Here is a 72,089-nt window from a genome sequence, read left to right as displayed (position 1 = left end):
CTCCTACCCAGTCACCAGCCTGTTTCCTCCTCTTAGGACTTCCTGGCATATTCCAGTTGTAAGAGGACTTAAGCGATCAGCCAATAACCATGGGGTCCTCTGCCAGTTTTCTGAAGTCATCAGATTGATTTTTTATTTAATCTCAGTACCTTGGAATGGATTTAAGAGACAAAAGACTTCCCTACCATTCCTTCTTATACCGATGAGGGAGGCTTCAGAAAGATTAGTTTCAAGGAGTATTCTGTGGCTGGAGTGGGGAAAACACTCACCTTGGAATCCAGGTCTATAGGTTTCTTCAGCTCTCAGTTTCCTTTTGGGTTCAGTGTGGATGAGAATGGTGCAAACACCACTGGTAGAAAAGTTAAATCAGTGCAGGCAAAGGATGTACTTTCATGTTAAAGCTGAGGAGATACTCACCAGCTGAGAGCAATGACTGGGAGAGTCCAGGAAGACAGAACTATAGAATGAAAAGGGGGTGTTACCAGGAGGGTCATCTAGACCAGGCAAAGTGTTCATTACAAATGTCAGAGAACATGAGGATCGGTGGAATGACCAGATTTTTCAGCTCCACTCCAAGATGACAGGATGAAACAGATCTCCAGTACAGGCATAGATCCTTGTCTTTAAGAAGCTCTCTCGGTGATATTCTTAGTACGAACCACATCGCCTCCCTTCCTGATATTGCAATCGTTTGTAGCCCTTTCGTTCTGTGAGATCGTTGGCAAGCACTAGTGGGCAACGCCTAAGATGAGGAAGGAAGGGAGCAAATCCTGGCTAGTGACCCAGAGTGAGTAGAATGTGAGCTTTCAATGTGTTACTTCATCCTCACAATAACTTGTGAGGTCGCTGACGGTCATTTCTGGTGTGTGTATCTGTTGTTTGGTTGGCTTCTGATGGTGAAACTGAACCTATAGGCCACATAGATACCACCTCACAGCAATGTTAAAGTGATCAGATTTATCCTGAGGTGAGGTCCAAGATCTGAGGCCAGAGATTTTGTATCAGTGATGCAAATGGGCACCCCTACTCCACACCACTTTTCATTGTTGACTGGGAAAAGTTAAAATAGGTACTTATATTTATGCTGACGTATAGTCTGTAACCACAAACTCACTGGCATTAGTGATGTCTTCTAAAATTTGATTAGAGTAATGATTTACTTGCTTCTAAAACCACATAATGGTTAGGCAAGTTCAAATCCACACTGTGGGTGTAGTTGAAGGACTTTGATCAAGTTTCTGACTTCCCTGTGCTTCTATTTTTTTGGTCTGTAATGAGGACTAGCATTATACTTTCCTCAGAGCCTTGCAGACAGGAGGAAACGCGCCAGGACATGTACAGAATGACACTGCAACTTTAGCTTTGACTCCATGAGCTCTGTAAAGTCCTTTGTAACTACAGGTCTTAACATCCAGACCAGACCCCACAATAATATCAGACAGCACAAGTAACTGTGTCTTCGTTTTCTCAGAAGTGTCTTTTCTGAAGTCTTGGCTGATGATGAGAGGGGACAGGTGAACAAAATATCAGTGGCACCCATGTAAAGCATTAAAGCAAAATGCCTCAGAATGTCTCTGTTTCTTTGCCAAGGTGATTGTACTTCACTGATTTTCAGAGGTATTCAAGGTGAGGGATCTGCCCATGCATATCCCAACCAGTATGCTCCTAAAACTCCAGAAGAGCCAAAAGATGGGAAGATATGAATTATCATATCATGAAAGAGCAGGTAACTTTTTATTCTCTGTCAAAAATAACCTTCACAGACTGGGGCAGAGTTCAGTAGTAGAGTGCCTACATAGTAAGTCATCCCCACTACATGCTTAGTCTCACCACTGGGGAAAAAAAATAGAATTAAAGAATGAATCCATTGAATAGGACTGGGGAACCCAAAATTAATTATACTTCCTGCTTCAGCTGCCCTGACATGAGAGAAAGCTGAGTTTCTCCTCTACCCCCTCTCTCTTCACTCTTGGCAGAGTGACATTTCCTCCCTCCTTACCAAGAATGAAGTCTGTTTCCTGAGCCTTGGATATGGGGTTCCCTGTGTGACTTACTTTTGCCAACTGGAATTTTTGCAATGGAACTGAAGCAAGGGCAGTATTGGGTGTGAGCCTTCGCCATGTCATCGTAAATAAGCCCAGGTCTGGTGCTGCTAGGAGGGATACACACTTTAAGACAATCCATGGAGGCCATCCAAGGGCAGCAAGTCTTTGTACAGTTTCCCAGACGATTATAGACTCAAGGTCTGTCTTCAAACAACAAAACCAGGTAGTTAATCTATAGTCTCAAATTAATTGCTTTCTCTCTCGGAGGCTAGGGGATGCTTGTTTCATAGTCAGAACTAAGTGATATACCTACAGTCGATAAGACTAAAACAGCAGTAACATTTAAAAATTCATTAAAAGCCAAGCATGTGGCAACACTTGTGGTCCCATCACTAAGAAGGTCATGGTAAAAGGGTTGCAAATTCAAGACCAGTTTAGATAGCATAGAAAGACACTGTGCCAGCAAATCTTAAACACTGAAATCAGTAGTATTTATGTTTATTACTGTTATCATTATTATTATTATTAATTATAAGTTGGAGTGTCATGTTGGCTAACAGTTTTGTTAAGCATTTCTCAAAAATAGGCACTACAGTTTAAAGTTTTACAGCTCTATTTTATAATATATGCTATGCTACCTCTATATAATATATACTATACTATTACATATAATATTAATAATTTCTCCATTATACAACTAAACAATATATCATGAATAAATAGTTGTTGAAGGAATGGAAAAAATCAGTAGCTGAGAGCAAAAGCATATAAGCTTAGATTACACTGGCTTCATCATACTGGAAAGGACAAGTGAGAGCGGCCATCCAGTGATAGCCCTCCCATGGCCAGTCCCTGTACTCACTATGACAGGAATATGGTAGTAATGACAATTACCAACATTAGCCGAGCACCCATTGGACCATTGGACATCACACTGTTCAATACTTTAATCTCGATGGATGAACGAACTGATACAGGAAAACCAGAGTAACACAGAAATCCAATTACTAGGTTACAGGTTGACTCAGAGTCAACTACACAAGTGCCTTAAAGAAAGGAAAAAGGAACAAAACAATAGGAACTGAAAATAGAGTTTTTCTAAGCATAACTCCAGTGACATTTTTGCATTTTTAACATCTTTATCATTTTTTAGATGCATTTGTTCCTACATGTTTGATGCTTCCCCTGTATATCTGTAAATACCCCATGTGCATGTCTACACAGCTCAGGGCTATGAGATCTCAAGAGACTATGGGATCCATTAGAAGTAGAGTTAAGGATAGTTGTGAACCATCATGTGGCTGTTGCAATCTCAACCTGGGTCCCCAGCAAGACTATCACATGTTCCTAACCACCGAGCCGTCTCTCCAGCCTAACCTCTTGATAGATTTCTCTAGGTTGTTAGACTAAAGGCTCCTGGTTTTCTAAGGTCTCTTTATTCCCAAAAAGAGACCTAAAGGCTTTCCTTACCTATTCCACATTCTCATGTTACCTTTTGAGAAGCTAAGTTAACTTCCTCATGGAGACTTGGCAGATGACCTTCTGTGGGGTCTCTGGAGAGTCTCTATAATTCTCTATAGAAGCTGTCACTGAGCCTTGGGCTTTCCATTGTCAGCATCACACATCTGCATTAAGGCACAGTCTTTACAAAGCTTAACATTATTGAATTTACATGAACTTAGAGACAACAGATACCCTGAGAAAACAATGGGTGTGACTTAATAAAGTACAGATAGGGTGGAATAAATTGACACACTGCATACTTGTCCTCTTTAAATTTGGGCACTGGAGCAAATTACTATACAACTGGTGCCATCGCTGTGGCAGGTGGTTTTATTTTACGAAAGAACACAAACATCTAGATACTTGTAAAGAAGGAAAGAAGATGTTGGACAGGCTAGGACTGGCTCATAGGAGGCAGTGTTAGCATTCTGTCTGAGCTCCACCTCCACAGTTACCTGGTAACAGCCAGGTATGCTCCACCCTCGGTTCCCTGGCAACAGTCAGGTATCCCTGACACTATAAAAGGGGCTGCTTTCCCCCTCCTCACTCTCTTACTCTTGCTCTTGTTCTCCCTTGTTCTTATTCTCTTGCCCTTTGTTCCTTCTCTCCCCATTCCCCCTCTTCTCTCCCCATTCCCCCTCTTCTCTCCATGTGCTCATGGCTGGCATCTACTCCTCTCCTTCTCTTCTCTCTCTCTCTCTCTCTCTCTCTCTCTCTCTCTCTCTCTCTCTCTCTCTCTCTCTCTCTCTCTCTTTCTGCTCTACTACCCTCTTAACTCCCTTCCCCATGCCCTGAATAATTCTATACTATACCATCATGTGGCTGGTCCCTCAGAGGGAAGGGATGCTTCATCATGGACCCAATGAGGCACCCCCTTTCCCCAGACCCCCATAGAGCATAATTCCCCCTCTTTTTATCCTTTAAAATACAACAGGCAGGATTGGAGTCCTGAGTCCTGTGTCATTTTCTTAGTGTAGGATTACTCCAAGGGAGGCCCCTGCCTTAGGGACATCCTCCTCACCAAGGATCTGGTCAGGTTGCAGGATCTGAGTCACTGGGAATGTGACCCAGGTATCTAGGTTATCAATCCCTTCAGGAGATTCTTGTCCATATGGAGATCAGACTGTGCCGGAAGCAAAAAGGAGCAGATGTGCAAAAGTCCAGACCATGGGGATCTGGTATATGGCTGTGACTAATGGACAGAATGTCTCTAGTCCTCAGGGTCAGGAGGAGGAAAAGTACAGGTACTGACACAATACAGGAAGGCTTTGGGACTATTGCAAATAGGACTTGTCCCTTAGATGTTCTGAGGGTCCTACTCTTTATCTTTGTTCCTTTTCCAGAGTCAACACACCAGATTTACCAGCCACTTGCCTCCTCCCATCCCAGCCCTCTAGAGAATGATACTTTATCCCTGTATTTGTAGAGCATCATCAGCACTAAATGTGTTCAGAAGTGTAGCTCCAAGTTGTCACCATTTATAACTAATTAGTCAAAGATATCCATCTGCCTGGAGGCTCATCACACTTTTCATATTAATTTTTATGCAAATTTAGTGATTCTGGGAAGGAATGATGTCAAGTAGGTCAGTAGCTACCTTACTCAAGTCAGCATAGGATGCATCCTTAACAGACAACCTGTAAAATCTCCAGGAAGATCATGTTGTATTAAGTCTTGATATGGGGGCTCGCACAAACTTAAAATAACTTCAATTAAAATCATGAACTATATCATACATACATTGTTTATGTGTGTGTTTGCTCATGCACACATATGAATATATGTGCACATGTATGTGTCTACTCTATATAGTCTGAGTCGTGTAGCACACTGCCCAGAAAGCCAATCCTTCAAAGTGCAGTTCAGTTAATTTAATCACTCTTCTTTTATTATTTCTCAGCTCTTGCTTATTTAAATCTAATTTCCTTTTTTTCTATTTTATGATATTTGTTATCTTCTTTAGAAAGAAGTTGAGTTATATTTCAATAGCAAATCCCATTGAATTGGGGCCTTAAAGGACATGGAACAAAACTTTTTTTTTTTTTTTTTTTTTGGTTCCACATGGAAAGGTTTAATGAAAGAAGAAGAGTAGAAGGGAGGAGAAACAAAGGCTGGCTATGAGCACATGGAGGGAAGGGAGGCAGGATGGGGAGAAAGGGGACAGGGACAAAGGGGGCACTAGGGCAGAGAAGAGTAAGGGCAAGAACTATGGAACAAAAAACTTGAAAACTATTAGTTTGAAATATTAACAATAATTTGAAAGAAGGGTCAATTGTCCAATATTAATCCAGTAACAACAGGCAAGACATTATTCTTACTGCTTCTTTCCAGAAAGAACTATCTGGAATCTCATGAAGATCATTGCCATGGCAAGGGAGACGAAAAATTGAAGGAAGCCATTCCACAGCCCAGTGATAAACCAACACTCAGATTCTGCCTGGAGGGGACATAAGCTAAAATTAGACCTGGGGTTCATATACCTGTGTCGGCAGTGATGAGAAGGTACTGCTATTCTCTGTGTGTGCTACTTGATGTGGCTACTGTCTAACCAGTAGTCTAGAATGACTGTTCTTTCTGTGGACCAGGTACCTGCCTAAACCCTAAGTTTCAGAGTTCCCTGCTAAAATGTGAGAGGCATTGTCACCACCCCAGACTTTTTAACGTCCCTTCTGCTGCCCCCCCCAATTTAATGATACTTTCTGCTCTCATGCCCATATCGTCAATCCTATACCTTTCTTTCCAGCTGACCTCTAGCCAAGACTATGAAAACCTAAGTCCCTTATTTTGGTGGGGATAAATTTTGGTGGCTAATTAATGCTCCAGAGACATCTAGGGATCAGACTGAAGCTCAGATTGTCCCAAATGCATCTTTTGTTCAACCTTAAGCCTTCAACATTCTGTCTTCCCACTCATTTTGAAAGCATGTTTCTTCTTAGACCATTAACTCAGGAACCTCCATCTTAGAGTCTGACTTTAGTCATTGTAATCTAAGGAAGATTGTGTAACCCAAATGTTTCCAACTAGCATAGGCTGGATCTGATAATCTGTAATATATATAATATATAATTACATATTATATATTGCATGTATAAGATATACATATATACATATATAATATATATACAATATAATATGTATTGTTTTTTAATAAATAAAGTCTCATGAGGACCTGGGTAGTGGAAAGGCACACAATAATCCTAGCTCTTTGGAGATAAGAGTTTTATGAGTTCCAGACTAGCCTGAGCTCCATAGCAAGACTATGTCAAAAACAAGAAACAAAAACCACCCCTACACAAAACAACAAAACCACACAAAGAAGAAATCCCTACTCTGAAAAGAGCAAACATCACCCTCACATGATTCTGTGTGAAAAGACAAATATCTACAGATGACAAGCTTTTGATCAGCAGTCACACAGGCAAGAGGGGCAGAACAAACCCAGAATTCTTTCATCTGGCTTCTGTTCAGTTCAATCACTAAAAGCAGCTTAGCTACCCTAAGAGTCCACCACATCTGGAAAGCTGGTGTGGAGGACAGAGCAGTACTTGGGTGTGGCACTGATTCTGACTCCTGCTGGTCCTCTCCATTACCCACTCTCTCCTGTTCTCTTCTCCCCTTCTTCACCCCACGTGTTCTTCCTCCTTCCTCTGTCCCCGTCCCTCTCTCATCCCCTACTTTCCTGTCTGTAGCAGTCCTCTTCTCCTTCCCTCCTGTGCTAGCTGCTTTTGCTCTCTCCTGACCTTCCACTCTCTACTCCTGCCCTGCTCCTTCATTCCTTCCAACCCTCCCTCCTTTTCTCGTCTTGATCATCCTTACATGAATGTCACCCACAGCCGCGTTCCCCTGAATCTTTTCCCTCATACTCATTTTGTTTATTTCACAAGTGAAGACTTGTAAGCCAGCGATTTGGCAAAATACACACATTTGAACTGACAGTCGTGAGTTGGCCGCTCAGAGGCGTTTCCGTCAGCAGGAATGCCATCCTGGAGATTCATGACCTGTGAAACAGGAAACAGGAACAGCGGCCCTTTTCTAGCAGAGGAATTTTACTGGCAGTGCTGCTCACAGATCTGCAAGGCTTGATTTAGCAGATGGGAGATCAATATGAAAATATTGTTAAGCTTCTGAAACTGGGAAGATATTTAGATTACTTGACTCATGGGCAACATAGTTGTATAGTTGTAAAAAGGAAAGGAAGCAGTAAGATTATAAATTAGAAAAGCCTACAAGAAAAAAAAAATCTATCCTTTCCAAATTCAGTCTTTTGTGACCTTTCTTCAAAAAGCTGAGCACTACTGTAAAGACTCACCTTTATTATTTTTTTTCCTGAATAATTTCTTCTGGTCTTTCAACAGCCCTTTCCAAAGAGGCTACTCTTAGATACTTGACAGGGCTTACAGAAGTTGGCCCAACCATTACTGCCCGTTTGGTTCAGGTGCCCTCCCTGAGGATAGCCAAGAAGTCCAACACACAATACCAGTTGGGAGCTGGTAGGAGGAGAGGAAGTTAAATCTCTGTCTCTTTCTGTAGATAAGGAAAGTAGGACCCACGAGAGCAAAACCTACACAGAGACTACAAGAAATAAACCGACAGCCAGGATCTCATGGTGGGGAATAGGTTGTCCTAAAAGTTCGTTTACTTTCCTCAAGCCAACTATTTAATATTTTGTCATTCAGAATCACTAAGGATAAAATGTTCCACAATTGTGTATTCTTCCCTATATCCACACTCTGAAATAAACTCCACTGTGTGTCCCACCAAAGGGTGGGATCCACCTTCTGCTACTGTCACCCTACCCAGCCTTCTAACATGCTTTGATCAATAGCACGTAGCACAAGTGACATTGCTTATATCCTCAGAGCTGGCCACAGCCACTGGTACAGTGATGATGCCTTTGTTGAAACGTGCTCAGTCATCTTGGGCTGGGCTAGCTCTTCAGAGGTGGGTTCCCCATGCTGGGAGGATAAACCATGTGGCTGAGGTCACCCTATCCTAGCCACTCTCAATTGGGCAGGACCTGCCCACAAAAGCACAAATTTAGCACAGAGTAACAAAGCTGTCCTGCTACACCCATCCTAAATTTGTTAGCCACAGTATCATGAGCTCAGTAAATCACTGTTATTTTAAGCCAGTGTCATGGGGCGGTTGGTTATGGAGCCAAGTTTAGCAAACAGACCTGGTTTCTTCACCTATTTGAAAAGGCAATGGGATATAGGTTTCTTATTTTAAGTGCTTATTTGAAAGAACCATATTCACAGAAGCTTAAAATCCTGCTGAGTTTCTACTGAGTAGCCATGTGGCAAGTTACAAGGCTGGCTAAGAGGACAGTGTCAGAAAATGGAATCCACCTTTTGACGGGACACACAGTGGGGTTCACAGTGGAGTGTGGACATAGGGAGGCATACACAATCTTTAACCTTTTTTTTTTTATGTTCATGTAGCCATGTGAGTGCTAGAATGTAAACAACCATTCAAATGAAGTAAAGTCAGCATTGAGTGCTTGGTGCTGGGGAAATGGCTCAGTCAGTAAAGCACTCTTTGAGCAAGCAAGAGGTCCTGAGCTTGAATCCCAGAAATTATGTAAAAAGTTGGTTGCAAGGGGCACATGTCTGTGATCCCTGACTGGGAAAGGAGAAAGGAGCAGATCTCAGGGGCTTTCTAGGCAGTGTGCTCAGGTAGTGAGCTCAAGTTTCAGTGAAAGACTCTGACTCAAAAAATAAGCTGGAGAAAAACTGAAGAAGACACCTAACTATGATTATGATCTCTGGCTCTATCCTCTCTCACACCTGAATACACACATGCACACATTCATACAAACACATATACAAACATACATCAAACACACACACACACACACACACACACACACACACACACACTCACACACACACAAAGAAAAAGACAAGCTGAGTTCTTTAGTCATACTAACCATGATTCAAGTTCACACCTGTCACTGGCCACTGCACATACTAACACAGATTAAGGGCAACCTGTGCTAAGCAGACAAAGATGTTGCCTCAGAGCCACCTGAGGCTGCAGATCAAACCCCCAGAGCCACCACATCAGGGTGCTTCCTCCTTGGAAAATTTCGAATCTATATGGAATCTCCTATTTTACCTAAAATAACTAAACCACTGGGGAATGTTTGGACTGGCTGGAAACTGGATCGGTATTGCAGGGAGAGAGGGTGAGAGTGGAGCTGTTAACAAGTTGGGAAAGTCTTCTCCATGCTGAAGGAGATCTTCCTCCTTCGGGGGATTGCCCTACATTTTATTTTAAGCATTTTTTTGTGTCGATAGGGTTGATAGCTAACTTTATTTGAATTCAACCCTCTAAAAGAACCAATGGAATATTTTTTTAAGTATGCCAGCTGCTTCTTTCCAATTCTCTTTCCAATATTTTCTCCTCTCCCTCTCCAGTGCGGCCTTTGACTTCAAAGAACTAGAAAAGACTCAGAGGAAAATGGGTATCTGACCTAATTAAGCACATCGATTGAAATTTTCTTTTAGCTGATGAAACATTCCCTTTTCTTTACCAGCTTCATTCGGATTTCCTGAAACAGGGGACCTAGAATACTGTCCCCTCACTGCTCCATGGAAACCTACAGTTGCTAAGAGGAGCATCAGACAAGCAGGCAGCAAACAGGGGACAGCACATGAGACAGTAGAGGGGAAACTTCCTTGCTCAGGCTCCAGCCCAGCGACCTTCACCATATGATCTAATGACTTAACTTTCCTGTGTCTGTACCTTGAAGGTTGTAATTTTGCATGGCAACTTTCAATGACTGGCAAAGATTTAGTGACGGGAAATGAAGGAAGCACCAAACACAGTGGCCTGCACAGGGAAGAACAATCATTCTATTGTGAGGGAGTGCTAAATAGCAGCCTAATGCCTTACCCAGGTCTCCAGTGTCTGATTTCTACATCCAACCTCAGTTTCTCTGACCTGTGTTAATAAAAGAGGTACCTGTGTTCTGCAAGTCTATCCTAAGGTCACCCATTTCACCCCCAAGGGATAGGGGTCCAAACTGATATCCACACAGCCAGCTAGTGATAGTACAGATGTCCCAAACCACAGGGCTCCAGCTTTCAGGAGGACCAAGAGCAAAGCAAATATACTCTAGAGAGCCCTGTGGGTCAAACTCAGGCTGGGCTCTGCCACTGCTTTCTTGAGAAGGCTCTTCTTCTCATCACACAGTTTTCCCCATCTAGTGACTCATGCTGGTTCTCTCCTGGCTTTGCCTTCCATGGCATTGCTGGTGCATTTGGCTACAAGTTGTTCAAAGCAAAGACCCCAAAGCCTTCTTCTTTGCCTTCTCTCCAACTCAGTATAGGCACCATGCATTTGACAAAAACACTCACACACTGATTGAGCAACTTATTACACCCGAGCTTAGCCAACAGAATTAAGAAGTAGTAAGAAGTAATCGCATGGGTCCTATGTGATCTGTGTTTCTTGCCTGGTGTTTCTAAGTTACCAGGTCTTCAGGTAGCTTGTGGTACCTACCATATGATACAGTGACTGTAAAATACACCTCCATTCTTTTCTGCTTTGTGATATTCTTTGCAGATTCTGACACCAAGAATCTTTCATTGTTTCACGAGTTTGCATCCAGCTTTTTACTTGTTTCTGTTCATGGAACATGACAAAACAGGTGTTTTAGTTGTTCTCTCCATAAACATCAAAGGCCAAGCATGAGTCTCTCCTCTCTTACCATTTGACCAGCCCGAGCTAGCTAGTTTCCTGGAGGATGAATCTCCACATGGAGCAGAATTAGCCTCCATCTCAGCTACCTCTAGAGCTTGCAGCTCCTACATATTCTTTCAGATGACCAGCAGTACTACTGGGAACCATGGCAGACATATAAGACATAATACATATGCATTGTTTTAAACACCTCTATTATGAGGTAATTTATTAGGCGCAATGGGTAGCAGATAACCTGAATGAAGGGCAATCTGGGTAGCAAGTGACCTTATATAAAATCTTGGCTCACATTATGTCACTATCTTTGGATCAGTAGACCAGGACGTACGTGTGTGTGTGTGTGTGTGTGTGTGTGTGTGTGTGTGTGTGTGTGTGTGTGTGTGTGTGTGTAATGTTCATGGTAGTTCTATATACAAAATTGTGTTTATCTATTTACAAAAGAGATATTTGCAAGTTGGAAATGTCTCCTAAATGGCTATTATAATACATTAAAAATTAGAAAAATTATCATTATCCACATCACCATCACCATATTTTTAGCTTCCTATGAAAGATCTGCCTAGAAAGGAACAGGTGGTGGTCTTCTGAGATACTGAGGATGCTCTGCTTTTATTCTAGTGCTAGTTGGTTTGAGTATGTTTAGTATGTTAATCTTCATCAGGCTATCCACCTGAGATATCTTACATGCTCCAAAAATACTGTAATAATTTAACTAAAATTAATAAAATGAAAAAGGGGCCCTTGCTACATCTGACATATGACAATGACAGCAGTAAGAAAGGGGTGTGATAAGCCTGAGATAAAGGCACAGTTTAACATTGGACTGAGTCCTCATTGATCTTCATTGCCTCAAACATTCATGACCCATTATATTTAGTACTTATTTTATGTACTCATTTGAATTTACCAGTTATTGAAATTCGTGTTATGAAGACCTGCTATGGAAATCACTTCTCTGATGATTGACAAATATTCAACCTGACCTCTAACTTTCCAGTTCCTTCTTTATGGAAAGCATTTCTGTTGTTATAATTGTCTCTCTTGTCTACAGTGTGAAATAATAGGTCAACTGTCTAATGAGGAACCTTTTCCCCAGGTTCCCTTGCTTCCAGGTATGGCCATGTGATCAAGGTTCTCCAATTGAAAGTTAGTGGAATGATAGTTGGCTCTCATCTTCTGGGTCTGTGATGAAGAAGCAATTTCTGTTGCTGTTGCTCTACAAAGATACCAAGAGTCCTAGGGATGTTGGATGGACAGGGCCTGGTGTCAGAAATTGACAAGTGGTGAAAATCATCTGCTCTTAGGAAGACTGGAATGGGAATCCCAGGTGGTAAATCAATAGTATCCTATTTGGAAAAGTTGCTGAAATATATTTGGTTTTACTGCTCGCATTACAGTGATTAATATGTTTTCATCCTATGGTTATTCATGCATCCATGCATTTGATAAATATTTATGAAACTCTCATCTGCAAGGCACTGTGCCAGATTTCAGCCTCCAAGGATCTTCTTACCTGCTGGCTTAGATGTGAGGACAGACAAGTAAGGCTTATTTGCCTAATTACGTGCTATGCCACATGTAAGTTACTTCACACCCAGAATAAGAGTCAACTATTGCATTAATCCTATGATATAGATGGTACAGACTGAAATGATAAATGGGAAACCTGAAGCTTACGATATCCATGAGGCAGGACTTTCTACTTAAACAGGTATGCCTTTTCAATCCATTATACTGCCTCCTACAGTAGAGATTAGATAAATATACAAGAACCCTTAAACTAGTGAAGAATAAATGACACAAGTGAGAACTGTTTACATGTCGACAAAGATGCCTTGTTCAATATCATCTTCATGCTTTATCTTATCCGGACAATTCTCTGCATGGAATCATCTATTTCTGTCAGTGGTCTGATGGGCTTCATCCTTATCTTCTCCATTAAACAAAACCATCATCATCGTCATCATCATCATTGTATATGTATGGAATATGATGTGTATGGATTGGGGCATTCTGTGTGTGCCATGTCATATGTGTACAGGTGAAAGGGCCACTTTGTGGAGTCTCTTCTGTCCTTCCATTTAACTTGCACGGATTCTGCAGATTGAACTTAGGTCACTGGGCCTATTCTATGAATACCGTCACTCACGGAGCCACCTTAGAAGTTCCATTTTGACTTCTTTGATGATTATGTCTGGAGGCTCAGCAAGATCCATAGAAGTCTCCAAAGTTCATTATTACATAAAGCATTGTAAAAAAAAAATCACTTAGTGAATCAGGAATTTGCATGTACTTGCTTCTCTATTCTATGTGTTGCCTTATAAAACTCATTTTTCTCACTCTACAAAGTGGCAGGGCTATCTAACCCTCTTCTAGAGAATGGGGGCAGGGAGGGAATGGGTTCAAAATGCCTAAGACTTTAAAAAGCATACATAAATCATTTCATCGTTCTTATGTATTTAACAAACAATAATGTAATGTAACCTGTTTTCCTGACCATATTTCTACATATTTTAATTAATTTCAGACACACTCCACATATGAACATTCTCAGCATCCTAACTCAGCTGTAAAACCCAAGGCTTTTCATTTGCCTCAGATGTAAATGCCGGGGGGCTGTGTGTGTAGGGGGGAGATCACATGCAGTTAAGAACACACAAAAAGAAATCTTCAGATCTAACACGTTTCTCGGCAATTGGATGGGAGTCTCAGGGAAGTGGATGACCCACAGACTTCAAGGCTTCCTGTCTTAGTTAAAAGAAATACAAATTGCTTCCCCAGTGCACCTTCTCAGGGGAGCTTCCAGGATAAAGTGCTGAGATTGCATGAATCCACCTTCAAGCAGAAACCTGAGGGAGATGCCGTTATTTCTTCATGACTTTTTAATGGACCTGATTTCAAAAGACCGGCATGTGTTTGTGCTGGGTTCCTGGCTCCTGGGCTCTGTGATGGCTCTTTATGACAACACAGCAAGCAGACTCGGACCCTGTGCCTTTTAGACATTTAATAGGTGGCCCCATTTGGTGTTGTTACCGATCCTTCTCTGCTTTCTGCCTGGCTCAGAAACATGCTTGCTTGCTCACAAGTCAACAAGCATTGCGGGACACCTGTTTTATTTGGTGCTTTGAGCAGAACCCTGAAAATATTCGTGTTATGGAGACATTGTCACCATCTCTGTCTTGTATGGGGCTCACTTCTGTGGCCACACTCTACCCCATATTTCAGATATCAGTCAGTACACCTCCGAGAAATGACTCTTAGTGCGGCTGCCAGAGGCTGGCTTGTGCTGTGGGATAGGTGTTCCATACATGTGTATTGGATGAACACTGAAATGTTTGCCAGGATAGCTTATGCACAGATTATGAAAAAAAATCTCTATTTCACAGAAACACCCCCTCAGTGTTTCTAGAAACTTGTAGTTTAGTTCTATAAGGTAAATATCAATTCTTTATTCATTTGATAACTATTCGTTGACCACTATGTGCTAATACTGTCTTGGTCAATATAGGTAAGTAACCACAGTAGCAGAACTAGTTGAATTCTTAATAGGGAGAATAGGATATGAGAAAACCAACCAAAAGACAATGCAATTTGACCATACGAAGTCACAGAGAGAGTAGTTAAATGATGTTTCCATTGCTACTTCATTTTATAACAAGCCGCCCCATAATAAAAAACAAACAAACAAAATGAAACAAAACAAAACAAAAAACAAAAAAGACACCTATTGTTTATTGATTCCATAGCTGAAGAATTTGGACAAGGCATCCTAGGGGAAGGCCTGACCCAGGAGTTCAGCTTTAGGCTGCTGGGCTTGATTATGGGGGCCGGAGCCATGTGAATCTGGTAATGTTGGTTGTTACCTGTGAGATGCTTTGAGTGGTGACTGGAAGATCTCCCATGCATCTTGGGCTTTCTCCCAGCATGGTGGCCTCATGCTTCCTTACTTTCACCCCCCCACTAACTCAGCATTCCAAAAGCAAGTGTCCCAACAGGCAATGTGAAATATCTTTTACTATAATACCTTAACTTTCCTAAGAGAACCTGGAGGTTGTGGTGTCCAAGATCAAGTCACTGGAAAATGCAGAATACTACTTGGAACTTTGAAAAATGTACCTGGTTACTGCATTCTCCAGAGGGGGGTGATGACATGTGTTTTCATGGCAGATGGACAAGAGGGCCAAAGGCTAAGTAGCACATCTTTAATGAGGACCAAAATTCCACTAATGAGGGAAGAGCCCTCATGACCTAATAACTTTTTAATGGTCCTCCTTTTAACACTATCACATCGGTCGTTATGTTTGAACACAAGAATTTTGAAAGGAATACATTAAAACTCTAACACACAGCTTTAGCAATGAGCAGGTCCAGTAATGGCATAAACTCTGTGGGTGGCCTTTGTCAATTGGAAGGTCATATGGTGCCAGCTGCTACATCTTGTTCTCACAGAACATCTGTGCTGCCATCAGCATGCATCCAAAGGCTGCTTGGCAATGGATGCTTCACTGGCTGTAGTCCAGAAACAACCCATGGTAACTGCACCAGTTATCTATTGTTATATAACAAACGTAGATGCCTCGTGACATCAAATAGCTGCTTGCTGTTTTCTATGAATCTGTGGGTTGATTGAACTGTTCTGGGATCTGGAGTCAAGCCACCTGATCTGGGCAGGGCTTGTTCATGCTTTCAGAGGATAATCTGACAACTACAAAGGCCTTAACTGTGTGTCTTCTTGTCGCTTCATGTCTTTCAAATCTCCTCATCAAGGTGGCCTGGACTTACTCTTACAATAGGCATTAGAGAGCAGAATTAATAAGCTCATGTTTCTGCTTATGGCTTGTTAACATTTGGATTTGAAATGTCATACATAAGCTTATATTTTAAAGCATTGGTCCCTAAGTTGGCGCTATTTTAAGAAATTATGGAAACTTTAGGAGGTGGGTCTGGAGAAATCTGTCACTAGTGGTAGGTCGTTTAAGAGTACAGTCTAACCATTAGTTCTTGCCATGCTCTCTACTTCCTGGTATTCCATTATGGAATAGACTCTGTCACAAGTTTCCCACCATGAATGCCACCATGTCTTTCCCTCTCCCCAGTGAACTAATACCCTTTAAAACCGTGAGCCAGAATAAAGCTGTCAATACTTCCACTATTTCTATGGGTCAGGTGTGGTTTTTAGTGACATGAAAGCAAGTGCCACTTGTCACTGTCTTATTGGCCAACATAGATCACATGGATCTATGTTGTGTGTGTGACTGGCTGGAAGTAGTTGAATAATTTGAGACAGCCAACAAGAGACAGAGTCACTGCACCAATGAGCCCCCTCTCTACCCTCTCTCTGAAACACAGTTCTCCATCCCTAAGTCAATGTGAACTCCACAGTTAATATGAGGGTGGAGTAAGACACTGAGGGTCTGCCCCCATGCCTATATATCTGTCTTATTTAGGGTTTCTATTACTGTGAAAAGACACCATGACCATGACAACTCTTATAAAGGAAAACATTTAATTGTGGCTGGCTTTCACTTGGAGGTTTAGTCCTTTATCATCATGGTGGGAAGCATGGTGCCATGCAGGCAGACATGGTGATGGAGAGGTAGCTGAGAGTTCTACATCTGGATCTGCAGGCAGCAGGAAGTGACTGACACACTGGCTATGGCTTGAGTATCTGAGACCTTAAAGCCCACAGTGACCACTTCCTTCAGTAAGGCCACATCTACTCCAACAAGGCCACACCTCCTAATATTGTCACACTCCTCTTGAGGCCAAGGGGTCCATTTTCTTTCAAACCAACATAATATCCTAGTCCAGACTTGGCTCTGTTGAAATCCTCTGTGACATGTCTGAGAGCTTGTTTTTGTTTTTGTTTTTGTCTTTTGTTTTTGTTTTTGTTTTGTGGAAGACACTGTGCCCTTCTGGGTCAGTTCTGATCTAACCCATTTAATATTTTCAGATTCAATGTCTTTAAAATTTGGCATCCAGAAAAGTGATACCTACCTTGAAAGAGACAGTGAATATAGTGAATATAGGCCTTTTGCACAGTGTGGAATAGTGACTAAATAATAAGAGCATTCGCCATTATATCTGAGGACAACACAGATTTCCCCTAAAGGTTGACAGTGTAAGGAAGGTATAATCGGAGACTCCATAACCATGACAGGTATCCACAGAGCCTCTACAAAGAGTAGAAACACTGTTAACTATGATAAAGAAGAAAGCATTTCTCAGGAAAGAGAAAAATCATGTTTGGCTGATGATAGCTCCTGAGAAACAACCGATTGGCTGATGAGAGGTGAATACCACCTCTTTCCTTTCCAACCATAGTCATTCTCCTGGGAGAGGCTTGATGAAAAGAAAGCAGGGACACTGTCAGTAAGTGACTCTAGGCCCACATTTTTCTTAGTAGGGAACGATTTGTATTAGTTACTTTCCCGTTGCTTTGATAAATCATCATGACCAAAACCAATTATTATGAAGGAAGAGCTTATTTTCACTTAGATTTCCAGTCTGAGAATCCATATTGGTAGGGCAGGTATGGCAGCAGGCAGCTGGAGCAGAAAGATGAGATATCCTGTTTCCAACCACAAACACAAAGAGGAGATAGAAAACTGGAAATGAAGTGAGGTTATGAACTCTTCAAATCCTCCCTCAATGATGTATATTCTCCAGCAAGGCCATTAAACCTCGCCAACTACTAACACGAGACCAAGTGTTCAAATATTTGAGCATATTGGGGACATTTCTCATCCAAACCATCACAAGCTTAGAACAAAGGACTGGATCATAAGATACACAGAGCTTATGAAATTGGACAGCATTTGTAAGCAGTTGTTTAACAAGTAACACAAGGGATGTTAATACACAGTTACTACACATAGGTGGATTGTATATTGTGCCCATACAAGTGCAGGGAGATTCACTTACTTCACAGTCTATATGACCAGTGCTTTTGAGATTGTGCAGTGTATATACAACAGCAACGTATAATACAAGGATATGCATGGTTATTCTGCTTAAGCCAAACATTATACATCATAGAGCTAAGATGGAAACTCTCAGACCTTTATCATTACTCAGCCTTCATATTTGAAATATTTACAAACATTCTCTAGACTAGACCTAATTCAAACTTGATGAAAATTTGTTTATGCTTTTTCTGACTTAGTTTTTCTTCCTGATGCTTAGGGCTGATCTGAAATTGTTTATGACTTCCCTTGTTCTATCATCATATTTCCATCCATGTTTGACTTCTTATCATAGTAGATTGAGAATGTGTTCCCATTTTCAGAGCTGAACCATGTGGTATTATTGCTTCTAGTGATATTGACTGTTGAAGCTTGATACATTTACTTATTGTTAAAATTAGTAGAGTGCCTAACAGGAGCCATGAACACTTCCCAAAGATGTGCTTCACTGCTCTTGGTGAATCTACAGTATTTAAACATTGACTACCAGGGCTGGGTGTAGTGGTACACACTGTTAATTTCAGCACTCAAGCAGTTGATGCAAACAGATCTCACCGTGTTTGAAATTTAGTCTATGTAGCAAGTTCCAGGCTATCTAGGGCTGTCTCAAAACAAATGAAAAATTTAACTACTGAAAATAGGCTTGTACATGTGTGTGAGAGAGTTTAATTCTTACTAAAAGTGTTTTTGAATCTAATGGATTATGTAAGTTCATGGAAAGCACACTTAGTATATGAATAACATTTGTGGATGTAAATATATATTTAACAGAAATCCTGACTGGTGGAAATATGGAGAAAATAAAATGAGGGAACATTTCAGAAGATGTAAATTAAAAAGAGCTCAAGTAACTGTCTACTGAAACGTGTAATTTCTCCCATAAGAGACAGTAAATTATATCTGAAAATTTAAGTGACCCTTTCAGCCTGTTGAATATTCAATAAATATAGGATTAGAGTCACTGATATGAGCTTCTTTGGAATAAGATCTCCTACTATTCAGTCCTAAGATGCTGACTTTCTTATTAGTCCCTGCCTTCTGCAATTCTGTGCACTCTCTCTTCACTTCCACAGAAGATCCTTGGTGTTCTTGGGTGGGGAGCATTACTTTAAAGAGAAGTGAAGTATTCTTTTATGTATTATAGGACCATTTGTGTGTCTGCATTCCAAAGATGAAACGCCAATCACACAGGCCTGGATAATGTCAGAATTTACTGGTGTTATCTTTAAGATCCAAGGAGGGATATGGGTTGTTGGCCAACACTCAGGAGGCCACGATATCATGAGAGCTGTGGTACATTCCTTTTGGGATTCTTGCCTTATTTCTCACTGTGTGTTGGCTTGGTCTTTGGGCTGCCTTTGCTCATAGTAAGAATGAAGCGGCCAGCAGCTCTGGGGGTTCTCATCCACTTCCTTTGTATCCAGCAGTGAGACAAAGAGTCAATCTTCATCTTGACATTTATCTTGACTCTGGAAGACCGCTTAGAGAAAAGTGTCCATTTTCAACCCCTCTCTGAAATCATAACCTTTATAATATAAACTTATGGTTTCTATCAGCACGAAGTACAGCCTCCTCCTTTACCTTCTGAAGTTCTCTGGCCTTACGGCTTACACTAGGCAACAGAGTATGGCAGAAATGATAAAGTGCTTGTTCTGAGCTTAAGCTTCAAGAGAACTTTGTAGTCACTGACTCAAAGTTCCACCTTAAATATGAGTACAACATGAAGTGGAAACTTAAGGCTTCTTTGGAAAGCTGGTCGGATGGTGTTTTGCTGGGGCAAACACGTGAAGGAAAGTTTAGCTGAAGTGGACACAGGCGTGAAAAGCTAAGGCCGACTTAGAAAGGAACGTTTCACCAAAGCAGACACAGGAGTGAGGCTGTTCTGCTAAAGCAAACATGTGAAAGGACATGTGATGAAGGATTTCTTTGCTAGGAACATGCATGTATTGGTCCACCTTACATTGTATAGTCAAGCTGCATTTGCTGGAATGCCATCAAGAGAAACACATCAAAAAGTTCTGGTGATATACTGCTGTTTGTTGCTGCTTCCAAGGACTGGGGCTGATTGGATGAATGTGCTGAGGCAAGAGCCATTTTGTGGCAAGGCACCTGGAGGACACGTGATGTTTGGAGGGTATAACTAGGACTCTACAGAGTGACAGAGACAGAGCTTGGCTTGCTGGTACTTGTGGGTCTTCTGTCTTTCCTAATATTCATTTCCCTGAGAGAGGCACAGGCAAGAACTGCTCCTGGTATTCCCTGTTGGTACCTTCTGCTAACCTGAGCTGAGGCTGAGGCCTGGCTGTCTCTGCTAGGTCGTGTCACCGCTTTTGCTAACCCTACTCTACCAAACTGGACTGCTGGTATATCTGAGAGGTGGATCAAACTGCCCCTGCCTGCTAACCCGTGCACTGAACTGCTATTTCCATACAACACAGACTGGAGTTGCTCCAAAGAACCATTCTGAACAGGTTAACTTCTCCCTATCCTTTCTTTTCCATAACCTCTGGTAGGTGGTGGGTTACAAGGAAGGTTAAAGCATTTAAGAACAATCATTAAAAATAAGACTTTAGGGCTGGAGAGATGGCTCAGCCGTTAAAGGCTAGGCTCACAACCAAAAATATAAAAATAAGACTTTAAAAATTAAAGTTACAACAAACTATCCTAATGGGGTATGAGAGGTCACATGGAACAGAGATAAGTCACATCCACTGGGCCAACCCAGACCAACCTATGGACAGCCAACACTTAAACATTGTTGGCCGCAGGCCCACAGGCAAGGTCAGCTGAGAAGAACTGCAGAACCCACTTAGGGAGCTATGAGTTATAACAAATTCTCAGTGTTTAAAACAGTGGTTCTCAACCTGGATGACAACCCCTTTAGTGTTTGCATATCGGATATCCTGCATATCAGATATTCACATTACAATTCACAACAGTAAAATTACAGTTATGAAGTAGCAATGAAATCATTTTTATGTTTGGGGGTCACCACAGCACAGCATGAGAACTTGTATTATAGTGTCACAGCATCAGAAAATTTGAGAACCACTAATTTGAAACATCTAAGTACTGTGGTAGTGTGTTACATGGCAACAGTTAACTGATTCATATTCTTAGTCTTGGCTGCAGGTTAAATCCTAGACTCTCCTGAAACCAATAAGACAGTCGACCCAATCCACATGATGCCTACCTGGAGGTGCAATGCCAAAGTGGAAACGAAGGCCTTAGTGACCAACAGAGAGCACTCAGCAGGGTACAGGAGAAATGTGGGGAGAGGGGATTCTGCTATTACTGGAGGCACACGGTTTGCCTTCCTCTATCATGGCTTCACCAGACTTCCCAGGTGTATGAGGATGGAAGGAGGTGAGTGTGCCTGAAGAGCTCCACTGAACGGAGGGCCCAAACATAGCATCCCAAAAACCTCAGAGGAAATGCTTGCTTCAACAAAACTGCCAATCACTGGCTCTGAAGGCTCGAGTTCTGAACATTCTTATCTACATCTTCTGGTACCATTTCTTAAAGGTATGACAGGTTCTCGCCCTCCATGTAAAAACAAGCCAAATCCCAAGCCATTGGAGCCCACAAAGCCTTTCAAGAAGAAAGCCGCCATTCTTCTATGAGTATCCAACAACATACAAGGCCACTAACACCCATGGTACTTTTTCTGGAAGCTTCTGTAACAGATGGACCGCCTGCAATATCCAGCAATGCAAACAAACCTCTAGGCAGCTTTATATCCAACGACTGTAAGTGTAGCTTCAGTCTATTTCCTGCCTGTTATGTACTATTTCTTTTTATTTAAATACAGTGGCAAAGGATTAAAATAAGTTTAAAACAATTAAATAAAATTATAAAAAGCAGGAATACACATTAGATTCATTGTATCCCAGCAGGTAGAAAGTTCTGTCCAAACACCACTCGGTATGAAATCACTACTGGAGGCTCCACTTCAAAGGGCAGACATTGACCAGGAACTGAGGGGAACAGAGGCACCTTCTAGTGCTGAGAAAAATAATCATGGGTTTCTGGTAGCAGGTGGTTTTCCTCTTTGTTTCTTAGTGCTGCTCTTAAAAGCAAGCAGGAAGGAACATGTGTGTTAGAAAAGTAGATTACAGTTCTAAGATAACAATGTAATAGAATTTTTAAAATCATATTTGTAAGTAATCAGATTTTATTAGCAGATAGCACATCAAAACTTACAGAGACTGTAGCAAGAAAGCAGCTCCAAGTGATTTTAATATAAATATTGGCTGGATGGACTGAGAAGGACTTAACTTTAAACATTATATGTACCTTTAAAGACTTGTTGATTAAAAATGAAAGAAAATTGATGATGGAGATATGGTTCAGCAGTTAAGAACACTGGCTGTTTTTCCAGAGGACCTGGATTTAATTCCCAGAAGCCACATGCTCACAACTATCTGCAAATCTATGCCCAATGCCCTCTTTTAATCTCTGCAGGCAATGAATGCATGGGGTGCACGGACACACATGATACAAAGCACGAAAACACATTAAAATAAATTTTAAATATAATTTAAATTATAAATTATAATTTAAATATAAATTATAAATAATAGAATAAGTTAAATTGGGTTCAACACCTATGGGAATCAAAAAGAGTATCAATAAACCTACAGTGTCTTAATTGCCCGCATCGTGACCTTGTTTATATTTACCTTACCAGATGACTGTATTTGGTCTTTTATTTTGAACAATGGAACAGTAATACATTTGACACAAGCAGAGGCTAGAAAAGTGTGTATAGTCTCCTCCTTCAGTCTTAATTTCCATCACCATATTTTTGAACAGAGTAGTCTGTTGATAGCCTCCTGCAACCAAGTTCAGTCATCTCAGCCTACTGGAATTTAAACCAAAAAAGATATATAGAATTCATAGAATCTTGGAGAAAGTACATCCTCTCTGAGCTTATTTAGGGTACAAAGTCTGTATTGGTCATTCCCAACTGTTTGTCTTACTGTTGCAGGGACTTAAAAATTAGGTGTTTATTATATCCATACACTTTATATGGGTCACTAATCTGGATCGGGCTTAGCAGGGAGGTTCTTCTTGGGTCTCACTCTAAGATACAGTCTAGGTGTCAGCTGCAGGTCTGACTAGGGTAGAAAGATCTGCTCCTAAGGTGACTCACTCAAGAAGCTGGTAACAGCTGCTGTTACCTGATAGCAAAATGTCACCGTGGTCCCTGGTGAGTGTCCTAAGGTTATGGATACTTCCCCCTGAACATCTTTTCAGATAAAGAATCAGATAGAGACCCGAAGAAAGGTTAAGCAAGCTTTAATGAAAAGGGAGTGCAGCAAGGGAGCAGAATATCATAGCGAGAGCAAGGCAGGTTAGACCAGGAAAAGAGTTAAAGCTTGTTATAACCAGTCTTCATCTCTTTATCCCCAGATGGTTTACTGGGGTGGACATAAAGACTGCCTACTGCCCTGGATGACGTGAGGGGTGGGCATGAAAACTGTGCTTCAGCCCTTCGACCAGTCATGGAAAAAACAGTCAGATGTATTCTATTACTGTTGGTCAGAACATTTCCATCGGTTAAGAGTCAGTGGCCACAAACTTAAGATGAATGTTTGCAATGTCCTTATCCTTATGAATTTATCTTTCGGTTTTACTTGGCTGGGACTTAGGACAGCATCACTAGTTTGGTTTACTCTTCAACTTTGAGGCTAGTTTAGGGCCCCAAGCTGCTGGTTTGCTTTCTTTTTAACTAAGGAGCAATAAGCACCTGAAAGACAATTGGTCAAAATATTAGCACCTCAGAGTTTTACACTACATCTTTGAGAATCTGTCTTCTCTTTCGATCTTGAAAGCCTTGCTTGCCCAACACCCTCGTGTGCTTGCTGGCTGTTGGCGGAGGTCTCAGTTCTGTTTGCATCTTTTCACAGGAAAATTACCTTAGTCCTTTTGTGAGGAGAGCTGCTGGCTTTCCAGAAGTGTGAATGTCCCCAAAACACAAATCACACGCTATGGTATCTTTTCTGACAGTTGGTAAAGTAACGCAGCGTCATGTTCAGGAAATCACAGAGCAGTTTGAGTCCAGTGACACAAGATTCATCCCTGCATACCATAGGGGAAGGGGGCTGCTAGAATATCTTACAGATGGAGGCTTGCACAGCAAACCTGAGAGCTTCGTGTTTTCTTCTATATGAATCTCCAATATTGCCTGAAAATGCCCCAGATGTTTTATTTGGCAAACACTACTACTCTTTGATACCTATTCTGGACTCTACAGATTCAGTGACTACCACAAATAAATGACAAGATTCAGACCTTTCCTTTCTCGAATTCTCTAGCACTTGTTTGACTTGTCAGAGGTCGGTGTCTCCCGTTAAGCTCTTTGTAACTTCTCCATCAGCAACAGTTGCCTCTCATGCCTCACTGGCCCACATGCCCCTCCACCGTGGGCTCTTCTTTCTGACAATACTGCTTCATTGGCACCTTTATTTGTGCCCTCCCATATGGCCAAAGGGCTCATTTGGTCAGTACCCAAGTCCGTCGTCAAACTTTGATATGAATGACAAAAATATTTCTTCACACACGTGCATGTGGTGTGTGTGCATGCATGTTGTTGTTATTGTTGTCATTGTTGTTGGATTTTCCTAGGAAGACTCTAATAGGAAAAAAAGCATCTATTCACCCTATGGGAAGAGCGGGAATCCATCAGCGTGGGAAGTCCTGAGTGGGTGTGTGGTTTGATCAAGAGCTAGCTATGTCAAAACCTGCCTCCAACCTGAGTGCAAATGTTGATAGTGTGTGGTGAAAATGTCTACTGTTGTTCCCTTGTGCCTTCATATTGGCAAATTAATGTCTGAAGTACTGTTCCGCTAGAGATGCTCGCCCTACAGAGACTGCTCCCATTGAGATGACTAAAACCTTCCTCCTTGATTCAGCTGTAACCCATAAACTCTGCCTCCTTCCTCAGATGTCTGCAGTAACCCCACCTCCCTGGTCAACTCAGCATATTGAATAACCAGGCCGGGCTTCTGGGTTGCCATGGCTTCTCCATCAGAGAGCTCAGTCCACTCAATCCCAGCTTTGCTGTGTTCACATTTCTGGGTGTTGTTGTTGTTCTTTTGTTTGTTTGCTTGCTTGCTTGGTTTTTAACATCTATCCTTTCTTTATTCTTTTGCCATGCCTAGTTAGGGTTCCCCTTGGAGCCATACAAGGCTGTGACATCACCTCAAATAGAGAAGGAGTTGGCAGATCAAAGCAAGAGTTCCTTCTCATTCAGAGTGGCAAATAAAGAAGGCTCCTGGACTCTTTCCAGAAGCATGGGTGACTCCAAAATGGCAGCACTGTTGACAGGTCCCTAAGTCAGTCCAATTTCACTCTCTTAGGCACTGCAACATTTGTATGATTATGCTTAACTAGGAAAAAGGGAGTGGTGTCTAGAATCTCGGGTGATGGGCTCAGTCTGTCTTCTCTCCAACCACAAGGAAATACCGAGTGCCATTTCCATAGTCACACACTGAACTATCTTGTATATTGCTTATTTTGCTGTCATGACTGCAGACCAAGGTCTCCTATAAGTCATTACAGTGTCTGAACTTCAATATGGCTGCATTATATCAAGCCTAGGAGAAACACACAGTAAAATAAGTATGTGTGTGTGTGTGTGTGTGTGTGTGTGTGTGTGTGTGTGTGTGTATTTGTGTATGTGTGGACATGTGTGCTCATGCATATTTGTGTGTGTGTGCCTGTGTATGTGTGCGTGTGTGTGTATTTGTGTATGTGTGAACATGTGTGCTCATGCATATTTGTGAGTGTGTGCCTCTGTGTGTGTGTGTGTGTGTGTATTTGTGTATGTGTGGACATGTGTGCTCATGCATATTTGTGAGTGTGTGCCTGTGTGTGTGTGTGTGTGTGTGTGCTTGAGTGTGCATACTACTCCATTTTCTTTCCTGAAATACATATTTTGTATGTGATCACAGGTTTGCCGTTTTAGTTTTTCCAGTTCCATGCATAACATTTGTTACTATTAAAGGACTGAGATGTGGAGCAATTTTGTGTACACCCATTCACTGCACTGCCCTGTCCTGACCTAGGGATCCTGGTGTACATTTCTTGGGAGCTGAATGAAAAGCATTCTCTGGATGTCAGGGGAGTTGTTTCAGCTAAGAGACACTGCCAAGAGAGTTTGCATTCAGGGGGAAGAGATGTGGAGAAATGCACAGACTGGAGATCTGTTTCTATTATGGAAAGAGCAGGATTTACTAATAGATTAGATATGGGCAGTGGTGAGAAAAGAGCCTTGCAACTGCATTCGGAATCATGGCGTTTACTCAAACTCTAAACAAAAGCAGGTGCATTCTGATGCTGGTGGTGGTTTGTTTTGTTGTTTGGTCCAGGGGTAGAAGTAATCAATAATTCCCCTGGAAATAGATTTTGAGATGACCATTTGGACACTCAAGTGAAGTAGCAAGAGGCATCGGAATGCACTAAATTGAATCCAGAGTGCTGAGCTCAGCAGAAATGAAGGGGCTATTATTCGGCATTTCTCAAAACCCAGTGAATGGTGATGTCCTGGTTCTCGTCAGAATTCTGTGAATTAGTATTAACAGAGTAAAGATATATGATGATCTCTGTTTCCTGACATCTGATAACTCAGCTGGGGAGTGACTTGAATGGCTGGGGTAGGAACAGCTGGGCCTAGAGGATCCCCTTACAAGCTGTCTTCTCATTCGTGCTCTAAAGGATGGACTCGGATCGCTATGCTCCAAGAATACATGTGACCGCCTCCCCCCATGCCCCCAGCCCAGTATATACAATTGTCTCACTGTAGTTGTCTACCCCATTGTCACTAATAGTTCTGGGAGTGTCTGAGGTCAACAGTGATCAAGACCTTTGATACAACCTTCCAAGTCATAGTGCATCACCATTATTTCTATTGGATACTGAGAACCAGCCAAGTTCAAAGGATTAGGCAATGATCCTGCTTCATAGTGACAGAACAGCAGATAATTCAAGATCATATTTAAAACTGACACATCTCCTTTATCATACTCTCTCAGTAGAAAGTAAGTTCTGTAACAAAGGGATTTTAGCCTGTCTTTATCACTGTTGTATCTCCATGCATAGACACCATTCTTTATATGAACAGAACATTCTAATGTTGCAATTGAACCAAGTAAATTAGAGGTCAAAAAGTTTAAGCTGGAGGCTGAGAAAGCTATTAGTATAATTCAGCCCAGGTCATAAGTTTTAGAACATGGGTGCACTGATATAAATACCTCATGTATTTATGAATATGCATATGAATGCATGAGGATAGTGGCAGTAAGGATGAGATGTCCATGGGTAGAGTGATCAAGGGCAGAAAATATGGGCATCTTAACTCAAGGAGAGAGTTTTTGCCCTTCCTCTTCCCTTTATTCTGTTTAGAGCTTCCAGTATATTATCTGATCTGCGTTAGTGAGGGTGGATGGGTAGAGGGAGGGTCAGGTTTTGATTGTTGTTGTTTGTTTTATTTTGTTTTACCATTTGATATTGTGGTTCAGTGATAATCCCTTCCAGAAATACATTCACAGATATACCTAGAAATAACGTTTTACCACGCAATTGGGTATTCCTTAGCCTACTCAAGTTAATACATGAAATTATCCACTACACTTTGGTACTAAGAAAGATGCATATCTATTGAAAAAGAGACATACAAGGGCTATAAAATTATGAATAATTATTAGGCATAAATAAGAAGTTTATAGGGCTTTAACAGTAACAAAGGAGAATGCAACAATATTTTCCTTACAGTGCCTCTAAGCCTCTTAATCAGGGAGGCAGGATCACCTAGAACCCATGTTTCAAACCTCTGCACCATGTAGTTTGTGGACTCAGCTTTCTTAGCCCAAAGGCATTAAGTTCCCTTCCTCCTAAGTACAGGCTATGCCGCCAGGATGTTCTCACATAGATGCCACAGATAGTTCTTGGGCTATAGTGGACCAATTCCAATGTATAAGTAGTGGAAACCATGAGGGAGTAAAGAGACATCTGCTTTTGTAGATAAAAGCGAGGGTGGAAACAAAATGGCTATGAGTTCAGCACATGGGCTCAGGATTCCCTGACCACATTCCTAGGTACAGAGCTCCATGGGATCAAGAGTTTGAAACTTGAACCTGACTTCTAGGCTGTTACAAAGAATGATTAACATAGAGTTTTGCTCAGCATTTCTATTAACTTGAGTAAGACAGCCAGACGTATGATAGAGTAGTTTGTATGTTTAATTTAGAACTCATAATATTTACACATAGGGTGAACAGACAGGCATTTATATGGCTGTTCAGAGCACAGTAACTGTGAGGTACAGCTAAACAGAGTCTGTGGTGGAAGGCACAGAGCACTGCATTCAGAAAGCAGCGTATCTGAGACTCATCTCAAGTGCTCATAAACCTTTGCTGCACTTGCAATTAAAATTTGCTAAAATTAGATTACGTTGCCACCAGGGGAACTGTGTGAATGCCCTAATGAAGACATGATCTAAACTTCCAGGCTTCTCCTAAATATGATTAACAAAGATCAAGAATTTAGAATGCTTCTCTATTTAATTAGGAATTTTATGAACTGGGAACTCTCATTTAAGCAGTTGAGCATAAATATCAATCCATACATTTAGGATACTATTTAAGCTTTAAAATTCAAGAGTATGGAAATCTCGTCCACCTTACACAGTGCTGTAAATGTGGGCTTTCCTACCCATTCATAAGTTCCCCCAAGTTAATGACTTCTTACACATAAATAAATGCCTAGGTCTAGCTTTGGCTCATTTCCACTAGGTCATATCTCAATTAACCCCGTAAAGTAGTCTAAGCTAAGCCATGTGACTGGTCACCTGGTCCTCAGTTTTATGTGACCATCTTCCTCTATGTCTGGGCAATTACTCTATCATGTGTGACTCAATCCCAGAATTCCTCTCTACCCTACTACTAGTCCTGCATCAGCTCATTGGCCAATCAGCATTTTATTGATAGGTCAATGCTTTTCCACAGTGCATAAAAGATTATCTCTAGATATTGCCATAGAAAAGTTGTCCACGAGGCCCCTGGGTCTGCCCAAGAATCTAAAACAAGCTAGGTTCACTCTGAAATTGTGTGTTCAGTTTAAGTGTTTAGAGCACATCCTTTTAGAATAACAAATTAAATGTAATGGATAAGTTACCTCCACCCAGGAAGTAAGTTCATCTAATTTATTAGCTCCAAGGACCTATGCCTTCCTCAATTTTAAATAATTTGGATAATGGAATTTCCAAATGCACAATGGTAGATTTTACAGGGAGGTCCATGTCCTCTTGAGGAAGTTCAGACTGTAAACCTTTGTTTCCTTTTGTTTTGTTTGCTGGTAACACATCAGGCTTCAGGGGAATCTTCCTCTGCCATGGAAGCAAGCAGGGGGTGCATTTCTTAGTTTGTGTCTGTTTCTGTGTTTTTGTCTTGGTACCCGAATGGGAGTCATGGTTCTATCATCCTGAATGATGGAAATGTGCTCACCTGATGGACACCTGTAGATAATAAAAAGCATTCCTCTCAGGTTTCCCAGTGCATGTTGGGTTACTCCTGTCCACTGATGACTGCACAAATGTTTTCATTGTTAACCAGAAAGAAAAGTGCTTGGGGAAGAAAGGGGACCAGTGGCATCAATTTTATACACTTTTGGGGTTAGCACAAAATGACAGGTCAGCAGACATTGGTCAAATGTGTTTCCCCCACAAAAGAATCCAAATGATTTTGGGAGCTGCTTATCATCAGGCATATGGTGCTGACAATGCAACTCTAATAATGACCAGTGAGGGACTGGATTCTGGCTATACACAGTGATATGCCTATCTAACCAGGGTGCTGAGACAGGAGACTGGGAGACTGTATGTCCTTCATGTAATAGAAGTCATATAAGACAAAACTCAGCAACTAGCCTATTCTGTTTATTTCAGTTCTAAGAAGCCATTTGATAGAGATCTGGTGACACTCACACCCTCTACAGTGTAATTCTTACCACTCTACCAACAAGGCTACTGTAGCCTTTTTGACCGATTTGGTGATCTGACCCTTCTTTATTCTTCTACCTCTGTGAAGTGGTCATTTGGTTTTGAGATATTCACGCTTTTTTACCAAAAAAAAAAAAAAAAAAAAAACTTACATTCTTTGCTAGTGAGTGAGGTGAGGGCCAAGCAGGACCTGGCATTAGCTGTCCAAGGTCAAAAATTAAGGCAGGCTTGAGCTGAAGTCATTGAGAAAAGAAGGAAAGTTATGATAGAAGGTGTGTGGACCCAAACGGACCTTTGGCTTCCTATGTGAAGCTGACGTCATCTAGTCTGGGGCAGAGCAAGTAAGAGTAATAAGGAGATTTCAAGTGTCTGCTGGCCTCAGGGAGTGTCTAAGGCTGTCAGGAGAAAGACCTGGCTCTTCCTGTGAGCATGAAGCTCACGAAGCTCACGTATCTCTTCAGCCTCAAGCAGTCTTCAGAGCAGAAGTCTGTTGGAGCCTGTCAGAAACGGCCTTATTTCTGGCCTCACCCATTGGCCCTGAATGGGTCATGGATTTGGCTTGCACTTTGGACTCCCTTGGAATCCCAGAAGATAAAAGACACCAAGCAAATGCCCCGAAAAGGTCAACTGTAAGCAAAAGGCTTAGCAAACCCACAAGAAATCTTTACAGGCTTTGGGAGCCAGGGCAGGAAGACCTACTAGAACCACTTCCATTAATCTTCATAGTAGGGCTCTATGCCAGAGCCCTCCCTGCCCCAAGGAAGCTGAGCCTTCTCTTTCATCCTTCCAAAGGCTTCTCGTTTAGGAGAAAAGTGTGCCACGCTGTCTAATCTCTCTTCCCCTCCCCCCCTTCACTTTCCCAGTCATTTACCCTCCCCATTTTACTTTATGTTAGGATCCTGAAGACTCCCCTGTTTAGTTTTGGAACTTTGCTACGTAATAGGCCAAAGAAATTTGCTTATATGGATGGATTTGAATATATAGATCTAATCATTGTTTAGCTGAGAAGGTGGGCATTTCTTTTGAGCTCTGGGGAAGAGCTTAGTTTATTTGTATTGTCCTTTCACACCATGCCTTCAAAATGAGACATTAAAGAATGATGAGGAAACCTACTGTAAATGTTTAATAAAATAAACAAACAAGTAAATAAATCACACTTAAGCAGTTTTTTTGCCCATCTAATTAAGTTGTATATTGGAATATCAGAATAACCATTAGAGCTTAATATACTGGTCCATGCCCTTAATCCCAGCCTCCGCAGGCAGAGGTAAACCTTGTCTACATAGTGAGTTCCAGGAGAGCCAGAGATACATAGTGAGACCCTGCCTTAAGACAGACATTCAGACAGACAGACAGACAGACAGAAAAATCCAATAAATCCTATTAGAATGGATGTAGCTTCCTCTGCTTGGCTGGATTGTTTTGAACCACTATCATTATGGGAAGGCATTTTCTTCCTATGTAGAGAAGATGGGTAAAATGGAAATGGGAGCTTTAACATTCTTCAGCTAGGAAGAGATTTGACCTGGTGTTCAACTATAGTCCCAGTTCCTCTGTCGCCAGTGAATAACTTTCAGGGGCCACTGGCTATGTGGTTCTCGTTCAGACCGAACGCTGTTGTCAACCAAACCAATACCCACAGTCCTGAACTTCTGATAAAGAGTGACAATACTAATTAAATATTAACAAGCTTTAACATCATTGTTCTATTTTGGTGTTGAACATGACCCTAAGCACCCACCCAATGAGCATTCTATGTTGGACACTGTGGGTCAGGCAGGGAGTCCTGAGGAAATCAAGACTTGAGTACAAGAAGCTGCACATAAGCTATACACGGCTTCTTGTAAGTAGAGTCCTTAACATATCCCTCCACAAGCTCACTCTTTACCCAGCTCCTTCTTACAGCAACAATTGGGTGGGCTGTTAAGGAAAACAATACTTCTTTCCTTCTGACTCATTTGAGTCAGAACTGAGGGTGTCTTCGTTATTCTGAACCTAGATGAAGCATAGGGACATCTAAGGTCTTTAGCGTGCAATGCCGTGACTAAAGATGGGCCGAGAAACACAACAAAACTCCTATGTGTCTTCACACCTTCTTATTTTGGCTTCTTGAATGAGACAGAACAGTGAGGTCCGCAGGATTACAGTTGAAAGTCAAGTTGTGACTAGAAAAAAATACCTCTGAGGTGTTCATTGACTTCAGGTAAAGTAAGACTCTGAGCCTGATGGGAAACTTCACTTGGAGGGCAAGAATTGAGAAGGATCGCTTAGCAGAGCCACATGGAGAGAAGGATCGCTTGCTTAGCAGAGCCATGTGGAGAGGAAAGCTGCCACACTGGTATTTGGGAACTACTGTCAGGAGTGTGGTGGAGACTTCCTTTCCCCTATCATTTCTTCACGATTACATTACTGATTTCAATGCAAATAATGGCTCTGTAGGTAGCGCTATGTGAATCTAGTTCTAGGATCAGAAAGACCATAAAATCTTTTCATAGGTCTATGTCAAAGCCAGGCAATGATGGTGCACATTTTTAATCCTCAGTATTGGGGAGGCAGGGGCAGGTGAAACTGTGAAAGATCAGCCTGGTCTTTAGAGGGAGTTCTAGGATATACAGAAAAACCCTCTTCCTAAAACAAAGCAATACAAACAAGATGTAGGTCAAATGCTGTGTTCCGGTGACTGAACCCATGGCCCAACCAGTCACCCTGTTCTGAATCCACGACCCTGGTCTTATATCTCTGAAGCATTCCTCAGTAAGGGGTAGGGCACTTAACTCCCCACATGTAGCTGACTGGCCTTGTGATGAGCTTTGATTAAGGGAATGCTGTAGAAGTGATGATTTCCAATGTGAGCCGAAGTCATGAGAGATAAAAAATGTATCTTCCTGTTGTGGGTCATTTTCTTGAGCCATGAGAATTCCCTCAGGGGGACAAGAAACAAAGCAGAGCTGCCTCAGCACAAGCAGCCCTCTTCAGAGGCTCTCCCCTTGTCAGGAGCTTTGGAATTCTGACTACTCCTCAGTACCATATAAATGAGACGCCCTCAGTCCACGTTCTACATACCAATCTCTGGCAAATGAATTACTTTGAGGATTCTTCTACAAGAGCAGAAATCTAATCCAAAAAAGCAAAAATGTGTGTGTGGGGGTGAGGGGGTGGGGAAGTAGGGGGCTCATTTCCATATGTCAGTACCCTGGGGAAATAGGTCTTGGCACTGGCTGGCTGTAGTGTAGATGGAGAAGGAATGAAGACACTCCTAGCTAAGGTAGACTTGATTTCCAACAACTGTGGGGCCAGGCTAGGGTCACCAGTACTACCGGCACACCTGTGGCTACTTAAATGAATGTAACTCACCAATCAAAATTCCTGTCCCATTCATATCCCCCTCAGTAAAGGTCACACCTGGTGCCAACAACAAACCATATCAATGCTGAAACCAGTTTTAGTCACAAAATACTTGCAGGAGTCATATCCCAAATCCTCTAAGACTGCAGTATAGTGAGAGGTTACTTTAGCATTGAAATTAATAAAGAATTAAAAATAATACAAACCTTCAACATAGACTTGTGTTGGAAACGCCTCAAAAATCCTGAACTGCACCCCTGTCCAGCTTTTACAGTCATCCGAAGAATCCTAGCAGAGAAGGCATCTGATGTGTCAGAACCATCCACACCATAATAAATCATTTCTGTATCTCATTAACATGATAAAATTAAAGTTCGTATTAGAAAGCTAATTAAAGTATGAGAATGCCTCAACAACACAGCCCATTGTAGCTTTACAAACCGGGTGGCTATGGAGTGTGAGGATTTAAAAGAACAGCACCAAGGCTTTTTCTAACTCTTCACACTTTCCTAGCTGCTTTAGTCTTCATTCTCTCAGCCCAACATTCTCCTGGCCTCCAGCCTGATCCAGTCTATCCTGCCCAGAGACCTATACCTAAAATACAAGTTTGCCTCGTCTATTCTGCAATCTTTTCGGTGTTATTACCATATTTTGTTTAAAAGTCAGATAAGTGAGCCTGACACATAGAATGCTTGCTTCCTGCTCCTGCTAGGTCAGTATCCTGTTCCAAAGCCCACACAGACTGTGGCTTTATTACATGGACGCTTTCTGTTGGCACATTGGGATGTCTCAGTATTTTTGTTCTGGGATTTCTTCTGGACTCCACACTACAATTGACTATTTATGCTAGCAGTCGTTTTCTTTTCCAGGCTAAAGCTGGTCTACATGCTAATGATCATCTGCTAGTTCCAGCCTTCCTCTCAGCTCTGCTGTTTTGTACTCACAAAGCCCTTTCTGGGTCAGTTATACTTGGTGCACTCTGCAGACAACGGCATTAGCATCGGGAGGAAGCTTGTTGGATATAGTCACTTGGGTTCCATTTTGGGGTGACATCAGAACTTCTGGGGAATGGGGCTCAGTCACCTATGATTCTTCTGTATCCAACATTAGAGCATCCTTGACTTAACCACAAGCTCCCAAAACGATATAGAACACATCTTCCTAGCCTGACTCCCTGTACCTCTGACTGCTTGTGATGAAGCAAAGGACCAATAAAAGATCAATGACTGAATGAGTGGTGGGTTAATCCTCTGAATGACTGACTCATTAAACCTTCCGTGCCTTGTTGGAGCCAGAAAGACATTGATCTCCAGTCCACTACTGTCTATATTCTTAGAAGTGGAATTTTTCTTTAAGAGTAAAGATTGATGACAACTTTCAATTTTGAATTAGTTAAGGGTTCATGCAGTTTCAACACTATAATAAGAGATGCTGAAATGCTTTTAAGATTTATAGTTCAGGAAGCACAAAAATAAGAATTCTGTTAGATGCACAAAATGTCTCAAAAGAACATTCTCCGGCATTCTGCAGTGTAACAGAAGGTGGTACTCTCTACTTCAAGCTTTGGAATATTATTCATGTATCCTTAAATAGTCATTACCATTCTTTGATAGGAAGGAAAATGCAAATTGTATAGCCCTAGTAAAGAGTGCCATATATCAAAATATCTCAGATTATTCTGGTTTCACACGAGTCTTCTTGTTAAAATTAACAAGACCACTCATATGATTTGTTTTTATTTAGCTTTTTTTGTCATAAGTTCTTTCTTGTAAAATAACAGATGAAATAGTTGGCATAAAAGAAAGTCTATTAAATATAAAACTTCCCTCAAAGTAATAAAAACCTAAAATGTCCTAACTTATGTAATGTTTTATACCACTATGGCCTTAGTGAAGGTTCTGTCTTACAGAAACCTTTAACAAACCACTCTGTTCATCACCAGCAGCTTAAAGAGATGTGTAATGAGTAGCTGTCCTACAGAGGGACCTAAAACACAGATGTGGCAGAGCTGTTCAACTTACCTTGATTTGGGGATTTTAGACTTAAGAGCATAAGACAGTCTGCTAGCAAAAAAAAAAAAAACAAGAAAAAAAAAAAAAAAAGAAATGCTTTCCACTGGACATTTTAGTTAACAGGCAACTAGACAGTAATCACAAGGACAGAGCCTGCATAACCCTACTAGAAAGGTTCAGAAAAGGCAACAGAGGGGAGAAGTTGATGTGAAAGAAACAAGGACAAATGTCCTCAGATGCCACATGTCCTCAGCAGCCAGCATCCTGTGCCCAGCACTGCGGTATCCTTGATGGTGGTCTCATCTACTCTTACATTTTCACCTTACCCAGTGCTGGCAAATTTTCAACTGCGGAACTTTCCACCCGCCAATGTTAGTTATGGAAATAAATGCATAACCTGTTTTGAAAAATCATTTTCCAGAAGTGGTTTTATTGGAATATATATTCTAAAAGGTAGAGGGAAGTTTAAAACAAGAAAAACAATTGGTCTGCAAGTGGAAGAGACCTGGACATCCAAAGGTGTGCTTAGCTTACCGAGCTGCTCAAAGTCTCAGTAGATATTCGTAGCCCACTAGCTTCTTTGGGCCCCTACATTTTATACCATTTAGTTTACTTTCCAGTTTTCTCTCAAGTTTTGGTCCAAAGTCTTCCAAGGCAAGCAAGTCAACTTGGAGGGTGCAATTTAAGTGGCATTAATCTAGGGTCCCAACAATGGAGCTGGATCATTCCCAACTGTCTTGGGATAATGAAAACAAACATGAGGATTAACTTTAAATAGAAGCAAAGAAGAGATAAAAGCTAAGACTTTGGTGGATTAAAGATCTTTGCAATTCAGGTTGTAGCTGTGGTTAAGCTGATGAGGACAGGGGTGGGGGTGGGGTGGTTCCAGTTCTCATACTTAAGACTAATTCCAGAAATCTTTTGAGCAACTAAATAGTAGAGACTGAACCTGGATAGGTGAAAGATTCATAATAAAGTCTACAGAAAAAGTATTGGAAGAGTACAAAGGAAAATACATGTATATATGCGTAACTGTATATATAATTATGAATGAGTATATGGCTGTTATGTGCAATGTATATGTGACACAGAGATATACTCCTGATTGTTATCCAAAAGTCCAAAAATAGTTGACACTGGGAAGCAGAATGGGAAATGAACTGAGTATATAACAACTACACTAAAATTCTTATTTGGCAGTTTGTTTATTTTATTTCTGGATCCAATTAAGACCTTGGCAGACAGCAATGCAGGACCCATCAGAAGCCAGATGCGGTTCAGTACAGCACTCTCTTAGTGCAGTGGGTACATAGAGAGAACTATGGTGACTATACCTGGGAATGCCAGTCAACCACGAGTTCCAAAACAGGAATATACACGCATCCATTCACTCTTATTTACTGAGCAGTCAGGTTTCAAACAATATAACTGATTAACACATGTATTGTTCTCCTATGTTTTTGCCTCAAATTTCACCTTTTTCTAGAAATGAAAGCTATTGAATGCTTTGCAAACTAATGTTCCTAAGAAACCACCATTGTAAATGCAGTGGCACTGAAAGTAACAAGTAAGTTTTTATTAATTCAAAAGTGACAAGTAAGTTTTTATTAATTCAAGGGCAACACAACTGCTGAAAAAGCAAATCTATGAACCAGTTTTACTTTATTTGCATTTAACATGATTATACACATTCATGTGTCTAACAAGATCTGCACTGTTACATTAAAAATACAGTACAATAACATTCAACATGAGGTACTTCATATTTATATGTTTTCCTTCATAAATAATGCTGTAAGCTGCTAAAATCAAACACACTGATGCACGGTTGGCTACAGTGTCCTGAATTAGCTGAGCTTATTTAAACACCTTAAAAAAAAGACAGTTCAGTGCAATAATTATGTAGAAATTAGACCATTTTACTTAAATACTATCTTAAGATATGATTAAAGAATGTTGCATTAGAACTGCTAGCCTAGTTACCCTTATCCCCAGTATGAACAATGATGAAGACTGCCAGGTATGCTGGGCAAAGCATCTACAGCGTTTTCTGCTTAATGAAGTTGTGTTTATACACTAGAGCTGCCAGCCCTGTCAGAACAATGGTTTTTATTCTTACAAACTACAAAGTTCAAAATTACCAAAGAAAACCAAAGCAAGCTCATTATCTTTCATTTTGCTGAAAATGCATATAGGAGAATAGGTTCAGAACATAAACTTTCTTATTTTAGGTACAGCTGTTCAATCTTACCCACAGTTCTTGGCATAGGCCAACTCAGAAAGTGGATATATCTTTTTGGAAACATAATAATAATTAATATAAAGTTAAGTTCTTCCATCCTCAGTGAACTGCACTTGCCTAGCCACATGGAGGGCATCTCAATCACAGTAAGAGTGAGTTGGGGATAGACACTGCCCCTTTAAGGCTATCACACCCAGCTCAACTATCTCACAGGATGCAATCTGTGCTAAACAAAGTTCCTTCTCCTCTGGCTTAAAAGTAAGTGCCTTCCAGTCACTTTGCATGTACCATACCAATTTGTATGGTAGCTATGAGTTACTGAAATGTTTAACCATAATTGTAAAGCAAAAACCTTTGTTGAGTAATTTAATCAACAATGTACCTTTATCTCATTGATGCTTTGCCAAAACTACAACCTGTCATCCCCTTTATTAGGAAGCAATTGAGAGATAATTTTGGAAAGTTGTCCTAGGAATATTCAATATTCATCTAGTCACCAATAACAGCTTTTGGTCACCTATGTTAACAGATGTATGTAATGGCAAAATGATTAAAACATTTCCCATAATCCAGTGCTCTCCTCCACCAGGGAAGCTGGCCAAAGGCCACAAGCCCATATCTGCAGGGGAAGAAATGGCCCAGAGGCCCAGTGAGTGGAAACAGTCACTCGCTGGGCCTTGCTGGCACCAACAGGGGTGTGGGGGTTATTTCTGACACACCCACTACTAGCCAGGCAGAGAGGAGGCAGTTCCTGAGTTGGCAAGCACACTTGCATGCACATACTGTGCAGGCACACACACACCCCAGGACTAGCCCCTGCTCCAGATAAGCTAACTTTGGCTTACAGAGCAGGAGAAGGAGGTGGCCAGGGACCACACTCTGGGTGGCGGGGAGCCATCTCAGGATCACGCTGAGCAGAAAAGCTGCTCAGAAACACATGGATATTTCAGTTTCAAGTGACTACACTGGATACTACCAGGGCCACAGGCACTAAGCCAACACGAGCCTTCATGGGAAAGGAGAAGTTGTCTGTGAGCTTTTCCCTCTTTTCATATGTTACCATGGACAAATAAGAACTGCATGTGATGCTGATGAGGTGAATACTTGGTACGACCCAGTGTCACTCCGAACCATTTTTCAAAAACCCTGCAGTCATATATTGGCACTTTAAGATGGCCAGAGGCCAGGTTCTAGCAGTCCAGAAGCTTGTTCATAATCAACAAATAAGATCGTCTATGGTCAAAGATCAGATAAAGAATGTCTCGATTTAAAAGAAAGAGCATAAAGAGTACTTTATCACATTGACAAGTAGTGCTACAAAACCGTTCCTCCATACCTCTAAAGAACTGTTTGGTCCTCTTTTAACAGGGGAGGGGGAGGAGAAACGGGAGTCCTGTGCAGTAAGACTTAAGAACAAGCCAGTAGTGCATGTGAGCGTATATTTGTGTGTGGGGGTGTGGGGGGCAAAACTACCAGGCAAGAGTAGCTTTTCTGCACTGTGTATGCGTCTCACTGGTAAACTGAACTACTGGTTGTACAGGCATTTTCAGGCTTCCCTTTTACCCTCTGTAGAGTAAATTAACAAGTTTGCCATCTGTTTTTTTCTTTCTATCAACAATGACATTTTTCAGCTTCATCATTTCTGAAAGAAGGGCCTGCATTCTGGTATCTTGTCTTCTAACCTGAAAGAATTTAAGTCTGCTTTGTAGAAGTCATGAACTAAACAAACATCTAACTCCTTACATCAAGAGTGTGAACTGCTTAGTGGGCAGCACATATATGAACTTAAGATACAAGGACTAAAAAAGCAAGACCCAGATGCAACAAATGTGAGAGAACAGAGTCAAACGTGATTGCTGGCCTACTGTTTACTTTCTAACTTTACTTGTTACAAAGCAAATATTCTTTCAAATTTGTACACTGAGGTTTACCTGTTTTCTGTTTTTGTCTTTATTTATTTATTGAAAGAAAAGGGTTCTGTTTAAAAATAATGATACTACTTTAGGATACATATTTTCATTCATTAAAGGAAATTCAAGTTGATCCAAAATCTTCTTCAGAGGTACGGAAGTAGGAGGTTGGTGGGCACTTGGAAAAGCACATGATCTCCCTAGGCGTACAGACGCAACTCGAAAACCACAAAGCCTGAGTAAGAACTTGGCTCTTCTAAGCATATAGTTAAAAGCGGAATGTTGCATTTTAGCCTGTACATAATTAAAAGGTTCAAAGACATAAGAAACTGCCTACTGCTTCATTCATTACAAATTACCTGTGCTGACCACATATCTGCAGATGAGCTAAGCGTCAGGCAAGGAGGGCCCATGTGGGCACCTCATGCTGCATAAGAGAAGAAAGGTTCAGGCATAGAATATGAGTTCGGGGATCTGCCCTCCCTGTACACCAGTGCCATTGGTGCTGTCTGAGGAGCACTGGAACTGGACAGTCACCTTGCCACACTGAACTTCCGTCATGCCTTCTTGTCCAAAGTAGCTGAGTTCATTGCCATCCAGCACCACACTGGCTGTGTAGAAGGTGTCTGGCTCGATCTGCACTGGATATTCAAACCACACAGGGAAGGTATTACTGGATCCATCTGAGAAGTACTTGCTCAAGTTCTGGCCCAGGACAACGCCTTGCCGTTTGAGTTCAATCTTAGCGCTGTACTCTGCAGAGCCACAGCTCGAGCCGTACAGCCCAAAGCCTGCAATGAACACCCTCTTATCAACTGCAAACTGGATGCTGTCACAGCGACCCCGATAGCGCCACTGATTGCTCCGATAGGCACATGACTGGAATCGATGACATCGCTGGGGAACCAGGCCCTTGCGGGCTTTACTCACGAATTGCAGCTCCGGTTTTTTGGACGCGGTATACCAGAGGAAGATGTCATTGGTCTCATTGAGAGTTAATACCCCGGACTGTGCAGCACCATTTGCAAAGTCATCCAGGGCCATGGTGGGGATGCGGATCAAGTACAGGGCCTTTCCTAGGACTTTGCGTTTATTTTCAATGCTCAAGGCCAGATCTTGCCGCTGGCATTCTACTTCAGCCCAGTTCAGGGCTGCCTCAAAAACCACTATTTCTTTGGCATTCAGCGTTTCCCTGCGGAGGATACTTTCGAGTGTCTGGAAGTCGATGTCACAGAATCCCTCAGACTTGAGGGCTAACTCGGCTTGGGCATCAATCACCTCCCAGCAACGCTGTGTCAGGTCCGGCTCCTCAAACAGGCAGCTCTGAGAGAGGAGGACGCAGGCGTTCTTGGCGCTTAGGCTGGTCTCCAGGAAATTAACACAGGCTCTGGCAAGGTGAGGAACTATGTACTTTTTGGCAGCATACAGTGTGGCCAGCACTGTGTCTGCAGCCAAGTCAATTTCATCACAATAGATGTATCTGAAAGAAAGCAGCCAACGTGTAAGCGGATTTCCACAAAATGAGCATGAGAAGCAAGGAAGGAAGCACTGCTTTTAAGCCTGTCCAAGAATATAATGTCATGTGACAGTTACCGCAAACATGTTAAAGAAGCATCTGAAATACATTCATAATGTATTAATATTTCAGCTCAGCGGTAAGCTTATATAATTAAAGGGATTAACTCTCGGTTACTGTTCATCCTCTGTCCTATAAAGACAGATTCAGTTCATTTCAACAAAACAGGAGATCCTGCAATTATCTAAAAGACCACTGGATAGCAGAGGTAAGATCATGAAAACTTAGCAAAATTTTATTATACTGTATTAAATGTTAAAGAACTGATATTCCCAATCCCACAGCTTAAAGAAATTATTTATTTCTGTGTGCATGTGTGCATGTTTGGACACTGGGATACTCCTGGAGTCCAGAAGAGGGCCCTGGCTCCCTGGAAGGAGAGTTACACGCAGTTCCGAGCCATCTGAGGGTGCTGGGCCCTGAATCCTGGTCCTCTGACACAGCTCTCTTCAGCCTCACCAAGACTTTAAAGTAAACATATGGTTTTATTCCACTTTCCGTTTCAATAAAAACAAATGTCTTTTGAAACTATTAGGTCAAAATTAAAAATTCTAATGATTTGGGACTTTTCTAAAACACAAAATAAAACCTGATATTAAATATTTCTGAAGTGGTTCCAAGTTCAATAAATTACCACTTACAAACTTCAATACTACCTTTTCAGTGAATTCTACAAATCTTTTGGGTATTAAAGTTCTAAAGTTATTCCTCCTATTTTCAGAACTAAAGCAGACTTTACTTTCACTTGCCCATTGAGAGATAAAACTGAGAGCTTATGTGTCCACTGATTCTGTGCCTTAGTGAACTGCACCTATCTTAGGAGATGAAATACTTCTTGCTGTTTGGGGGGATGGTGGCAATTCCTCCAGACAGTCTGTGAAGGAGGAAACGACCCACTATCTTATATTACAGGATAAAAGAATTATCAGTGACAACTCTGCCTGCGAACAACACTGAGAAAATTTATCTAAGCTTTTACGATAAAGCACAAAGTACTTTGTCTAATTATTTGTAGTTTTTTTTTTATTTCATGTTTGTAAAACAGACCTAACTTAAGAAATCAAGCCTAGCTCTTGCAAGAAAAAGAAAATAAAAACATAAGCACACATATACAAGCCAAACAGTTTCCTCAGTAACAAACACTTGCTTCCAGGAAACTCTTCCCTATAGGCTAAGCCGGTTACACCGGCAAGACCACTCCACGACACGGCTGCAGTACAGTTGTGCTTTGCCTGAGGCCAGGACCAGGAGAGCATCCAGAACATGGGTTGGATTTGTAACCTCACCCTGGAACTCAAGGGAGCTGCCACTCCTTTTCTGAGTACAGCTACTCCCCTAGGACGCAGGACGGGAGACCTGGGTTCCTACTGCTGTAAACATAGCATACCAAAAAGGCAAAGGGAACCTCACTCAAGCTCCGTTCTTTGCGCTTCACCTGATCTCATCATTTTTAAATACTGTACTAACTGGTCCTAGGTACTACATCTGTAAGAGAGGGTATTTGACAATAATGCATCAAATGACTTGGGCAAGATGGAACATTCTGCCATTCTTGCTCCTGTTTCCTGACTGAACATGTGTCTAGGACACAACTGGACTTCAGTGAGGCCAAGATGCTAACTAGGGCTGCATTCCACCAACAACAGATGGCACTGTCACACACAGAGCTGACTTCACAGGCAGCGATGAAGGGCGAGAATCTAAGCAGGTAAAAGGGGTTCTCTAATGGTCTGAAGGTTAGAAAGTGGAGAAGCAGTTAATGCTGTCGTACTTCCCATGCTCCCTTGCCTTTAATCTCCCTGCTCCCCACTGGGAAAGTTCTAGTTCAATTAGGCTTCAAAGCCATTACAGAACCAAGGAATTACGTACTTAAAAACCCTGAAACTGACTATAACTTAGTTTTAGGTAAGCAGTAAATAATAAATAATAATTGTTTTAAAAATTATGAGAATATTGCCAAACTTTTTAACCCACTGTGCAAATTTTCTTCAAAAATATTTTAATTTATTCCAGTGAACTGAAATCCCCATATCAACATATAACCTTGAACAATTAAGAAAAACCTATTAATACAACTTATAATTACTAGGTTTAATCATTGTTTAGCATTAGACAGTGGTAAAGATGATTCTTGGTACCTGATTAACATGCATTAGAGTCTGCAAAGATCTATAATATATGAAATTTTTTATGTAAGTATGTGACTGCCCTAATCTCTTTTACACTTTTATATAACTAATTTAAGAATGCTTGTATTAATCTACAGACTATAGGACACTACCCCTTCAAAAATCTCTTCATCAGCATAAGCATGTCCAATTCTGTGGGTGGAATATGTGTGCATGAAGATGGGATGGTAAGTTCCACTTTTGCGGCACTAGACAACTCAGAAGATGTGACTTCCCAGTGCTGCTAGCTAAACAAGGTACAACATTTTATAACTGTGAAGTAAAGGTTATTTCTCTGAAGACTTCTTAGCGTGTACTGCTTTCAGGAAGAGAACATCCCTATTAAATAGTGTTTATCCCAGAAAGCTATTTTTCTTTTAAAATGTCATTAAAAAGCAGTTCACTACCTGAGTTCTTCGTCCCTAGGCTCTAGGCTAAGCAACGGCTCTCAATGCCTGCAGCATTCCATAGGACTTCCAGAGAAAAACGAAGAGCAGTTTTCTCTAGGACCATTTCCAAGGCAAGCAGCACCCTCTCTCTTTAGAATCTTTGCTTTTACAGAAAACTTAGATCTGACTTAGAAGCCAGCAGCGCACAACTACAGCACAAGCAAACTCTTTCCGAACACACGAATAATGCTTACTTCAGCATGGCAAGGAAAGCAGCAGGCTCGACGTCTGGTATTCGGATTTCATCTTTGTCCTCAGCAAGTTCTCCATAAAACATTGCATGGAACACTGAGCTCCCAACAGCTAGGACGTACTGTGGAGAAAGGGGAATCTCATTTCATGCACTGAATTGAAAGCATTTTCAGCAGTCAATCCCCCAAAAAGCTAGCAAATCAGGGTTGGGGGGATGCAACGTCCCTAACCCACATCTTTGAAACAGCCGGATTAAGGTGCATCCTGACAGGGGAGCCTAAGATTTTCACACAAAATGGGCTCTCCGTCAATATCCCAAAGCTTTGACATTAATATACACCCTCACCCCATTGTGAAATAAATAAAACCAAGACTATCTGATTTCTATAGGAAGAGTAAACAGAGGACTTTGCAAACCTGCTACAACATTTCCTACCCCTGGAGAGTGAAGAGGGCATGTTTCTGGGTGAGACTTACAACCGTGTAGAAGGAAACAAAGGCAAAATTAAGTGTGGCCAAAGGCCTGCATTCTCTGTAATTGGGCGAAACATGCAGTGCCTGCCATCGGCAAGCTGCCCACACGGAGCTCGGAGCTGACAGGGTCCCTCTATGTAAATCTCAGGACTAAACCGGTAATGCAGCTGTTGCTTACTTTGTGTCCTGGCAACCGCTGAGTCCCACCTGGTGGCCCAACCACAAAATGTACATCTGCCATCAAGTCATTATTGAACATCACCGCATTTCTACAAACAAGAGGCAATTCATTAATTCACAGCAGCCCGTATTCCTAACATCCCTCTCCCCAACACGCAAACTTACAGAAGCTAAGCAAAAGCAGTCCCGTGTCCCACTTCCCAGCAAGAGAGCAAATAAAGGGTCCAGCACACCACTGTCTGCAGTCACCCCGGACACACGGGGAGCGACTGGAGTTTTAAAAGTTATCTGAACTTTTCCATGGCTTAGGAGAAATGGAGGGTTTCTCGCCTCTGTGCTCCACAGATACAACCCTGCTGCTTAAATGTTACGGCTTGCAAAAATATTTATCTGAGAGGAAAACAGCTGTACTGTTTTGGAAAAGATACAAGACAGTTTTCCATTACCAGCACCGCTTCTGGGAAAGAGGAAAGGGAGATTCGTGTTAAACTGCATTACAGGTCACATAAAAGCAGAGGCTTCAACACTGGCAAACTTTGAAAGTAAATAAGCCGGCGGCCGGCAGGGGCCCTTCCTTACCTTTCTCTGATGGTGGGATAAAGACCCTGCCAGTTGGGGGCCGGGATGAGGTTGTTGTTACAGAGGTTGTGCTGGTGCTGCTGCTGGACAGTGGTGCTGCTGGAGTTGGCCGGCTTCTTACGGGGGAATATATCAGCAGCCATCTTCTTCTTCTTTTTAGTCTTCAAGGTAATTATTTCATAACAAACTGGGGGCAACTTGCTGCTCCCACTGCCACCGCCGCTGCCGCCACCACTGCTGCTGTTTGCTTTCTTTGAACCTTTTTTGGACCTGTTCTTTACTGTCTCTGGAAGCATCAAGAAGAAGGTGAGACATTTCATGTTCTTTTCTTTATCATCTACCATGAGTACAGGATGTCTCTCTTTAGAGCTAGATATCGCAAATTTGCTGGAACATCAAGGCAAAGAGGCTAGCCGGAGCTAAGATGTTAACAGAAACCAGAAACCGACAAGCTGGTATTTTCCTGCTTTTCCCAGCCAGGCAAGGTGACCTTTTCACTATGTTGAAGAGAAACTGGCTTTAAGTTTTATCCAGGACCGGATCTGTTAAATACATTCCCATCATGATTCCTGTTTTTCTTATTTGCGCATAAAAACGGCCGTTTTCTAGATCACCTGGAAAGCTTATGCTGAGCAAAGGAGGCAGACAGAGAACTGAGGCGCTTGCTTTCTGAATTAGGTTAGCAAGATGTGGCGAGCCCAGCGAGTCAGTGCGGCCAGCCCCAGCCGGCGAAGTTGTGTGGTGAATGGATCGGGAGAGGAGAGTAGGTATTACAGCCCTGCAGACGGAGTCAGACAGCCAGAGCTCCGAGCCAATAGCTGAAGCCACCAATCAGGATTGGACGAAGCCAAACAGTGACACCTATTGTAGCGTGCACAGCTCTGATATTAAAGGAGCAGCAGTTCCATTCTCCTTTCTACTGTATATTTAATTAAGATAAACAGCAAATGAAAGACATTTGCAAACAGGAAGGGAGGAGTTTATTTCTCTTTAGTACAGGAGCGTTTTCATTTCAACTAAAACAAGCAAAAGCCTTTAACAAAGAACGGGAACACATATGTCTAATCTCTTTCTGGCAAAAATCTTCCTCCTCGCAGCATTTACTTGCAAGTGTTTTGAACAGATCTCCTAGACTATAAAGCCAAAGGGAATCAATGTTCTGAAACTGAACCAAACACTTTTAAGCACAGCTGGGGGAGGAGAGGGGTCTTGTTTCAGTCTCTCCAGACGCTTCTCTGCGGACGCTTTACTAAGGCCCAGAATTTTGCTTACTTCTGATGTTTTCTAGCTCTGCACTCATCTTGGACATGCGTCCCAGGTCACAAAACACTGTTAATTACAAGGAGCTTATAGCCACATGCTTAGCTGTACTGAAGCATGAGGCAAATTCTAGATATGAAAATAGCATTCAAATGAGACAAATCTGATAATCAGTGCTTAGACCCTGTGATTCACTAAAGATAAATCAGACAGGGCACTGCTCAGGACCTCCAAATCCAACTCAACGCCTAAGGCTAATGTAATCTTGTCATACAAATTTCACATAATCCATAAACTCTAACACAGCGCCAGCAGTAGGGCTATTTAAACGGATAAGAACCTCCTATTAGCTAGTTACAAGGCAAAAGGGTCCCCTGGCTTTAGATGAGAGTAAGGCTCCCCCAGAAGCTGCTAGTAAAACAAACAGCATGTATTGGAGCGTCCCAGTTTGTAAAGACAGACCAGTGACTAGAGCGACTCCCACGCCTGTCTATGGGCCTGCTCTGGTCTGCTCAAAGCAGAGAGGCTATCTGTTGCCCCTGGACCCCATCCCTCAGGGCCACAGCCCTGTATGCGATGTAGTCACCTGCATGGTGACTCCTCAGCAAATGAGAGCCTTGTTACTGTAACTAATGTGCAGTATTACATTCCAGGAACCAGTCTTTAAATCCATAGCATCCTAATCCTAAGGCATCCTTTGTGCCGTCGTTATTAAACTCATTTGAAAGCCACTGCAAGCACAGCGTGCAAGAGAGACACGGACAAGGTTACCCATCCCCATTTCTGATGGAACCAAGTGGCTGTTTATTTATTACAAGTATTGTATTGTGAACAGCAGGGCTAAGACAGCACACACTAACACCCTTGCAGATCACCTTCAGCTGTACTTTCAGGATAATGGTAGAGGTGTACAACCTGTGGGAAAGCATCTAGAAGGCTCAGGAGATGGTTTGGTTGGTAAATAAATTACTTGCAATGCAAGAATGGAGACCTGTGTTTGGATCCCCAGCACAGGAAGGAAGGAAGGAAGGAAGGAAGGAAGGAAGGAAAAAAGGAAGGAAGGAAAGAAGGCAGGCAGACATGCACAGCACAGCACAGCACAGCACAGCACAGCACAGCACAGCACAGCACAGCACAGCACAGCACAGCACAGCACAGCACAGCACAGCACAGCACAGCACAGCAGCCTCTGCCCACAACCCTAACTCAAGCAGTAGGTAAAGAGGTTGCTAGTCAGTTAGCCTAGCTCATTGGTGAGCTACAGTTAAATCAATAGACTCTGTCTCAAAAAATAACAGAGCAGTGGAAGACACTCAGTGTTAACCTCTGTCTCCCCACCACACACACACACACACACACACACACATCAATATACATATACATACATATATATATACATACATATATATATATATATCATTCACCACACAAACTTACACCATACAGATACAAACACCCACACCCACTATACTCACATACCATACCGCACACAAACACCCCACATATCACACACATAACGCACAAATCCTTATGCCTAACACACACACACACACACACACACACACACACACACACATTCACTTGCAGAGAGACAGTCTCTCACTCACACAGGACACTGAGGAAAAGGCACTAAGAAAACAAGCAGCTCCTGCATAAGCTACCCACCAGGAAGGTCAAAACAGAGGGTCTCTCTACTGGCTGCTATGGAAGGAAGTTCTCATTCATACCTGCTGCAAAGCCCTTCTGATAGGAGGCATTTCTGAGCATAAATCCCAAACATATTTCTAACAAACCCAGTATCTGGGTCCTCAGGTCAGACTGATCAATTAAAATGGAAGAGAAAACCAGCTGATTTGAGGCAGTCATTATTAACTGGCAACTGAAGAAGATTAAACAAAAGAAACAGAACAAGGCTTTGAGGTCTTTATCATCTCACATAGAGCACATGCATGTCTCCAAAACTACGGCTTTCACACCACCAAGGATAAGAGAGAAAGCGCATGGAGTAGTTTGAGAAAGGAAATTACATAAGGTGTTAGAAAACACTCTTTTGAAATTAAAGATCCCACGTATTTGGAAAAACCAAGCTTTGTAGAAAAACTTGAAAACTGAAAGGTAAGAGAAGGAGAACTAAGAACTACGGACTCCCTAGGGCAGCAGTTGCTGCAGGAGGCCATTCCCTCTCACGTGGTCAGAGGCCGGTGAGATGGTGGTTAAAAGACCCACACACAGCTTCCTTTCCTGCTCTGGTGACAAGACAAGTCCCACACAGCTGCTAAGCCTGCAGTCCCAAGGCCAGAAGCAGCCTGCCCCAGGAGCCCTTAGGGACGTCGGATCCTAAGACTCCGGCTCACATCTGCAGTTTACCGAGAACCTGCCCACAGCGTGTATGGTACTCAAGCTTGGGAAAGACTGCCCCAAAGGTCCAGGTTCAATGCCCAACGACACAGTACATCATCAGATAGATGAGCAAACAACTCAGGATAACTTCATCTACTTCGAATCACGAATTTAACCTCTCCTATCTTGTTCTGAAATTCTTCTGTTTTGATTAATAGCTCCATTCTAGGACCCAGGTGAGCAGCCAGCCAAGTCAGACAGCCTAGAGCATATGGTTCTCTGGAAAAGACGTTCTAGTCCAGATTCTCAGGGGTCAACAGCAGGTTTCAAAAACACCAAGCAGATGAACCAGCCAACCCTTAAATAATCAACTCCTTAGTTCTGTCTCAGAAGCCTCACTGTGCATATTGGCCACACCAGCAACCAAGAAACTGCTCCATCTTGGCTAAGCCACTTAACTGCCAGAGCATGGGAGGGGCTTCTGAAACCCAGTCAGTCTTTAAGGGATCCAGGTGTCTCAGCTACACAGTGAGTTTGTTTGGGAGGGCATTTCTCCAACGGTGCTTAATCCAGTTAGAAACATATTTTATACTCTGACTTAGAGCAGAGCACACATATCAGAAGAGTTGAAAATGTTAAAGTTCAACTTGATTTGTTCTATTTTATCCTTTATGTTTTGGTGTTGCTCTTGATACAGTCAATCCTTCTAATAACTGGTTTGAGAAACTGGATTATTTTGTGGGGTACCTAAAGCTTAATATCCAAGGCTCCTTTCCACCAAAAATTTAAGACTAGAGAGTATCAAAAGGAAAAGATGGTTAGAACCCACGTCTAACAGTGTGCCTACAGAATCCACCAAACTGTATGCAAACTCGCAGTGTGGGATGATGTTTCTGGAAAGACAGCAGCTTTCATCTGCCTTTCTGAGTAATACATAGGCCTGAACACAGGAAAACAGAGCCACCGCCCTTTAATACACTTCCTCATGCTGTGGTGACCCCAACCATACAAATATTTTCATTGCTACTTCATAACTGTGATTTCCCTACTGTTGTGAATCTTCATGTAAAATCTGTGTTTTCCAATGGTCTCGGGCAACCCCTGTGAAAGGGTTGCTCAATCCCCAAACGGGTCACAAGGGGCTGAGAACAACTGCAGTAAAATGTCAAGGAAAAAAATAAAAAAACTAGTATGAATCTGTGTATCTTTGTTCTCTGCTTTTGTTTCTGCTTTGCTACATTAAATACATTACACCTTATATAGATATAAATAGAATCTCATCTACTCATTCTCTAATCCAGAAACAGCACCAACAGTTTGGAAAACTCATCGAAAAGCCTTGTCACTACTAACATTTCCTCACTTGTTCCTATACTAAGCTTTTGGAGACATAGTTAATCTCCCTTAATGAGGCAACTAGGTCAAGAAGCCCTTCGACCTTTAAAGAAAGCATTTCCGAAATACACAGTGCAGAGCTTGCACTGTACTAGGTGCTGGGCACACAACAGGGAGGAGCAGAAAACCTGGGTCCAAAGGTTAGCTAATCGCAGTGGGTTTCTATTGATTTTATAATTGCTAGAAAGTAGAATCACCACTATCTATCTTCACTGGCTTGGGAATTAATGAGAAAATTATCAACAGAGCCTAGGCTCACTTACATCATCACCCTTTCTCCACAGAGGGTTCTCCTTACATGGGCATTTTGGGAAAGGGACTCTCGGAAGCCTGGAGAGCAGCAGTCTAACTGACAGGCCACTCCTCGTGTTACAGAAGTGTGACACCGACTGCAGGGCAGGTCTGCTTGCCATGTTCTGTCTGTCCCACTCAATCTGCTGTATCGCTCACAGCAACCTCTCACCATACACGCTCCTGTTTGTATTTCTAATCTACTATAAAAGAAAAATATTATGTGCAGAGTTCACAAAGACAAAAGGCAAGAACATACTGGGTCCACACCCCTATTGGGGCACTTCAGGAAAGAAATGGACAGGATTGAGAAAGTCCTCTAATGGGAAGGAGGAGCCACGGGGAAGTTGCTGATATTCAGGAGGCTCTCCAGGTAAACCTAAGGTCAGAAAACCAGACACTCCAGGTTAACATGGGGTTCTGTGTCCCTCTGCGACAACACTGGCAACTCTTGTTTAGCTTGTTCTAACTCTAGTTTCGCTGTCTGGACTTGTACATGGCTTATTACAGGACGTAAAATCCAAGGCAGTGTCACTCTGAACCACGCGTCACAGGACATAACCAGAAAGCAGTTTAACCTGATGAGGTGCGCTAGAACGCTGCCTGCTATTTGCTTATTTGTCCTTTCAGTACCAAGCAAGCCTCAGGCTTGTCATATGGGAGGTTAGAGAGGTAAGTGACCAAATGCTGGCAGTCCCTAAAGATGGCAGCAGCTGCCAGAAAACGTGCTATGTGCTTTCTAAATTTGGAGATAAATGAAGAACATGTCTAGCATGTACAGTGAAAAAGTAAAAACCAGTACCAAGTGACTTTAAGGTTGGTTACTTAGTATTTGAGAGCCCCATTCTCATCTGCCAAATAGAATAATTACACATGGCTCAGCCCTCTCACATTTACTGTGAAGTCAAAATTATATGTTTGTGAGTTAAAATGGTCTACACAAAGATAAGCTCTCACTATGAGTGGCAATTGGACTCAAGCAAAAAGCAAATTTATGATAACCTCAACCAAAACCTAAGGCTCTGGCTTCCCATCCGTGCAGCATCTCCAAGGGGCATCGCTGCTGACATTCCGTCTCTCCAGGTGTGGTCTGGACCCGTCTGTGGTTCCAAGTTATTTTACAGCTTGCTCGGATTTTCAAGTCTGGGTAATCAAGATTCTGAACCATGAGTTTAGAACAGGGCCACAGCAATTTCAGAATCCCAACTGTTATCGACAAATCTATACCTGGAACCAACACCACAAGCCACAAACAATGAGGAGACCAATGCTGGCTCATAGTGCCCTACTGTACCTACAACAAGGCCAGAAGCTGCAAGCAGGCATCTAGCCTCTGGACGGGCAATGCTCACACGGGCAATGCTCACACTAGCTATCTCTTATCATGAGCCACTCTGAACTCTAGCACAAGGTGATGATACTTAACACGAGGCTTTGGGCAAGGCATACGTCAGTGGTCTAGAAGGATGAGTGAGGGAAGTGGATGGTCAGTTTTACCGTCACCTCCTTTACTGGAAAGAACTCCAGCTAACCTTGACATCAGACTGGAAGCATTCAAACTCAGAACACATCAATTTTCAGTGATAACCAATTCTTTAAAAAAATCCTCTGACTATTTTACATACCCAATAATCATAGCTGTGTAAGATACTGTCTCAGTACACACCTTGTTTAGAATGCTAAACAACTCATTTAAATCTCAAATTATTCATTCATACTTAAATGAGATGATCTTGAAAGGATGTATTTAAGATTTATCAAGTGATACTCTATAGATAGTTATTTAAAGGAATATTGTATTTTATAAAAGTTAAGATATTTTGATAAAAATATTTAGATATCTAAATATTTAGATAAAAACATTTTATGTATTCTAAATGATCTTATAGATAATTTCCTGTCTAGGTTTCTAGGATTAAAAAAACAACAACAACCTATTTATGGGTTGGAGAAATGGTTCAGTGGCTAAGAGTACTTACTGCTCTTGAAGAGGACTGGAATTTAGTTCCCAGCACACATTTTGACTGGCTCCAGGAAATTTGATACCCTCTCTTGGCACTTATGGGCATATACATAGATTTGTATTTATATACATACAGATACATATGCACATGTAAGTAAAAATGTGACAGAAATAATTATTTACTTGCTACAGTTTCCTTTATATGTTAACGGTATGATTATGTATACATGTATATGCAATGTTTTACTAAGTTCTCCCACAAACATAAATAGATTTTAATCTGGACTGTAGTGATTCTAAGACAACACCTAACTTTTGTAACCACTAGGCCTTTCTTTCTTCTTGTACTATATCAAATAATTGTACCTTAAAGTCAGTGAAATAATTCAACTCAAATTTACACAACTCAAAAGAGAGAAAGCAATCTTTTCCTCTAGGTTGCTTAACTATTCCCTTACACAGACGAGAGGAGGACGTAGAATTCTGGCTGACCTGCATTAGAACAACTGTGCTTTCATCATGCAGGCATTTGATAAAGTATATCATCACAATTCTCAATCGAGAGTGCTACTATGACAACCGTTTACACGGTGGAAAACGCAGGTGGAAATCTTGAAGTGAAAACTTCCATTGCCAGCTTCGGCAAAGCACCCCACTCCCATTATTTTCCTCACTGCACGGGTAAACATGTAAGGAAAAGGAATGAGGAGAGACCAGTAACTCTCTGGGTATAGCCGCTAGAGAAATTTATCAAATACTAACTCTAACAACCCTGTAAAGCAAAACGGGGAGGGGGTGTGTAAAACAAGTCCTGAAAAGATGTAGGAAGGATACATGGCTCAGAGCACTGTCTGGTTTTCCAGAGGCACTGAGTTCAATTCCCAGCAACTACATGGCCGCTCATAACCATGAGTAATGAGATCTGGTGCCTCCTCTGGCCTGTAGGCACACATACAGGCCATATACATATACATATACATATACATATACATATACATATACATACATATACATAATGAGTAAATAAATAAATCTTTAACAAACAAAGATGCCGTGTATGGGCTGGAGAGATGGCTCAGCCTTTAAAGGCTAGGCTTCCAACCAAAGAGATATTGTGTATATTCAGACAAATAGAATAACATATTAACATGTCAATTTAAAAATGAGAAACATTATTATAATGACCATATGCCCTCCCCATATGACTATTAATATATACTTGAAAACAACGAAAGCAAAGAAAGTCTGGGCCCTGAGATCTCTTTGGAAGATCTCTGAAGGGAAGATGTTTTGAGCCAACAGGGAACTCTAATCCTACTGGGAATGACCACAATGGAACAACTCCAGTCAACCATCACTGTGACCTTTTCCAGATTGTCGGTTTGCTTTAGATGAGAGAGAGGGAAAATTAATGTGCTTTGGTAAATTATAAAAAGAAACAAAACAACACATAAGTGTATCGTGAAGATGACAGTTTACTTTCGTGAACTTAAGCCCTACCTGTATTAGAAGGAGAATCATCAAGAACATCACAGTCAGATCAGAGCAGGAAACCTGAAACACTCGTCAGTCACAAACTTAAACAGCAGACATCTTACTCTACTGGGAAAGTCACTCTGCTCCAGTGAGCACATGAAATGGGAAGAAAGAATCCAGATAAGTCCCAAACCACTTGATAGTTATTCTGCACCACTCTTGATTATTAGTGGGATACCAAATCTGTCAGACAAAATTCTACAGCACCCGTAACTCTTAATGAAAAACTCCTAAAAAGCAAGAACCCTAAACAAAATGCTACCCAAATACATGTTTGCTGCTCCCCTACCACTCAAGGCTTAGGAATAACCCTTCAATTTACCCTGTCTGCTCACACTAAAACACCGATCGATAAAGATTACCAAGACCTTTTCAAGTTATTCTTTAATGTGCTTGAAGAGTATCTTAAGGATACTATTATTGGACTTGAACTTTTGTTCCAAAAACCTTATCTGCATATAGAGAGGAGCGGTTAATATTCTGAGTTTGGATTTACCACTATACACACATCCATATGGAGTCAGCTAACTAGTACTCAGTGAGGTTTCTTCCTTCATTTTTATAATACATATAATTAGAATGAAATATAATTTCCATCAATTGATTATGATACAAACCTGAAGGGTTGGATGCTCAGGAAAGTCTAAGAATAAGACTAGAAAAGAGCAGTAACTGAGATAACAGAGCACCTCCTCTCCTCAGCCTTTGTGCGCTTTGGCTCTCCCGTGTTCGTTTCTCTCTCTCTCTCTCTCTCTCTCTCTCTCTCTCTCTCTCTCTCTCTCTCTCTCTCTCTCCCTCCTCCTCCCTTCCTCCCTATAATAGGGTCTTGCTACATGGGTCTGGCCAGCCTCAAACCCAGAGCAATCCCTTTACCTCAGTCTCTGGGTACTAGGATCTGAAGTTTGCACCCCCATGCTTGGTTCTAACATTACCTTCTCTGAAAAATACACTTTCAAATGAAATTTTAAAAAAGATATATATATATAACCAAAATTATTAACAACATCCTGTTCCAAAAAAAAAAAAAAAAAAAAAAAAAACAAAAAACAAACAAAAAAACAAAAAAACCAAAAAACCTATGATGGGGATACTGTAAAACCTAACTTCCAGCAAAATCTCAGAGTAAAATCTCTAAGCTCAAATTAAAAATGACGTGTGCTACTTTTGGTTAATTTTAAGATTTCTCTCTCTCTCTCTCTCTCTCTCTCTCTCTCTCTCTCTCTCTCTCTCTCTCTCTGTGTGTGTGTGTGTGTGTGTGTATGTATGTGTGTACACACCCATATGTCTACATGAGTTTATGTGTACCAAATGCATGCAGGTACTTATGCATGCCAGAAGACAGCACTGGATCTTCTGGCACTAGTGACAGGCAGTAGTAAGCTATCATGGTGGCCAGGGGAACTGAACTCGGTATTCTGAAAAGGCGATGTGCACTCTCAACGGTTACAACATCTCCCCTGGCCCGGGGTTTTACTTCTGCAATGAAAACTGCAGCTCCTTAGGTGTGCTGTGAAAGCTGTTATGAAGGTACAGTGTACACCAGCACCATTCAGAGAGCCTCCATTTGCCAGAGGAGATAAGGTGGCACAGGGACAGCACTCCTGTCGCCCCTCTTCTTTTGCTCTTGTCAAATGAACAGATGCTGAGGAATGTCTGTAGGTAACGTGGTTTATAATACTAAAACAAGAAAATAAAGTATTTGAAACAGAAGTTCAATTCCAATAATATGCTCAGAAGTTTCATTTTTGTGGTAAGGATACTATCTAAGTGGTCAGTGTTTGTACTACCCACAGGTAAAAAAAAATTAATCTAACTGCTCTTAAAATGTGTCTCTCTTTCAAAAGTGAAGACCTATTATTAAATGTGGTTTCCCCAATCTACGTCCCACAATACTCAGACACAAGCATGTGCTGTGGCCCTTAACTGCCACTGAAGTTAGCGAACATCTTCTTCTGAGGGGGCGACTGTTAACTTTTCTTAATCACACATTTTGACATAGTTTCCAGCTGCACAGTCTCACAGGAGAGCTGTGTCAGTGTGGTGACAACTGGGATCAGAGCAAAGCCAACCTTAGGCTCTGAAGACAGAACAGAGTTTATGACTAAGTCAGCTAGTTCTCTTTACACAGGCAGCTGTGGGCACGTCATGGAACCATATTTGCTTACACTAATGTCCTCTAGTAAAATTTAAAATAACATCAATCAGGGAGACAAAAAGAGAGAGAGATGTTTATTAAGTGGCAGGTGGCCAAATTTCAGCCGTACTGAGATGCTCGTCATAAAAAAACTAGCATAACACGATGGGAATGGACTCTGCTGCACACCAGAGAGGACACAAATGTCTACACAGGCGAGAGAAACCCACCTCGCTTTCACAATCAGGAAAAAAGTCACAAGACTTAACAATGTGCTCTGGGTCTCTGTGAGTCCACTCTGACTCGACTTCTTTTACTTGTCCCCTTCTTTCTTCACAGTACAAAGGGTCTGCGGCAACCTGTCATTCTCACAGCCCTCTTCCATAAGCCGTTCACAAACATCCGCCTTGGCATTTCTGCTCTCCACATCCAACTGCACGGCCTTGCTTTCCGTCACCGGATTAGAGTTCATTCTCTGAGGCTGCACCTCATATCTCTATGGAGAGCTAACAGCCACACCCACACACCTGGCCTTCTCTGGCTACATAAGAGCAAAGTTCACACTCAACACATCCGCGTCCAGCTAGCAGTCTATATTAAACGTATGCAGCGCAGCTGACCCTGAGGTGAATGGCCTGAGACTGGGGTCTAAGTGTTTCCAACTGTCTATGGTGCAAGCTTAAACTAGGTGCCGTGGCAAAGAATCTAGAGCTATTAAATGTATCCTGAGGCTTTCCCAAACAAGTTCAAGCACACAAGCAGTTTATAATACCACATTTCGCTTGTAGCTAAATGCAACTGAGCATAATGAAGCCTAACCTAAAGCCAGTCCCTACATGCACTCAGAGTAGGGATCTGGATCATTACAAGCCTAACGTCTAATGCAGTGCAGACATTCATGGAGAAGTGTGGGTTAACCAGGGGCAAGATCACTTACCAGGACAAAGCTGCTTTCAACCAAACCCAATTCATGGTCGGGCATATTTATTTATAGCACTAGTAGAGAGTTTTAGTGATTTAATGGACTGGAAAGGATGATAAATTCTGTGATCCACATGAAAGCAGCAAAGCAGTCATATGAATAACCCAAAAATTATAATTAAAGGGACTTTGTGGCTCTGAGATATGTTTGATCTGTATTTAACATTGAATGGGTGAATTTCCACCACATTAGACACACCCAATCTTCAAACATACAGTAAAATAGGCATGTGTGAACAGGGCAGTTGGAAAACTCATGCATGCGCAGCAGACAGCCACCTGTTCATGTCTAGGTCCAGGTCATTTCCTAATACAGGGGACAGTACACTGCTCACATGTGTCTGTCTGTCAGCTGTGTGAAAGGGAGTCAAGGCACACCTACACCTTCCCTCACAATCCTGGGACAAGATGAACTTTATTCTGGTGAATAAAAAAAAGAAAAAAAATTCAATGGTAAATTCTCCTGGCTATAAAAACATATTTCTGGGTATAATGTCAATATATTCTGTGTGGATCTGTTTAATTAAAAGTATTATGTATCTTAAAGACTTCTGAACTGCACTGCTTGGAGAGGTAGCTCAAAGAGACACCAGTGAGAGACTCCCAGAGCAGCAGCTGGCATTAGTGATGCAGAACTGAAAGTCTCCACAGGAGAGCTCTGTGCCACAAACAGAAAGGAAGGGGGAATTTTCTTCACAAACTCCAAAGGGGAAGATTGCTCCACAGCCGGACTCTCTTCACTATCATGCAAAGTCTGTGGAAGGTCACCCCAGTGGACACTAAAATGAAGATGGTAAGATACCCTGAAGGGAGGACACAGTAAATCACTTTACCTTCCTCTTTCTCCCCAGCCACACCACTACTGGAACAGTTTGTCTGACTGAGGATTAGCCCAACACACTACACTCCTCAGCTATCGCCAAAGTAATGTAAAGTAACGTTTCCTGGCATCTAAGAGAAGCCACAGTAAAAACATCCAACTTAGTAAGTGCAAAGCTTGAGCACAAACCTTTTCATACTGTATTATGAAACAAGATGCCTGCACAAGGCTTTGCTAACAAAACTGAAAAGAAAAGAAAATGGTTGCCTCAAGTGAAGCTTTTGTGGAATCTGTGTGAGTCAAACCTGCAGCACTGTAAGCCATTGTTACCTCAGAGAATTAGCAAGGTGTGCTTATCAAGACTGATAGACAGTTTCTCAAAAGAAGTTAAGCCTGGCATTTCAAGAAAAACTGACAATGTTTATTGCTGATGGTGAATTTCGGGCCTCTTGGCAAAAGTCAAAAAATTTGGAAACCATGGTTATGAAGTCAGGAAACTTCCCAGGACATAATTAACACTGTTATGATGAAATAGGCTATAGTATTATCTGGCTTCTTGATATATAATAATATATATATAATTATTGAATAATTAAATTAAATATATATATAATATATATTGAAATGTATATATAAATATATATATAATATATATATAATGAAATGTGTCAGCATCTGAAAGGTTTACATAACTCAGCGAACCGGTGTTTTCTAAGCACAATGCACAGAATCACACACCGGTTAAAAATGGGACATAGATCAATAAAACTTAAAAAAAAATCCAAAGTACAAGAAGAGCTTAAAAAAATAGACCCTTTCACATAGTCACATAGTCGGGTACATCCTGCCTGATGGTGACTCGAGGCCATGCCAGAGCCATTTGCTAACAGGAGCTCAGAACTGATGCAAGCTGTGTTGAGACGTTCAAGACAATGATGAAAAGAATCAACTAAAGATGTCAGGGGACACATGAACGGGTCTCAGGGAGACACCAAGTGAGAAGGGTAAGCAGTAAATTAACTGGAACTTCTACTCAAATAAAGAAACTGTATGCGTTCACTAATTATGTAGTGATGTCACGTGGAGCACATGTGGGGATGGCCCGACTGCACACCCTTCTCTCGTTGCTGGCCACACTCACAGCAGCCCACTCTCCAAAAGACACGCTCCAGCTCCAAGAACTCAAGAGTCTCATGGCCCTAAGCCAGGGAGGTGAGGGAAAGAGGCTGCACTCGGCCCAGTCTACACAGCAGGACAGGAAGCAGGGGGAAGGGCACTGGAGGAGATCTGGCCGGCTGCCAGCAGCTCCTTGAAGCTTGAACCCCTCCTCCTTAAAAGGTGCTTCTGGGGACCTTCTCAGCATTTGTAATGTGGATAATAAGATTAAGAACTTAATGCATTTCTAGGCTTTTTAGTCTTGTAGATCAGCCTAAGTCACATTAAAAGCAATGTGACTTCAAACTACTTATATTTTCCTTTAACAAACATTAGAAAAGGTGGGTGGTGGTTGTTATTAGGAGCCCTTCTCTATGCAGAGATTTAAAACATAATAGCAGCCAAGGACCAAAGTTAGTCACTCAGAAATGAACCGGAATATGACATAAAAACAAACAAACAAACAGAAAAACAGAAACAATTCAAAACAGACAAAATAAAATAAATAAGTAGATTAAAAAAATAATAAAACCAAAAATGTTCATAGGGCTTAGTTAAAAGCGAACTACCTTCAGGAGACCCTCAACAAGGTAGACCCGTTAACAGGTGTATTTTCTGAGGAATACCCATTAATGGCTGAACCTACCGAAAACATCATTCACTATCGAAGAGGTCAAGCCTTTCTTTCCTTTCAGTTTTAGACAACAGTACTTACTATTAAGGACTCAATATAAAATGAGTGGTAACTGTGCTATTAAGTTTTCCTAATGACAGAACATAGATCTAATCAGTTTCAAAGACAAGGCAAATTCACCAGAACAATGCTTTTCTAGCATGTGGTTTGTGTAGATCACTATCTAACTGGATATGCAGATAAAAAACTCTTACCTATAAAATGCATACACACAAGGAACTAAATATATCTAGAGAGAAAAATAATAGAAAAACCCCTTAATTTTGGATTTAGATAACAGAGCTACTCATGTATGTCTAGAGAGCACCACCCTAATTTAAAACCAACCCCCCCATGTGTGTGTGTGTGTGTGTGTGTGTGTGTGTGTGTGTTTGTTTGTTTCACAATATGACTGAAGGCCAAAAGACAATGTCTTGCCATGGGAAAAAAAAGGGGGGCATGAGTTTTTATTGTATTCTTAGAGTTGAAGGACCGGAACGGGGGCTACAAACTAAGCAAACTAAAATGACAACTAGTGACTAAAGCAAGGAGGAGAGCAATGCCCCTTTCTCAGGGAAACTCAAGGTAAAGAACCGAGACCCTCTGTTTTTGTGCATTTAATATCACATCTAATAATGGCTCTAAACGTCTCTGTAGTGTCAAAATCATGTCACTGAAGAGATTTCAGGGAGAGCAACAGAAGAAAATAGACTTAAGGGGCACATAAAAGGGGCCAAAATCTCGGGGGTGGGGGGGACGACAAATGGATCTATCTTAACTTTAGAAGCAGACACAGATGGGTAAAGAACCAAGCAGAGGGACAGAACACCACTGAGAGCCACCAAGGAAGAATGTTTTAAAGATATCTCAGGCAGTGCTACTACGTATCCTACTATGCTAACAACCAAAGATTTTAGAATCTACATAATTTAGACGGGAACAGGAAGGCTGAGGCAGCTTTCCTGACAGCTAAATGACCTGGTCACACAGTTGTATAATTTAGTACTTCACAGGTAATAATCCCACTTAATCCTCAGAACAAGTCACTCTGCCTTATGTTCATCATAAGCTACACAGACATTCTGGAACCTCATCCTTGCTGGTAGGATGATCAATCATCAGTGTTAGGACCACAAGTGCCAAAGGGTTATGAATATACTATTTTCTTAGAAATGCACTGGAGAAAAGGGGAGTAAAGAGACTATGTTCACTCACAAAAATATTTAACTGTACCTCCTCTATATGGTAGACATTTGGGACGCTCAACAAACATCTATTTCATGCCCTCCAGAACCCCAAGAATATAACAGGAGTGGAGGAGAGAAGCAATTCACAAAGCCAAAATAATAACACCTTATACATAATTTAGAAGGTAAGTTATGCTGTAAAAAAAGGAAAGGCATACACAGCCAAGGACAGAGTGTAACTCTTACCGTTCATTATGTGCGGGTTGGCACTCATTCGGATTAGCTCTCACTAAGAAAGGTGGAAGGGTGTGAAGGCCTGAAGGAGGTGAGGAGCTCATGGAGGTATCTGGACGACGGGAGCGTGTAATATTACAGAGGGACTGTCCAGCACAAGACTTAACGTGGGAATGTGGCTCCTGTGTTCAGGGTGAGCAGGGAAGGACGCCCAGCTGGTGTGGAGAGTGGGAGGGGAGAAATGGGAGGTGAGGTTGGAGTTAGTAGGACAGGGTTGTGTAGGTGAGGTGAGTAGTGAGGCTCAGAGAGCTCCGGAGGGTTTTAAGCCTATACCGATTTAAAATTTGACAGAACCATTTTGATGTGGAGGACGCAGATTGGTGGCAGAGAGAGCAGTTTCCTGGTATGAGCAAAGCCCTCAGTACAACAACCAGGAAAAGCAGAAGTGAGGGCAGAGACAAAACAGGAGAGGAGAGGAGAAAGATGACGTTCTGGTAGTTATGGCCATAGGGACAAGTTAGGGAAAGGAAACTAGTTTTCCCTCGGAAAGCCACTGAAATAGAGCCAGCAGGAAGTGATAGGAAAGAGAAGAAGCTAATAGGAGAGGTGAGGAAAGGAGCTACTTCCTGGTTCAGGTTGGAGGCACAGCTCTGAACAAGCCCAGATGTAGGGTAGAAGAGAAGAGTCGATGGTTTTAGAATGAACAGCCCTACAAAGGAAGTGGGCTGCTCACACACCACGTTAACAGAGAAGGATCATTTCAATGCTGGGCTTGTTAACATTGTCTTATTTAAGGTAATTAAATCAAAAGAAAAGGTATTTGGAGCTGTCTGAACAGGTAATGGCATACATTTGGAAACTGCATGGAGGTACATTGTACTAGATTAAAATATTCTGAGTACTGCATTGAGGCTGGTAGGCAGTAAGCTTTATTTCATAGTAGCAAGTTAGTAAAAAAGAGGGAGGGGAGGGAGGGAGGGAGGGGGAGGGGAGGGAGGGAGAGAGAGAGAGAGAGAGAGAGAGAGAGAGAGAGAGAAAATGAATATGAGCATACACTAAGAAAATCTGAATAAAAAACCCAAAAGACCAATGGCGTAGGAGGAAGAGGTAGAATAACTACAGGAGCCAACTACAGAAGTGACTCAAGGAGAGACGGCCAATTATGTCCAAAGCTGTCAACAAAGGAGGTAAGAATTTAGTAGCCAGGAATATTTTCTCCCAAATAACCCACAGTAAGTGACTTGTACCTCAAAATCAAAGAAAACATGATTGTAATTGAATACGCTGCATTTCAGTCTTCTGGTGAATTTAACTTTCTAAAAAATTATGCAGAGATGGGATTGATCCAAACTGATAACTGAGACTCAAACCAGTTCCATATTTTAAGAAGTACCAGTGATAAGTGACAGACGCCAATGGCCATTTGCTAACACTCAACTACCATCCTTCCAAATATTTAAAAAAAAAAAAAATCTTAAATGTAAACGAAATGGAAGGATAACTTCCCTTGTCCTGACATGAAACCATGACAACCCGAAAGCCAAATTGTTCTATCAAAATAAAACACAAGTTCATACATTAACAGTTACCAATCATGTCCCAGAAGCATTTTATAAGATTACAAAATGCTAGTGCACCTTCCATAAGGCCAAATTTTAAAATGTTATTATTACAAAATAGAAAACACAAGTGTCATTATCTGCACCCAAGAGAACAAGATGCAAAGCTTTTAGAGTAGCAGGCAATCATAAAATAAATGCACAAAACCACCATCCTCCATACCGGCAAGTCAGTCTGATAAACAAAGTACAAAGGGAACAAAACGAAGAGCCCAGGAGAAAAAAGTTCAGGCCTCTTACGGAAGAAAGTGGATTCTGCTGAGCGAGATGGGGGGTCTAGATTAGAGCCACCTTTCCTGTCTCCCAACAGGAGCACTGACCACTCTACAAGGGCACGGTGCTTGCCAAAAGCAGCAGTGATGTCTAGTTCTCAAGATACACCTTCACGGTCTTTCAGGACCCTGGATTTAACATCAGTCATGCCGTTTCCATATGCTCCGCTAAAGTAACAGCAGAGAGACCTTTCTCTAATGCACACCTTCTCATTGTGTGACACTGGCAGCTCCAGTGCCCAAGACTAAAGATGTGTTCTTCAACAAGTACATTAAACACCTTCGTGACACTATGCAAAGAGGATGTGGGGAGCCAAATCCCCCCACAAATTCTAGAGGAGGGCACTGACACATGGCCAAGTAGAGTCTAGGAAAAAGCAACAGCCAAAATTGGTTGCTGTTAGGTCTCAAAGAAACCTGGACAAGTCTCACTCAGTATGGGGCAGTTCCCAGCTCTTCTTCCCCTGTCCCCACCCTAAACCTCAGATCCTGTGTAACCTCAGTCATTCTGGTCACATGGTTTCTTGGCTCCCCTCTTGGTTCCCATGTGCTCAGCTCTCCCTCTTGCTTTCTCCCCATCTCTCCTCTCAGTTCGGTCTGGACCCTTCCAGATGCTTCTTGGCTATGCTCTCCCTCATATCCACAATGCACCCTTCTCCTTAACCACACATGGGAGGAGTCACATCCTTATTTTATTCAGTTACCACTTGAGAGACAGACTAACAGACTGGGATAGAAGGCCACTGATACTACAAGTATGGGAGACCTTTACAACTCTACAGACTAATTTAAATCTAGCATCTTTATCTGAACGGAGAGGTAAATAAATGGCTTCTTTAAAACTCATGTGACCTGATCTATCAGATTTCCCTGTATTCTAAATGTAAGATTTTGGCATAAAGATGTAGACTGGTGTACAGATGGAAAAAGGCCTAAAAGATTCAAATCTCCAAAGGTTTTGCTTAGTTCAGGTTACCCCTGGACTTACCAAGCACAAATGTTTATCAGGAAAAATCATAAAGGACCAAAGAGACGACTGGAGTTTATACATGGAAGTATAAAGTTGTGATAATAATGTCCAGTGCATTATATTATAAAAATGGGTTGAATATTTTGTTAAAGAAATGGAAGCATTTTATTGTCTGGAAAACACCACAACGCAGATTACCAAGGAGTAATTTACAGACTCTTCTGGGAGGAGGCCACATTTATACCTCCAAATAGGCCTTTCTTCTTAAGTACCGTTCCTTTGTTAAACACTGTTCTTAAAATCTATATGCAGTTTTCAATAAATCTCAACTCCACTTCAAAAAGCCCAAAGACAAAACAAGAAATTAATATATATATATATATCCAACTATATATATTTAACTCACTTAAAAACAAATCACCATTTACAAGTAAAGTAGAACTGGTACCAGCACAGACAACTCCCACCAGCAATAAATCATCAACTCCAACAGTTATAAAGTATATTTTTTTTTTGTTGTTCTTTTTTTCAGAGCTGGGGACTGAACCCAGGGCCTTGCGCTTCCTAGGCAAGCGCTCTACCACTGAGCTAAATCCCCAACCCCAGTTATAAAGTATATTAAAACAAAATCCATCTTTACAGAAATCCAGGATGAATTAAACACTCGAGTGCTGGAACACCTGACCACGGTGTGGGTAAAGAAGGGACAGGTCACTGTACAGTTAACAAGCCTCAGGAACCATAAAAAAGCTCACCTGATTCTTGGGCTGTAAATCTTGCCCAACAAATCATAGATGCTAAGCCTTTCACACAGGGCACTGACCTAAGCTGCACCTGTTTCCCTGGCCTGCACTGAGCCCGCCCGCGTCACCATGCAACATTTCCTTGCCACAGAGCAGTGGTGAGCACTAATTGCCTTGCAGGCTTTGGTTGATAGCAAGTTAACAGAAACTGTATTAGCACACAAAGACAAGAGAAGAGGCCCAAAACAGGCTCAAAACCTCTGCAGCCTTAAGGATGCACTCGAATTCACAACACTCATTACTTACAGTGAAGTCTGAAACACATAGGCAACATATGTCTATCCTGCTTTATTGGGGGTTTGTCTATTTTGGGTTTGGTTTTATGGGGTTTTTTGGGTTGTGTTGTTTTGTTTTTGACCTTTGAATGTGTGTTGCTAGAAGGAAGGAGTTCCAAGCCTCTCTCTCTCTTTCCCTTTGTCATTTTTTAAGTATTATATTACATAAATGGTTTTGAGTTTTGTAAATAATCTTAGAAAACACCTTCTAGGAATGAAACAATGTAAAAATGCTGACAGTGGCATTTTCCCTCAAAAATTGTTAGAGAGTCACTTTCCTTTTTTTTTCTCCCGTTTCCTTTTTTGCTTTGCCTGGCTGTAAGATATTTCATGTTTATAAACTGGTAAAACATAAAGTCTTTTAGTGCTTTAAAAAAACATCGTTCACAATCCACAGGTTTGTGCGTGTGGAAGTAAAAGTGTTAGGAACATGGAACCTTGCTAAACAAATTGAGAAGTATCTTACCATGGAAATCTCTATCTCAGAAACAAGACGTGGAATCAGACGACCTCACCTTTACCAGTAATGAGGCCGAAGAACTTAAAAGGGAGAATGAAAAGAAGAGTCCTGCTTAGAACCCAATGGTAACAGGTCCCGCCCACTTCCCCTGGAGGACCCGTTGCTATGGAAACCACAGTAACCCTTTAGATTCAAGAAGCCTAAGAAGGGATATTCTCCCAGAGACTGAGGTACATTAAAGAGGAGGCCCTGTTAGAGGGTTGGGAGGAAAGGTTAAAATGAGATAGACAGCCTCATGGCTGTAACAGGGGACCAAGGGGGAGGACGTTAGTTCCAACAGGAATTCAAAACGCCAGAGTCATACAGTTAAGCTCAACTTTTAACTTTGACTGTTAGGAAGTTTTCTCCCTCCTCTGCGGGGAAACAAACCACTTTTGTGCATTTAGAGACGTTTCCCGCCCCCCCTCCCCTTCCCAGTGGGAAACAAACCGCTGTTCTGTGTTCCGGACTAGGAGGAGTGAACTGGAGTTTCATCCCAGCAATTATAAACCGAATGCTACTACTTTGTAAAGCCTAAAAGTCCCGACTTTCTCTTACCGAACCAGTGTTTCTGAACTTAGAATTACATGTGGCTCTGTTTTTTTTTTTAAACAAATAAATGCCTTGGGTTTGAATTAGTCAATGCGAACACGTGAGATTTAAAACTACCCGGCGAATCTCCCCCACAGACAAGTTTAGGAACTATCTTAGGCAGGATTTACAGAGGTGGCGGGAGTATTTCAAAAAGAAAAAGTCCACTTATCTCCACCGGCCTTCTTTAAAAATAAAAACAAATAGAATTTGCTAGCCTTCTGCACACACACATGGGACAATAGGTTCCTTGACACACAGTCTATGTAGCACGCCCTAACAACAATACTTTCTTTGAGATAAAGGCAGTACGAGTCTTTCCTTCCCGAGGCAGCGAACAACCATGAACAACCAAGCTACCAAAGTTCAACCTCTAGGTTAGTGCGAACGGGGACCTGCAAGGCACCAGGAACTTGGAGGATGCACTTCTGCAGCAACAGGACCTAGGCTAGGGCGCACCTGCAGGGATCCGGGCGAAAAGGCAGGGCGTGGGTCCTCAGAATCCCCAGCCCCCGACCCCGTCGGCCACGCCCCAATAAGTTTCTTGGGAGAAGTTTGCTCGGGCCCCTAGGTGCTCTCGGTGCGCTCGGGACGGACTCGGCTGTGCACCGTGCAGGTGGCCGCCACCCTGTCCCGGACCTCCGCCCCCACCAAGGTGGTTTGGCCCACGTCCTCCGCCCAGTCGCGGCCAGGCTTGCATCGCCCTGTGGAGTCCCATCGGCCGCCCAGCTCTGCGCCCTCGGCCCCGCACGAAGCCCCGGTATCTCGTCGCCCCCCACTCACCCTCCTCCCCTCTCCTGCCGCCGCCCGAGCCCCCTCGTTCGGCCACTCCCGCCTCCGGGCGCGCGCCCCCGCCAGGGCCCACGCCGCGCACGCGCGCAGCTGCCCGCCACTTGCCCGCACTCACCGTCAGCGTTCGGCGTGGCTATGGACGCTATCGCCTCTCGCAGCTCCGACCAGGTGCCCGCTCCGCTGGCCCGGTCCGGGAACTCAGGGATCCAGAGCCCGGCGGGCGAGGCGGGCACCCGCACGCAGGGCACGCTCCCCGGGACCGTGAACGCAAGCCCGAGCGCCAGGAGGGGCCGGGAGGCGCTCCCGGAGGCTGCCCTGGATACGGGGCATGCGCAGAGCCCTCCCCTTCCCGGGCCCTGCGAGTAGTGGGCGGAGACTCTGGAAGACTGGCTGGAAAGATTGGAGGAAAGCTCAAGGGTTAGAGTCGCACTGGAGACCTCTGTGTCCTTGTCCCACAAACTGCCACTTCCTTCTCTAGTTCACTCATTACATCAGATATTAAATACTTGTGGAGCATCTATTTTGCAGACACCAGAGTAGTCTTCCGGAGTAGTAGATATGTTGGCTTTTGATTTTGGAACTCCCTTGAGGTTGATGAGAGGAGTGTATGAACAAGAGATCGCTCAGCGTTTGAAAGAACAAACATTACCTACACTCTTCAATAGTAGAAGGAAGGAGAATGGCCCTGGCCGGGGTGCTAAAGAAAGCTTAGTTGAGAGACGGAAAACAGGCAGAAGTGAAGTGAGAAGACAAGCTCACCGGTTGGGAAATTATACACCCAAGGGCACAACATTTTGGAAGGGATCTATGAGCTTCTGAACGCTCAGAGGCAAGAATACCCTGGGTGCTGCTTAGACGGTTAAAGTGGCAGCTGAAAATGTAGTTGGGACTCCTCTGGAAATAATCTTTAATGCTTAGCCCGAGATTCCTATAGCGAATAAATGGGAATTGCTTAAAACGGGAATCCTGTGTTGGCCTTTTGAGGTACAATGTCCGAAAATGCTTTGCTATCTCCTGTGTAAGAAGTAGTGGGATCCTAAGTTCAAGAATATTAAGACAGCTTGGGGTGAACCAGCTCTAGTGAGTTACTGGTCAGCAAACTCCCTGGAGGCCATAGGGCAAGACAGACCAGTGTTACGGTTGCTTGCTCACTGGGAAACTATTGCTGAAGAAACTATACCTGGTTTGGTTACAAAACTTAAAGAGACCAAGCTGTACTCTACCAGAATGTGCTGTACAGGCTGCTGAGGGAGAACTGTCATGAACAGTCTCAGTTGTGGAGCTGCATGCTACACTACTAACTGCCCAGGCGAGATGAGCTCATTGGTGCAGTAGTGGGAAATCTGCTATGGAGATAACCAACCCCTTCTGATCTTTTGTTTCTTTTTTTGTTTTTGTTTTTTTTAATTTGAGTCTTGCTTCCCTGAAAGAAATCTTCAACTGCTATCATAGACTTGGTCAAAAAACTGTAGGTAGAAGATCATGGGCCCTAGTGGCAACACTGCTGTTGTCATTTTACTAACTGGATGTCATGTGTCATACATATCTGTCGAATTGCTTCCTGAATAATTTTTGTGTTCATAGATTGATGATATTGTCAGCTTTGGTCCAAAGGCTTGATTGGTTCAGCAGGCAGCAGTTACTGCAGACCCTCATTTCTGTTCAAAGTCCTGAGAATAACTGTGGAAAGCTGAACTCTAAGTGGAACATCTATATCATCTCCCCAAAGGGCTTAGAGAACACTGAAGTAAATCCAGAAAGGATAGAAGAGAGGGGGAAGGAGTAACTTATTATAGAATGTGGCACGGTCTGATATCCTTGAGTTGTTCGTTACTGTGGTTATCAACTCAAGGGCAGCTCAAGGTAGGAGCCATCAACATTCTGTCACAGAGCAGAAAAGAACTCAGCAGGCCTTACTCCTCCCTGAGGGTATGAATTCAACTCTGGTTCTGAGGGGAGGGAAAGACCCTTCCTTCAATGATATAGTGGTTGGTACAAGGCTGTTCCAGAAAATAACCCCTTACCCATGCCCCTGTGGACAATTCTAACAAAACTTCAGGGATCATAAGAAAAAAAACAAAACAAAACAAAATGGCATAAAATGAAAGAAAGGACAAAGATGAGTGTGTTAAAGGGAACAATTACCCAAGAAAGGATTTTGGTTGCTAAATAGGATCAAAATGCATTATGTATGTATATATGTATGTATGTATGTATGTATGTATGTATGTGAAAATGTCATGCCCATTAGTATGTATAATTACTACAGGATAAAGAATAAAGAGAAAGAATATAAAGAACAGATAGAAAAGGTCCAGAGATTATAAAACACAGAATATCTCCTAGCTTTGCTTAAGTCCCCTTTGAAGCAGTGACATGTTTATCCTGGAAGGTGCGTTCCATATAGCATCGAACCATCATCCTTGGTAAGGATAAATCAGTGGACAAATGACACCCGTAAAACATACAGACATAGGCGCTAAAGACTTATGTTAGTGTGAGTTTGGTCCTGTGAGAATGTCTTTTTGTTTATTTGAAAAACAATATGAAAAATGATGTGTATAAGAGAGACAGTCAGGCTTTCCAAATCAAAGTCCCTTAGATAGAAGGCACTTGCCATAATAAAAAGCTTGTTGGAGCCCCAATGACTTAATGATTCTGAGCCTTACCACGCCTATCTGTGATGTGGAATCATAATAGTTGTCTGGACAGTGCTTAGTTTTGTGGTGGACAGAATAAATTCTATATTGTAGTTGTTATTCTAGATGGTTCAGGTACGGTGTGTTTGAGATATCATTAACACCTCTGTAGCTCCGAGAAAAGCACTTTAGTATTCACTGTTGTGAATCTCCTCCAGTCAGCTGAAAAGCTCAATACAAAAACTGACTTTTCATAATCCAAATGAATTTTACCAGCAGTCAGCCTCAGGCAGCTCTTCCCAGGGTCTCTGGTACTCCTGCTTAATCAATTTTTCTCTTGCTCTCTCTCTCTCTCTCTCTCTCTCTCTCTCTCTCTCTCTCTCTCTCTCTCTCTGTGTGTATGTGTGTGTGTATGTGTTTGTGTATCTTTCTGTGTGTGTATGTGTGTGTTGCTGTCTCTATCTCTGTCTTTCTCTCTTCTTGCTCTATATCATACTGTATGTGTGTGTCCATATGCGCGTATTGTTTTGTATTCACACATGTAAGCTGCATAGCTAACATAAACAAATACATGTAAATTAAAGAAAAACAGAAATTCAAAGTTAAGTGATTCATTAACAAGTTCCACATCCCCAAATCAAAATGAGACAGAGCTCTTTACAAGTAAGATCGGATCCTTTGACAAATAGGGATAGACATGATGACCACATCCTTGTAAACTAGCAAACTAACAAATCTGTGCTACATCTTTATAATGAAAATGACCTTGAAGGGCACAAAACCTCTATTTGTTTCTTGGCTGATCTTTCCTCAATCTCTTCGGCCTGTAAAATTTGCCCTCTCTGTTTAATTCACAGGAACAACTTTCATACACTTGATACTACTTGGTTCATGGACCACTAACAAAAGCCAAAAGTCAAGCCAACGGAACCACTTTAAGTTTTGTGCTTTGGCTGACATAAGTAATACATATACATGCATACACATACACATACATACACACATGCACACACACATACACACATGCACACATATATACACATATGCACACATACACACATACACACATACACACACGCATAATGTTCATCCTAATGGTTCTGTTGCTTGAGACAACTCTGGCTAATACAATTTATAACTCTCTCTAGAATGCTATGTAAATTAATTGTAGTTAAAAACCAAACATTCCTTCAACAGAGGAATGGATACAGAAAATGTGGTACATTTACACAATGGAATACTACTCAGCTATCAAAAACAATGACTTTATGAAATTCATAGGCAAATGGATGGAACTGGAAAATATCATCCTGAGTGAGGTAACCCAATCACAGAAAAACACACATGGTATGCACTCATTGATAAGTGGATATTAGCCCAAATGTTTGTATTACCCTAGATGCACAGAACACATGAAACTCAAGAAGGATGACCAAAATGTGAATGCTTCACTCCTTCTTTAAAAGAGGAACAAGAATACCCTTGGCAGGGAATAGGGAGGCAAAGTTTCGAATAGAGGCTGAAGGACCACCCATTCAGAGCCTGCCCCACATGTGGCCCATACATATACAGCCACCAAACCAGATAAGATGGATGAAGCAAAGAAGTGCAGGCTGACAGGAACCGGATGTAGATCTCTCCTGAGAGACACAGCCAGAATACAGCAAATACAGAGACGAATGCCAGCAGCAAACTACTGAACTGAGAACGGGACCCCAGTTGAAGGAACCAGAGAAAAGACTGAAAGAGCTTGAAGGGGCTTGAGACCCCATATGATCAACAATGCCAAGCACCAGAGCTTCCAGGGACTAAGCCACTACCCAAAGACTATACATGGACTGACCCTGGGCTCCAACCTCATAGGTAGCAATGAATAACCTAGTAAGAGCACCAGTGGAAGGGGAAGCCCTTGGTCCTGCCAAGACTGAACCCCCAGTGAACTAGACTGTTGGGGGGAGGGCGGCAATGGGGGGAGGGGTGGGGAGGGGAACACCCATATGGAAGGGGAGGTGGAGGGGTTAGGGGGATGTTGGCCTGGAAACCGGGAAAGGGAAGAACAATTGAAATGTAAATAAGAAATACCCAAGTTAATAAAGATGGAGGAAAAAAATTAAAAACCAAATATTACTATCTTTAACTTGTTACCTTATGAAAAATCAAATTCAGGTATGTTAAATCCAATGCATAGTAGATGATGATTAAATGACAAATGTTATCATCTGTTAATGAATATCAAAGATATTTGCACCTTGAAAATACTTTTCTCAGTTCACTGGCTCATAAACACTTAAAACCCAGATTTATGAGGTGAA

General features: G+C 42.0%; 1 protein-coding gene across 2 annotated transcripts; it reads right to left on the bottom strand.

Moving 5' to 3' along the window:
- Nucleotides 1-37,209: 37,209 nt before the first annotated feature.
- Btbd3 (BTB domain containing 3) lies at nucleotides 37,210-67,434 on the bottom strand. Of its 2 annotated transcripts, XM_032904298.1 has the most exons (5): nucleotides 67,254-67,434; nucleotides 45,349-45,634; nucleotides 44,768-44,858; nucleotides 44,118-44,236; nucleotides 37,210-41,210 (listed from the first exon to the last, which is right to left on the bottom strand). In XM_032904298.1, the coding sequence occupies exons 2-5, from the start codon at nucleotides 45,489-45,491 to the stop codon at nucleotides 40,178-40,180; spliced, it is 1,386 nt and encodes a 461-aa protein (XP_032760189.1). In that variant the 5' UTR covers nucleotides 45,492-45,634; nucleotides 67,254-67,434; the 3' UTR covers nucleotides 37,210-40,177. The 2 variants fall into 2 exon arrangements, with proteins under 2 accessions (XP_032760189.1, XP_032760188.1); XM_032904297.1 differs by lacking the exon at nucleotides 67,254-67,434 and having other exon boundaries at nucleotides 45,349-46,573.
- Between the last annotated feature and the right edge of the window lie 4,655 nt (nucleotides 67,435-72,089).

The sequence above is a fragment of the Rattus rattus genome, chromosome 5 (assembly GCF_011064425.1).
Source record: "Rattus rattus isolate New Zealand chromosome 5, Rrattus_CSIRO_v1, whole genome shotgun sequence".
Lineage (NCBI taxonomy): Eukaryota > Metazoa > Chordata > Mammalia > Rodentia > Muridae > Rattus > Rattus rattus.
This window is presented reverse-complemented; position numbering and strand designations above follow the sequence as displayed.

Excerpts from the sequence above, each read along its gene's own strand:
- Btbd3 (XM_032904297.1), bottom strand. The coding sequence starts at position 45,692 with ATGGTAGATGATAAAGAAAAGAACATGAAATGTCTCACCTTCTTCTTG. Across the intron at positions 44,237-44,767 it reads AGCGGTTGCCAGGACACAAA|TACGTCCTAGCTGTTGGGAG; the intron begins GTAAGCAACAGC and ends CTTTCTCCACAG. Across the intron at positions 41,211-44,117 it reads GCTTTCCTTGCCATGCTGAA|ATACATCTATTGTGATGAAA; the intron begins GTAAGCATTATT and ends GCTTTCTTTCAG.